We start from the raw sequence: 72,089 nt of genomic DNA on the forward strand, positions 1-72,089 counted from the left end.
CTAGTCCAAACCCCCTGCTCAAGCACGGTCACCTACAACACATTGTACAGGATCACGTCCAGGCGGGTTTTGAATATCTCCAGAGAAGGAGACTCCACAATCTCTCTGGGAAACCTCTTCCAGTGCTCTGTCACCCTCACAGTGAAAAAGTATTTCCTCATGTTAAGATGGAAGTGTCTGTGCTTCAGTTTGTGCCCATTGCCTCGCGTCCTGTCGCTGGGCACCACTGAAAAGAGTCTGGTCCCATCCTCTTGACACCCTCCCTTCAGATACTTGTACACGTTGATAAGATCTCCTCTCAGCCTTCTCTTCTCCAGGCTAAACAGGCCCAGCTCTCTCAGCCTTTCCTCATAAGAGAGATGCTCCAGTCCCCTAATCATCTTTGTAGCCCTTCGCTGGACTTGCTCCAGTAGTGCCACTTCCCTCTTGTACTGGGGAACCCAGAACTGGACGCAGTACTCTAGATGTGGCCTCACCAGGGCTGAGTAGAGGGGGAGAATCACCTCCCTCGACCTGCTGGCAACACTCTTCCTGATGCACCCCAGGATACCATTGGCCTTCTTGGCCACAAAGGCACATTGCTGCCTCATGCTTAACTTGGTGTCCACCAGCACTCCCAGGTCCTTCTCCGCAGAGCTGTTTTCCAGCAGCTCAACCCCCAACCTGTACTGGTGCCAGGGGTTATTCCTCCCCAGGTGCAGGACCCTGCACTTGCCTTTGTTGAACTTCCTGAGGTTCCTCTCTGCCCACCTCTCCAGCCTGTCCAGGTCTCTCTGAATGGCAGCACAGCCCTCTGGCGTATCAGCCACTCCTCCCAGTTTTGGATCATCAGCAAACTTGCTGAGGGTGCACTCTGTCCCTTCATCCAGGCCATTGATGAAGAAGTTGAACAAGACTGGACCCAGGACTGACCCCTGGGGGACACCGCTAGCTACAGGCCTCCAACTAGACTCTGCACTGCTGATCACAACCCTCTGAGCTCTGCCATTCAGCCAGTTCTCAATCCATCTCACTGTCCATTCATCTAGCCCACACTTCCTGAGCTTGCCTATGAGGATGTTATGGGAGACAGTGTCAAAAGCCTTGCTGAAGTCAAGGTAGGCAACATCCACTGCTCTCCCCTCATCTACCCAGGCAGTCATTCCATCAGAGAAGGCTATCAGATTGCTTAAGCATGATTTCCCCTTGGTGAAGCCATGCTGACTACTCCTGATCACCTTCACCTTCCACATGCTTGGAGATGGCCTGCAGGATGAGCTGCTCCATCACCTTTCCAGGGATGGAGGTGAGGCTGACTGGCCTGTAGTTCCCTGGGTCCTCCTTCTTGCCCTTTTTGAAGACTGGGGAGATGTTTTCTTTCTTCCAGTCTTCAGGCACCTCTCCTGTTCTCCATGACCTTTCAAAGATGATGGAGAGTGGCTTAGCAATAACGTCTGCCAGCTCCCTCAGCACTCGTGGGTGCATCCCATCAGGGCCCATGGATTTGTGGGTGTCAAGTTTGCTTAAATGATCTCTAACCTGATCCTCCTCCACCAAGGGAAAGTCTTCCTTTCTCCAGACTTTCTCTCTTGCCTCCAGGGTCTGGGATTCCTGAGGGCTGGCCTTAGTAGTAAAGACTGAAGCAAAGCAGATATCTTCTCTCATTTTCAGCCTTTTAAATGAACATAAAATGCCATGCCAAAGGTAACATACAAAAAAACATTGAACAAAAAGGATGCTATCTATCAGAACTTCTAAGAAACAAGCAAACAAACAAGCAAACACAATAATGAAGTTACCTCCTGGTCTTAAGGCTTATTCTATTCCAAGAGCTCAAAATTTGGTGCAAACCTAAGGAGTGTAATGTCTGCAATGGGAGGAATACAGAGAGATTTATCATTCCTTTACAAAATCAGTAGAAGGGTTAGGGAAGTGGCTTGTGTGTAGAAGATAAACATTGTTGTGGGTCATACATAGCTTGAAAAAGGGTAGAGAACAAGAAAATTTTCAGCCTTTCTCTCTCCTGAATAGATACTTTTCAGTGTATGAGCACCATGGGAATAGTGATTGCTACACAGCTTTTTAAATCCCACTCTGTAAAGGCGTAGGATCAAGGAGACTTTTTTTTGCTTGCAAAGTAATGTGTTATATGTTAGCATTCCTCTCCAGTGTAAATGAAGACCATAGAAATTACCTTAATTGTTTCATTCTAGTAGTGGGCATGTTATTAGTCTCAGGTAATTTTAATGTGCTTAGGGTTTTGGAGGTTCATCTTGCTCCTGTTTTTCAGTGTTTTCATAGCATGACTTCATTGCATGGCAACCTAATGATGCATGGATAATAAGTCCTGCCTCCTCTACCAGACAGAGCTTTCAATGTGTTGTTGGCAACCATTTGAGGATTCCCAAATCTGGCCATACCTACTCTAAGAGCAATTGTTAAGAATTCATCAAGTGGCTTCCTCACCACATAAAACTACAGTACATTCTGCTGCTTTTTAGAGTTCTTTTATTTAATGGACTATCTTTCATGAACACCATCAAAAGAGACATAATATCATTGAGCATTTTATATGATGAATGTGATAAGGTGAAAAGATATATGATAAGGTAAAAAAAAGGACAGCTAACCATCTTTATAATTGTTAGTGGGTTTTAAAAATTCTGTCTGCTTGTTATCATCTGAACTTTCTTTATAGATAATGAAAATATATTCACAGCAGACATTTTCTAGAATTATCATATCTGTAATATGTCTATGCTACTGAAACACAAACAAATCTAGGAATAGAGCTTGTCAATCAAAGGAAAGTGCTCGTTCTCCTAGATAGGAATCATAATTATAAATCATTCCTAATGCTGATATACAGCATAGAGGTAGAATAATTGTGCTTTGTGATCCGTACTTCTGATGAATATCTAATCAATAGATTGCCCACAGGCCAATTGATATACCAGAGAGAACACAAAATAATACAGTTTCTGGAAGATATTTTGCTTAAACACAATAGAAATAATGCTTAATAGATGTTTTTCAAAAATAATAAGGCTTGTGTGCAAACAGAACATTCCCCATCTCCTATTTTACATTCCAATTCACTCACCTGAGACATATGGCTAAATTATACATGAGTCTTTCCCATATGCCTTTCCCATAAAAAAGCTTTGTATTCCTGAAGTGCAGTAAAATTTAATTGTGACCGCTTGATTCATCTTTCTATAAAAACTATCTACTTATGATGGACCTTTCCTCCACTGAGAAGTACAAGGAGTCCCAGGGACATCTTAATTGCTTGACACAACTGAACAACATCCATTACTGTGGTTCTTCACCTGAACCAGTAACAAAACGTGTTCTTCAAGCAATTCCTCAGCCTACTTTGTAAGCCAAATGATGACCATGTGATCAGCTTCATAAATCACGAGTGAGTTCATGCTTTACTGATAATGCAATATGACTATCTTTTTCTCATAAAACAGTTTTGCAAAACTGTTTTAATAAGGGAAGCAAATTCTACAGTTATGCTTATAGCAGGCCAGATAGTCAGGCTCATGATACAGTTTAAGAAAATATCCTTAGACCATTCCTGCACTTAAACTAGTTTTCAGAATAATACTAGGCTTTTGAAACAGTACTACTTCATCAGTGCCTGAATGGGAAGCAGCAGGCACTTATACTCCATTTTTATGTTTATTACAGTGTTCTTTTTTCCCAGGCTTCCAATTTGCAGCACCTAGATTGCACCTTTAAATCTGTTAGGCCTCACATGACTTCACACACTCTGAAACCTCTTACATTCCCTTCAATGGAAGATTTCTCCGTTTTTTTCTTGCTACTCCAATCTTCAGGAAGGTCAGGAAGAAGAAACCGGGGAACTACAGACCAAACAACCTCACTTTAATCCCTGGGAAGGTGATGGAGCAACTAATTCTGGAAACCATTTCCAAACATACTGAGGACAAGAAGGTGACTGGAAATAGTCAGCATGCATTTAAAAAAGGAAAACTATTCCTGAACAAACTGATAACCTTTCATGATGAAATGACTAACTTGATGGATAAGAGGAGCACAGTACTCATTTATCTTGATTTTAATAAGGCTTTCAACATTGTCTCTCATAACATCCTCATAGACAGACAGATGAAGTGTGGACTAACTAGTGAACAGAGGGGGACTGAAAACTGGCTGAACTGCCAGGCTCAGAGGGTTGTGATAAGGGGGATGAAGTCCAGCTGGAGGCCAGTTACTAGCGATGTCCCCCAGGGGGCGATACCCCCTGTGAATTTAGGCAGCAGTAAAGGGTTTCCAAAACAACTACCTTTGCCTACTCTAACTAATCATTTTCTCCTTTTTTTTTTTTTAACTTTACTTTTCAGCTTTTGCAGCTCTCATAAAAATGTCTGGACTCTTAGGTCAATATGATTTTTGAATTTTGATGAACAGTAACCTGCTGCAGGTAACTATTGGTTATCATCCTAGGTACAGGGTTACAGTCTCCTTGGTATCACAGAGATGTGATGAGATAGCTCACACAACTGGAATGCTGCAATGGATGGATACAGGCCCTTTGGGAAGGACAGGCTGGGAAGGGGAAGAGAGGGAGTTGCCCTTTATGTGAGAGATCAGCGGGAATGCTGTACTGGGGACAGGTGAGGGGCCAGCTGAGGGCTTATGGGTCAGGATTAGCGGGCAGACCAACATGGGTGACATTGTAGTGTAGCCTGTTTAGGGGCCTGCTTGGAAGAATCCCATGGGATATGGCCCTGGAGAAAAAGAGATCCAAGAGAGCTGGTTGATTTTCAAGGATCTTCTCATTCAAGGTCAAGGATGGTCCATTCCAACAAGCAGGAAATCAAGCAAAGGTGTCAGAAGGTCTGCACAGATGAACAAGGAGCTCCTGACTAAACATAAACATAGAAAGAAAGTGTACAATAGGCGGAAACAGGGATAGATGACCCAGGAGGAATATAGAGACACTGTCTGAGAATGCAGGGATGGGGTTAGGACAGCTAAAGCCCACCTGAAATCAATTTCAGCTGGCAAGGGACATCAAGGGCAACAAGAGACTCTGCACATAAGCAGCAAAAGGAGCCCTAGAGAAAATGTAGGTCTACTGCTGAATGGGGCAAGGACCCAGGTGACAAAGCACATTGAAAAGGCAGAGGTGCTCAATGCCTTCTTCACCTCAGTCTTTACTGGTAAGACTGTCCTTGAGGAATCCCAACTCCCTGAGACCAAAGGGGAAGTCTGGAGCAATGAAGACTTACCCTTGATGGAGGAGGATCCAGTTAGGGAATACTTAAACAAACTGGACATACACAAGTCCATGGGCCCTGACAGAATGCATCTTTGAGTGCTGAGGGAGCTGGCCCATGTCACTGAGAAGCTACTCTCGACTTTGTTTGAAAGGCCATGGTGGTCAGGACAGGTTCTTGAGGACTGGAAAAAAGCAAATGTTCCCCCTATCTCTAAGAAAGGCAAGAAGGAGGGCCTGGGAAACAGGCTGGTCAGTCTCACCTTGATCCCTGGGAAGATGATGGAGCAACTAATCTTGGAAGCCATTTCCAAACGTGTGATGGATAGGAAGGTGGTCAGGAGTAGTCAGCATGGATCTACAAGAGGAAATCATGGTTAAGCAACCTGATAGCCTTCTATGATGAGAGGGCTGTCTCAGTGGATGTGAAGAGAGTAGTGGATATTGTTTACTTTCACTTTAGTAAGGCTTTTGACACTACATCCCGTAACATCCTCATAGACAAACTGATGAAGTGTGGGCTAGATGAGCAGACACTGAAGTAGATTGAAAACTGGCTGAACTGCCAGGCTCAGAGGGTTGTGATAAGGGGCATGAAGTCCAGCTGGAGGCCAGTTACTAGCGATGTTCCCCAGGGGGCCATACTGGGGCCAGTGCTGTTCAACATCTTCACTAATGACCTGGATGATGGGATTGCATGCACCATCAGCAAGTTTGCTGATGATACAAAACTGGGAGGAGTGGCTGATACACCAGATGGTTGCAGTGCTATTCAGAGGGACCTTGACAGGCTAGAGAGCTGGGCGGAGAGGAACCTCTTGAGGTTCAACAAAGGGAAATGTCAAGTCCTTCTCCTGGGAAGGAATAACTCCACGCACCAGCACAGGATGGGGGCTGACCAGCTGGAGAGAAGTTTGGCAGAGCTGGGAGTCCTGGTGGGCAACATGCTGAACATGGACCAGCAGGCTGAGGGAGGTGATCCTTCCCCTCTGCTCAGCACTGTTGAGGCCATACATGGAGTGCTGGGTCCAGTTCTGGGCTCCCCAGTACAAGAGAGACATGGACCTACTGGAGTGAGTCCCGTGTAGGGCCACAGAGATGATAAAGGGACAGGAGCATCTGGCATACAAGAAGAGGCTGAGAGAGCTGGGCCTGTTTAGCCTGGAGAAGAGAAGGCTCAGGGGAGATCTTATCAATATTTATCAATATCTGATGGGATGGTGTAAAGAAGATGGGGCTGGAGGTAAGACGAGAAGCAATGGGCACAAACTGAAACATAGGAAATTCTACTTGAACATAAGAAAATACTGCTTCACTGTGAGGGTGGTTGAGCACTGGAACAGGTTGCCCAGAGAGGTTGTGGAGTCTCCTTCCTTGGAAACATTCAAAACCAACTGAATACGGTCCTGGGCAACCTGTTCTAAGTGACCCTGCTTGAGCAGGGGTGTTGAGCAGATGCTTTCCAGATGTCCCTTGCAACCCCAGCTCTTCTGTGATTCTGTGAAAGCTTTGAGAATCTATCGTCAAGCTGACTCTTCATTACCCCTTTGCAACACACATTCACCATTATCTATCTATACAGTTAGTGAGATATATTTTCTGTGAGAATATTTTTAATGACAGATCCTATAATACTGTGCCTCATTTTTTCAGTCATAACACCATTCAGTAATTGTGTAGTAATTGCTTTTAAATTTTTAAAGAGTACCCATTGCTACCAGCACCAAAAAACAAAACAAACAAACAGACAAAAAAAGTTTAAAAACCATGGGACATATAACATTACGTTATAATGATAGTTCTAAATCGCATTTATATAAAGTACATTTTAAAATGTAATTTTCAAAAATCTATTGATAGAGTATATTAGGAATCCCTCATGCTTTCTGCCCATAGAAAGTTAGACTGCTCAGAACTCACAGAAGATAATAAGTCCTTATTCAGGAGCTCTGTCTTTTCTGAGTTTTATATAGCATTAAATGTAATCACAACTATTTTGCTGAATTAAGTACTTCAAAGATACATATTTTGTGAGGTGAAAAATTGGGCCAGAGTTTTAATAAGGTATGCAGTTGGAATAACTATAATTATTATTGTTGCAATATTTCCTTTTTCCATTCAGCATTTTGAGAGGGAAGGCACAGATGCCACATAATTAATAATCCAGTTCTGAAAGCACAAATTTTGTTACTTCCTTCTGTTTTAGAGGTACCTATCCAAACTGCTTTCTGAAAGCCTTTGATCTGATAATGATTTCCAATATTTTGAATGCTTTTGATTCTTGTAGTGAGATCAAAATTTGCTACCAGTATCTGGTATGGTGCCTACATTTGCAATGTTCCCATTCTATTTCAGCTCCTGCTGTAGCCAATCATACATCAAGTGATTCCTGCAATTCCAGCCAAACATTTCCACAGTCTGACTAGAAATGTGTGGAAACTTGCACTGCCTTGGTTGCTCCTGCATCACACAGTGTAGTGTGTGGCAGTGCGGCTCTCCCTCAGTCAGTTCAAGGGGATGTCTACCAGTAGGTATAATGGCATAACTTTCACATTCTCTCAGGCTTAGCAAAATACATAATGTTTCCCCTTAGCAGAGACTTTTCTCATAACTGTTTATATTTAGAGTCATATGTTATCATGTGGCAGTTCCAGTTATGATGCCATGATAGCATTTCTAAATATGAACACATACTTATGAAATAATCTTAGCATATATTATTACCATATCATATGTTAACATCATATTATCTTATGATAGGCTGTTAACATCTCAGTTGCAAGCAGGACTAATCAGAACAGATCAAACTCACAGAACAAAAAAAATACACTTGATTTAAGGAAACAAAGAGAAGTCACTTTTCACAACTGTTGCTTTTCTGACAGTCAGATCTCATTTCTCCAGTGTTTCCATATCTAGAGATCCTGATGAGCTGTGTGGTGAAGCAGTCTCAGTACTCATCCTAATATGGTTCTGAGAGCCATGAGACAGTTGAGGTTTCATACCTACTAGTAGTCAGCTTGTCAGGGCTTTCTGCTTGTATTCACTCCTTTGCCTCATCCATAAACAATCATCTTCTCATTGGTTCTTTATATGCAATGCAATTATTTTATTCTACTGCTATTGGTTAACATGATGTAAGAAAACATTTTCAAGCTGTTGAGGATAGGAAATGCTTTCACTATATGAGTTTTTGCCTTAAGTAAATTTTGCCAAGCTACTGGCCTCAGGAGAGGAGTCAAGTGGAAGTCAAACTGTCACAGATATGTTCTAGGGCAACATATATGCTATTATCAGATTATATGTTAACATCATATCAGTGTTCACACTCATAATGTTGCTAGTATGAGGAATGAAGTCTGTGTGCCCAGAAGAATGGGAAAAGAGGGGAAAAATGATATTAAACAGTAAATCTGTAAACTTCAGGTCTTGAGGCACCATTACAAGATCTATCATGACCTTTCAGGGAATTCAGTCCATCCAGCTGGAGGCATCCGTTGTGTACATGACCACATTTAAGACAGTCATGTAAGTAAAAATCACATTTAGGGGACAGAAATTAGGATGACTAATTAATGCTGTAACTTATCTCTTCTTTGTAAGGTAGGCACATACAATATTTTGGATGATTTGATCCCTAACAATACCTATTTCCATGCAAAAAAATTCAAGGCAGAAGCTTCACCTTTGCCATACAGAAAGTCAAGTCAGCATTATCTTGAAGGAAGCTGTACTGAAATCAATGGTAAATCTCATTATCTGTTTTTAACAAAGAAGTTTACATCCTTGGTTTCAAATTTCACCTCTGTTTTCTTATCAAAACAAGAGCATCCCATAACTTTCACAACTCCTTCCCCAAAATAAACAATACCAAGCAAAACTTCTGTTCGGTTGAACAATGTGGCACTTCCTCTTTTTGCTTTTTTTTTTTTTTCTGAAAAATAGAAGCCAAGTTTGTTTGATTTTTCTTAGACAAGTTCTACTGCCAAGGATTCATCTGCAGTCATTTGACATGGATGATTTTGTTTAATGCACATGATTATGTAGTAAGTGATGATAGAGGTTAATGTTATGACAGCTTTCTATATAATATGAGGGAAAATAAAAAGGTGGAAGAAGAAAGGAGAAGGAATAATGGAATTTCTTGGTTTCCTTTCTCGTGTTCTTGCCAAAATAAAATTATTAGCCATAATATTTAACAACATTATAACAACATCAGCAATGATTTTAAGTAAAAATAGACAAATATTAGCACATTAAAAAGAAAATGAAACTCAAGAAGATAAGAGAATTTTAGCTTGCTTGTTTGTTTTCAGGGATGCCACTTCAGTTACTGGCGTTCAGATTATAGGGAAAATGGCTGAAATGTAGTATTAAAGCTTATGTTTTAGCTAACTAATTGTGGCCTATTTAATATGTTCTTTAGAGAAAGAAGTATATTGTTTGGCTAATCATTGATCACACTGTTATTTAGGCCTATGGAAGGCAGGCATTTGTGAAATTTGGCGGACATTGACAGAAGAACATGCTTGGAGGGTTTAGCACTATAGAGAGAACTTTAGGATCTCTTTATTACTGAATGATATTAATATCTGTGCTTGCCTTTTTAAGCATGAAAATTATGTACAGCAAACATAGAAACATTTAGGGATATAACTCCCAGTTTTCTCACAAAAGAAAAAAAAGAAAGAACAATTAACTGCAATGTTTGCAAATGCTGCTGTATGCACTTCATTGTTTACTGATATAGTTTAGACAAATGGCCAAGCTGTGTGATTTTTGGATTACAGGGACACAACCAAAAAAAGATCTAATAGATCTTTTTCTCTTTCAATGTGACCTTTCAAAATTCATTAGGAAATTAGAGCCAAGTTCTTTACATAGAGGCATAAGTTATGACTCCTTGCTCGCATTTGTCCTTTCTAGTTTCACTGCGCTTCACAGTACCTAGGTACAGTAATTATTTATATTCCAGCTAGCTTAGAGAAACTAAAAAGCTTCTCATTTACTTTCCGAGTTCCCTGGATAATTGGGTATTCCAGATGCTTGTTTTTGTTTTTCCTACAATGACTCCTGTGGCAGAGGTCAGTTGCTCTATTGAAATCTGTGCTTTTAAATACTTTCTTCTGACTCAGAGCAAGGAAACCACACTAACTGAGGACAGATCAGACTGTGTTTTTCTGTTTTGCTTAGATGAACCAGAGAGTTGCTTCTCTCCTTTGCCTAAATAAGCAAAAATGCAAGTGCCTGATCCCATAATGCCTTGAACATGTGTCGAGTTATGTATAACTTGCACCACTCAATAATGTACTTGCATGTGTAAAGACTACTGATGAGAATAAAATTTCACAGGATCAAGCAATAATACACTTGGCATGTGTGTCTATATGTGGAAATCTTAGGTATGCTTTGCAAAATCTCTGCACACAAACATGGAGAGACCAAAAGCCTATTGGCTTTCCCTACAGTAGTTTTACTCAAAGCTCTCAGACAGAAGATTATAATTACACTTATGGGCTGTTACCATTTGAGCTGCAGCGTGAAATTATGAAAGAGGTTCCAAAATTATTAGCAGCCTAATTGTAATAGTATGTATTTGAATTTTAAATATGCTTATTGGTCTGAATCACAAGTTTTATTAGGGCTAGACTGGAACATTTAATTGCAGTAAATGGAGGCTGTCCCTGCCATGTTTGCAGAGCAGTCCCTCAACCCTAGCAGGCAGCAGCTGCTTCTGTTCCTGCTGGAAACCACCTTTTCTGCACCATCAATTCTTATGCCTGCAGGAGCCAATCACAGGTTGGTGATTCCCCCTTTCTTTACCCCTCCACCCCCAGAAAGCTGCTGCAGTAAACCTTTTACCAGAAGCATGAAAAATAACAAATGCTTCAGTTTAGAAAACAGTTTGAATCAGGAAGAATCCCAGATTCTTCCTTTGAATTAAAATTTAAACTCTATGGCCAAACTTTAAGGATTAAATTCCAAATTCTGAAAAAAAGAAAAGTATAAAATTAGTTCTGATTTTTTATTAATAAAGGGTTACCTTATTTGCCTGAAGTATTTCCACTTCATAAAGAGAATGGTGCATTGGCATTCCTGTTTTATGAGATGCATTAATACATAAAGGTGTGAATCTCACCTAAACATTGATATAGAAGCTTTTTATAGGTATGTATCTCATATAATAATTGGGGTTAAAATAAATCAGCATTGAACTCTTTTTTTGACTGATACTTACTGTTTGGTTTGGATAATATCTCACCATACCATAGCTCATCACATGTGAAGAGCTCTAAAAAAAAAAGAAAAAGATGGAAAAAAATAGGAAAGAAATAAAAAAGGAAATGTAACACACGTTAGCTGTGAATTTTCCTTTTTGTTTGTCTCCTGTTTTGAAGCGGCCATTTACTTTTTCCCTAGAAATCTAGAATTCTTTTCTATATACCAGTACTGGAAAGGAAGAAAAAATACAAGGTGAATAAAAAGGCAAAGAGCAAAGTATTCTTATAGGTAGTATGCATAGGAATTTCTTTTAGGTTTCACAGATGAATTTTTCTGTCAGAGAACATAGTTTGAAACTGTGCTTCTAAGAGCTTGTGTTTTTTTTCACTTTTCTTTGAAAAGGGAAAGCTACTGAAAGTAATGCTGTTACTGGTATGAGTAAGTTGCTCTAAAACCATATCAGAAGTGTAGTATTTTCAAGGATTATCTCTTTTTTGTTGTTGTTGGTAAACTACATGCTGTCAGAATTACAGTTAGGTATTTTAAAACATGCACATGTGATTGTTATGATAGGAAGTTGGGAAGGGAGGAAGGAAGGAAGGAAGGAGGGAATGAGGGAGGAAGTAACAATCCTTCAGATAACTTAGTGTAAATAAGTAAAGGTTAGTAGGCACATCTATAGTGACCACATTGTTACTTTCTCTTAATAAAAGGAAATCATCATTATATTGCCAGCCCTAGTAGGTATTTTGTGGGTGGACATAAAGACACTGTGTGAGATTCTGGTGTTAGCTATCCTATTGTAAATCTTGGCCCAAATTGCTAAGCATCATAGTATTATTCTGCATGTGTTCAAAAAGGCAGAGTGTGAGAGCGGAAAATGGTTGACAGTGTCAACATTGAGAGTTAATGTTTCCAGCTAGAGCTTGATTAAACCCAAGGCTAGGGGCTGATAAGTAATCAAAGGGAGCCCAAATGGTCTAGACTCATTCTGCCTTTAAGCTCTTTATCGAGCTGTTTAAGAACCCAGGCTGACTCTTTTAGGCTACCCATAAGACAGTCCCCCGCACCCCAGAAATCATTTAACTTCCCAGGAGCTCACTCACTCCTGCAGATGCCTGTGTCTCTTCACTGACTGTAGGGCAAGCCTAAGAATATGTCTAGATTGCAAATTAAAAAGCTTGCTGTTAAGCAAGCTTTGCCCTGCAATCAAGGGGTACGCAATGGTGTCTTGCATCATGCTGCTGAAAGCTAGCTACTCCATAGCAGATTTTTCTTAGAAGAAAGTAGTTGCTGCTGTCCAAAACAGCAACAAATAAATAGTGTTTAGTTAAGCAATTTCTTCCCTCTTCCTTTGTCATTTACTAGTACTAGTTAAATAACTGTACTCTAGATGCAAATCATACTCTAAGGCACTAAGCTTCTGACTGAGATAACTCACTGGAGTGGAAGCAAATTGGTAATACTCTTGGGTCTAAAAAAACAAATGAAGGAAGAGTGTATACCTAACAGACAGGAAGGAAGTTTAACTGAGAAACAGAGAAAGTGATCTAAGCCAGAATTATGAAAGAGATGTACTGAAGGGTGCAGTGTATGGAGGATAGTGTAATAAAATGCTCATGGAAATATCCTTAAAGTCACCTACCCTTATTATTTCTGGTTTTAACTTGAAGTTTTATGAGCATCAGCTAAGCACTTTTCACTACTTAATTCTTCCTCTCTGTTGGCTTTAATTAAGGTTGCTCTTGGGGCAGGCTCTTCAACCTGACAAATTTTAAAATACGCTTTTAAAACAAGTGAACTTTGCTCATAACAGAACAGGTTTTCCTAATAGTACATATTTCACACAATCGGCAAGAATAATAATATGCTTTTCTTTAGCAATGTGTCTGAATGCAAGCAAGTTTAGGAAAAGTGAGAGGACATGAGAAAAATATTTGAGAAAAGAAAATGAAAACAAAAGATGTAGGTGGCATTTGGGTACCTATTACGATGCTAATCTGTTAATTGGCTCTGAAAATAACTGTGGGCATATACTACTTTTGAATAATGCTTGGCTAATCCAAGAGTAGGACTATAATACCTTTTTTTTCGCTAAGACATAACTGGCAAAACTAAGAGAAGAAAGCTAGATTGCCCATGAAACAGAATGTCAGTACTGCAATTAAAAAGTCAGTTTTCAGACTCAAGCATAGCGCAGTGATATTAGGCATCTCCTATCACAACATTCAAAATGACACAGTAAGTTAGAAACACAAGGCAATTTTACCTATCACATAGCATTTCTTATTATCTTAAGAACCTTAATACATTCTGACAGTCTGTCATCAAGCAATCCAGCAATCCAAGGTAGCTTTTCCGGCTTAAGCTTTCACAGCAGCTGGAGTCCTACACAAGGAACACCCACTGCCCTAACATTACTATTCTTCCTTTTAATGTACTCCACAGGTTACCAATATAAAAGCAGTTACACTTTTTCACTTTAAGAGTCTGATTAAACTATCACATACTGTTTGTATGATGAAAAACCTGTTTAAAAAAGACCCTGCTTCATCAATCCTTTCTCTTCACTGTGTTCACATTATGGGAAATCAATGAGATGTGTGTCAAAATCTGTGCTTTCACATACTATTCATTGTGTTTAAAAATTAATCTAATTAAAAATTGACTGGAGCAAGTTTGTCATTTAGAAATATACTTTTGTTTGTTTGTCTGTTTGTTTGTTTCCCATACTGCAGTTCAAAAGCCTTGGGTTTCTGCCTTTAAATCAGTGATTTGTGTGTGAATTACACTTCAAACAGTCTGGTAGAATTTAACTCCAGATTAAAAGACCTAAATTTTAGGTCTTCCTCCATATGAGCTAGGTATCAAAACTCCCAGGATTGTTAATGATATAGTCAAGGCAGTAAAGGGAGTCCGTACATTTACTCACCTCACCATAAAGTAGAAATCTGCTTGGGATTAGCTAACTAATTCTCAGTTCCACACACAAACAAGAAGTGCAATTTCAGGTCTCTTATGGTGTCTGAGTCATCTTCATGGGTCTGGCAGATACGCCAGAGGACCCACAGGAGACCTATTTTAGTGTGGCAGGTGGAGACTGGATAGGAATCCCTAGATCGTGGTACAACAGCATGTCCAATGTGCACAGCTGGAGTGTCATGTGTGGCACACTCACTTCGCTTGATTCAATCTCCATTCACGATAATGACAGTAGAAAATTAGACAGAAAGTTAATATGTAGTCACCTGCATCTAGACCCCTAAATTTAGATCTCTTCAAACTGAAGCTGAATTTCATTCCAGCTGTAATCAACTTCTTATTTAAAATAACATTTTTTCTAATAGAATGTAAGTAATTCCATTATAGTTAAATGTCCCACATGTCTTCCTATTACCTTTATCTAGCTCTAATTCTCAAAGTCTCATCCTTTCTGCCCTAGTACTACCCTTTTCTCCCTCTTCCCCCCCCACCCAATTTTTAATTCTTCCATAATTATTCAAGTCTACAAATATTCTTATCTCTTGGAAGACTTTCATAAAATTAAAGGTTTGGGGTTTGGGGGTTTTTTTTGTGTTTTTTATTATTATTATTATTATTATTATTATTAGCTCCAAAAACTCACATGTCTTTTAAAACTGATTCTACTTTGGTTACTGTTTATTTCCTTCCTCCATCTTAGTTAATTTCTCAGTGTCTTCCTACACTCATGTCTAAGCTTCCCAGTACACTCGGGGGGGGGGGGGGGTAACATACATAGCTACTACACTGCAATTACTATATTAGTTTTATATAATACACAAAAGAACAATTTTGGTTCTTAGAAGAATTGCTTATAGGCTCCAGTCATCCTCTTCTTCGTAATCATTCAGTGTCTTTTTCTGGTAAAATAACTGCATTTTTCTTTCAATAACCTGAAGGAAATTAAATTATATGGCAGATCTAGTGGGGTGGATAATAATACATGTTTTCAAATAATATATGAATAAGATTTGAGTCTGTGTAAGATATATATCTTTGCATAACAGAATTTGTCCTGAGACAAAGATGTCCATCTGAAATCTAGATTTTGAGAAAGTTTTGTTCTGGATTTTGTTTTGGATTTTGTTCTGGTTCTGCTTTATGGAGTTTCTGCAGATCTTCCTTAAGCTGGTGGATCAGGAATCCCACTTTTGGCTTCAAGGATACAAGAGAACAGATGTGAACAATGCTGAAAGAAGCAACCAACCATGAACACTGGTGCAACAGGGACTTTATCAGCAGAGATGTGAAATAGTTGCTGTCCTTCATTAGAAAATACTCTTATTTGCATGTAAACGGATGAAGCTAGGAGTATTTGTAAGACTCTGTTCACTATTTATTCAGCCCCTCCTTTGTTACTTTTTATTTTGTTTTCAGGCACCCATCTGGAGGCTATATAATTGACCAGCAAACAGTAAACAGCTGAATGTCTTTTAGCTCAACTATTTGATAAATACACCAAAAAGGAATAGTAGCAATAAGAGCTGGCATTAAAGGATTAAAAAAAAAAAAAAAAAAGAATATGCTTGATATTGAAGACAATTTTGGCCATTGTGAGAAAATGTATGTTAAATTACCTACAAAATTATTTCTAAAGTGTACATATTACTTTTGATTAGAAGCAAAGAATCATAGAATAATTTAGGTTGGAAGGGACCTCTGAAGGTCATCTAGCCCACTTCCATGCTCAAAGAAAGTCCAGCTTCAAAGTTAGGACCCCATACAGGCACAAAGGGTACCAGTTGTGTATGGCAGCAAGAGCCCATACACACCGTGTAAAAGGGAGATCTGTAATCTCTTTCATAATGTTAAACTAGTATAGTGCATTCAGTCCAAACTCCTAACCCTAATACAAACAGAACACAGTCATAAATTTTATGTTATAATGCTAAATAGCATGAAATTAAGGCATTGTTATGTTTGACAGTGGGAACTGTAAAGATATCTAGGAATTACATATATATGCTATACATATATTACATATGTATAGCACACACAACTGGAAATGTTGTATTCATCTTATTTAATTTAGGCTACAACATTCTGCAAATTAATATCTAAAAATCCCTTCATATTCAATAGCACTATTTTATGGAAATTAAGGTGAAATATATGGGGACACAGATATTTTTCCTCTTGTCTTCCCATCTTGACAACAAAAAGCTTCTTTTTTTTTCTTTTTTTCCTTTTTTTTTTTTTAAGTTCATGTGTTTTTCACTCTTTATCCATAATTCTCCTTGCAAGGTCAAACCTCAATTAACTTTCAGTAACACTGTACCTTTTCTGCCATATACAAAAAAATAAGAAAGCAGAAGTATCTGTGGACTGGTACCACAAACACAAGAAGCAATAAATTTATGTGTGTGCGCTTGTATGTGTGTGTGTGTGTGTGTGTGTGTATGCATGATTTCACAGTAGCATAATTAAAGTTCATCCTTGGAAATAAGAATATCCTTGAAAAAAGTGACAAATTCTACTTCCTTTAAACTAAGGAGTTTTGGAGGTTCAGAGTGAGATGAACAGGACAATTCATACCTCTCAGAGGTTTTGTTCTGTTTTTCTATTTGCCTGAGGCAGAAGACAGTTCATCAGTTTACAGTGTCTTCACATTTGAGGTTATATTTCTTGAAACCATAGAGGATATAAATAAAATAAATAAATAAATAAATAAATAAAAAGCTCAGGATCATGGAAACAACTTTTTAGGGAGTGGTGAATTTCAGAATAATGGGAAACCCACAGCTCTATTTACACCAAAATATAAAAGTATGCATCTAGGGGACTTATACTTATCAATTGCTTTATAATTCTTCCAAAGAGTGTAGGAATATGACAAAAAAGCACAGAGTTATACTCAGCACCTAGTTTTCATCACCTTTCTTTGTATTAAATCTATTTCAGCCTCTTTCAGTCACTCTATTTCACTTAATAACTGATTTGTCTTTGATGTAAATGTTTATCTTTTTTAAGACCATAAAATAGAAAAAAGAATAATCAAATTGTGTAGAGAAAAATATTACTGAAAAAAGGAAAATGCCAGGCAAAAAGCATTTTGCTTTTAAGGACTAAAGCACAGACACTGTCATGACTATGAGTGTCTTCAACATAATATTCTGTGACTAGAAGGTAATATGCAATGAGCGTGATGCAGAGGTTGTTATGGTTTCAGGGGTTGCCATGACTTTTACTGAATGTAAAATACTACAAATAAAGATGTAAGACCTGATCCCTGAGCTATAACTCACAAAATAAGATAGGGTCCCTATATAGCACAAACGTGTGGGGGGGGGGGGGGAAGGGGGTGTACATTTATCTTAAAAATGAAACAACTCATCCCCCCCATACCAAGGAATCTAATCTTACTGCCTTTATACTTTCAAGAATTCAGAATAATTGTGCTAACATAAAAAAAATATTTTTTTCACTAGTGTGAGACCCAAATTTGGATCATATGGGTTTTCAAAACCATGTAAACAGTAATTAAAATCTTTATTTTTTTATCTTTATTTTTATCTTTATTTTTTTATCTTTTCTTTATCTTTTAGCAAAAACATTGTTATTATAAGAATGTTTACATAATGTCACAAACTACATGGCCACTGTATAAATCCATTATGTGTGGATATTATTTGAAAAGGAAAAGCAGTTTACTGGATCATATGGGTTTACTGTGTTTGAAATGATTGTTATTCTTGACCCTTTACCTCTCCTTGACTTGCTGTTCTATATCAAATTGCTTGATTATTTTATCACTTGGGGAAGAAAATACTCCATTCCAGATGAATAAAATTGATTTTTTTAAAGTTAACAGAATTACAAGATTTTAATGTCATAGTAAATGGTTTGAAAAGAAAATGACACCAAAATACAATTCAGAATTTTTGTTTAAAAGTATTTTTATAAGCATGTGCTGCTTCTTTGATAAGGTATAACAGTAGCACTACATTGTTCATTGTCTTTGTTACTAACTCTGTATTTATGAACTAAAAACAAATTTTTAAGGGCACTATGTCGATTCTGAGAATATAATTTATAATAATAATACTTCTTTAGAAATTATAAAGATAAAAACTATAAACACAGTAGTTAAAACAATTATCATTAAAAACTAGAGATAAGGGGTGATAAGAGTACAAATATAACAGACCCCTTATTGTATCTGACTTACATGCAATATGGTTTTTATACAGCTTTTATCCACCAGGTAAATTGAAAATAAAATGATATTCAAATATTGTTATCTGTCATCTTTGCTAAAAGAGCTCAGATTATATATAAACTTCAGGGAAGTGAGCAGTTCTGTATTTGTGTTTCATGTTGGGTTCTTTTCTGAGTTGCTCATAAATGGAAGGTGGGAAAGGATATTGTAAGAACTATTCTGTTTTGCCTCAATTGATACCATTTGGAAAACAGAATAATGACCATATTTTGTAAAATTTAGGCATGTAAAAAGTATCCTCTTTCTTCAGGGCTTTCCTAAGAAAGTGGTTGTCGTCTCTGATCTGTGATTCTGCTCCTGAATCGCACCACTGTCCTCAGCCCAATGAGATATGGGGTTTGTGCCACCCCACATCATTGGGTGTGCGTTTTCAACCACTGAAATATTTCCCCCTGTATAGTCATTGTGAAATGGAACATTGCTTGCAGTTTAGGGGTGCCTGACTACAAGAAAGACATTGACTAACCAGACCAAGCCACTAGAGGCTCATCATCTGTGGAGGTGGCTGGAGCACATAGCGTACAAGGAGAGGCTGATGGAGCTGGTTTTGTTCAATTTAGTGAACAGACAGCTAAGGGGTCAATGTATCGCTGTCTTCTAATATTGAATGGATGTTTATAGAGAAGATCTAAACAGATTTTTCTCAAAGATGCACAGTAGAAGGACAAGGCAAATGGACACAAGTTACCTCAAGGAAAATTTCAGCTGGCTTTTAAGAAAAAAAATAATCATATTTAGAGAGATCAGATATCAGAACAACTTGCCCCCAGAGGTCCTGAAGTCTCCATGCTTGGAGATTTTCAAAACTCTGCTGGGCAATGCCCTGAGAAACTTGATTTAAAATAAAAGTTGTCTCTGATTTGAGCAAGTGGTTTGTGGCCCCTTCCAATCTAAACTGTTCTATTGTTCTGCAATTCAAAATGTATGCCAAAAGATGTGGGGTGGCAGCCTAGATGTTCTGAACCTGGCATGCCAAAATCTTCACTGAATCTAGAGCTAGAAGGAACATATCCCACTAGGCTGAGGACAGTGGTGAGGTTCAGGAGCAATTCAGAGACAGGAGATGGCAAGAGATCTCTGGCTGTCTCAATGCTCTTCTGTAGCAAAGGCCTGGACAGACTGTGATCAGTTTTGGAGCAATCCCTGACAGCTTGTCCTGGAAAAAAATGGACAAGATTAATTCCACAGATTAGCTACTCCTAGGCCAAAGACTAGACAAAAGTCTGGTGAGACAAAAGGTAAATATAACTTTGGGGTGAAATTCACCCTTTCCAGTAATATTATATTATTGCTGTAACAGCATAAGTTAGATGAGTTGGTACACTGTCTATACTGTCAAATAGTGTTTCAGATTAATCCCAGATCCTGTTCCTCTAATTAAACCTATAAATGTTAGTCTGGACACTCTTGGACATTATTCTGGAGTAAACCTTCTAGTTTCTTCCAAAACAAAAATAAGATGCAATTCTGAGGATAGTTCTAATGTAAGCTTCTAAATACACTTATTTCTTTCACTGACTATAAAAAGATCCTCCAGGTTTTAGCTCACATGTTGATACCAGTGTTAGGAGATATTGATCTCATTAAAATGACTGCTTGAAACAGTATCTAAGTAGTATTTCTACTCAGACAGTAGAAAATTTCAATGTGAGGCTGTGATACTAGAAAAGATTTCCCCAGAATCTAATATATCTCTTAATCTCCTAGATAATGTCTGTTTTACTTTGTTTTTTCATTGTTTTCAGTATAGCCATAATATTTTTTAGAGGTCTGAGTAACCAGGCAAAAGTGATTTGTATTAATTTATTTGTAAATACCTCATCTCTTAAAATGCAAGGGATTTTTTTTTTTTCATGATGTGGTTCTTTTTTTAGTGAAATTGCTTCTCCATTTCATTAAAAAATGAAATAGCAAAAAAAAAAGCAAAGTAATTCTTAAATCTGTTAGTACTTGCCTATGGAGCCATATGGGTTTCCATATGGCATTTCTTTTGATGACTGTGCCATATTCAACGTCTTACCCATGTGCATGTCTGTGTAATCAAGTGTTTTATCTTTAATTTCCTGCACTGATGTGTAGAAGATGCCTCTGAGTGTATTAGCGCTTTTCTGCTTTATCTGTCTATCATGAGCTTGGAGGATAGCGTGTTCACACATTCTCTAATTGGGTAGTTAATTGGTCTAAGAGAAGATGTGGCAATACAAAATGTCTTCTGTTTTGAGTAGTATGAAAATCTGCTCTTTGGTACTGGCTATTTTATTGCCATAAATAAACAGGATGAAATTTGATTTGAACTATTTAAAGAGGAGAAATTTTAGAATGACAGCAACAACTTCAAAACATTTAAGGGAGATTTTCAGTTTCTGATATTGTTTACATGATGCACAAATGCACAGAAAGAGAAAATGATATGGTTAGAGTGCTACTGAGCAGAGGGGGTGTGCCTTTTTTTTTTATAAAATAAGCATGGCTTCCAGCAAGGCATTAATTTCTATTAATGCCTTAGTGGTCTGAATTACATCTGAAGAGGCAAATCTCCGTGTCAAATATTTCAGTTCAGGCAAGATTCATTAATTACATGATAAAGTGGATATAATTATGATTTCATATCATGAAGTCCCTCTGCCAGCCTCAGGAAACAAAGGAAAATTGCCGTTTTCTATAAGGAAGATGCAATTAAGGAGTATTGAAAAAATGGGTATGCAAATAGCAACTGCACCTGTTATCTTGTATACGTACTGCATGTCTTTGGCTATTTTGTACACTTTTTCTTATAGAACAATTTTGTCCCCCCATTTTACAAGGCCTTCAAGTGTGTAAGACACTTTTCTCTTAGTAATCTGTTAGGGAAAAGATCATAGCTCTCTGTATTTGCTCGCCAGGCAATTTGCAATGGAAAAAGGAAATGTTTTTCTAGTGTGATGTTTTTCATGGTGTCATGGTCAATTTTAGAGGAAATTATCATTAAAAAGAACCTATTCTCTTTGAAAGGGAAAGAAGAGAAACATCATTATTAATATTTTTCCTGGGAATCCATAATAATTTATCCCAACAAATTTGCAAGGAAAATGAAAGAGTTAAGCATGACTCATGGACCTAGTTTCTTGCTTTCTCATTCTGAAGAAGTGCAAACTGTGTAGTGTTACAAACAGGCAGGAGCTGTTTGACAGTCATATTTCCCTCTGAGTAGGAACAGTTTCTTCAAGGGAGATTAGCATCACAGTTTGATTCTGAGGATGGAAGCTATGATGTGTTCTTGATATAAGCTTGCTTTCAGAGTTTGCATACAAAAAAACAACAACAACAACAACAACAACAAAAAACCTTCAGCAGTTTGTCTTGCCAGTTCTAGAAATAAATAAATATTTTGAAATATATTCTAAAGCATTGTTTAAAATTTAATTTATTAGGGTCTGCTAAGGAGCAGGGAAGATATCATTTTGCCCAAGGAGGGGACAAAAATGAGATAAAATAAAGACTGGAAAAGCTTGGTTTGGAAATGTTTGGAAAACCTCATGCACATGTACACTTTTTAAAGCTGCTTTTTTTCATGCATGAAGATTGCTCATTGTTCATGTACATACACAGTGAAGCTTTATTGTATCAGCTTCAATTTTGTATACAGTACATCAGTTTACTCCCCAGTACTACACTGATCCACAAGGCAATACTGAACATATATTTATGATGAAAGAAGCTTAATGAAGACAACGTGGTCTTCTAAAACTCCCGTTTTGCTTTAATATTTAAAATTAATTCAATAGAAGACATCATTTATAACTTCTCATGTTTTTCTATGTTTTTAGCAACACACAGGAATCAAATCTCAACCATATGGTTTCTTAAATAGTCCATTTGTATAAATATTAGCCATTTAATATATAAACCTTCCTATTTTCCTATCAAACACAGTAGTTCCCCTTGTCAAATTTTAACAGCCACACTGAAAGCCTGCTACAGTAAAGGTCACTAATGGTAATGGTATATTTTGGACCTGCAATTGGCAATCAGCTTTTTCTACTAAATAAAAGCAAAAAAAATCCATACACCTATACACAATGTTATAGGCATAGCTGGAAAGCATTACTCACAGCTTTTGATTTTGCAGCATCTTTTTTCTTGTTCCACGTAGTTTATCAAGAAACTTACCAAAGTCCTGGCACAAGTAAATGTTTGCCTGCTGATGTACAGAAAGGTCCATACATATTCAGAAAGGCAGGCACAAAAACGGTTATGTTCAATAACTGAGTTGAGGGAAGAAGCTGCACCATAAGTCCCATTTCTTATGAAAAGTGTCACTCCTCCCTCCGTCAGCAGCACAAACCAGTGCAGCAGATAATGCCTCTCAGTATTCTCTACCCTGGTGCCTATGGGCACGAAACTTAAGGAAGATTATCACTTTTTGAAATATTCACTAATAGCTGAGAAAATAACTTCTGTAATTGAATGATATAACTAGTCTTGAAAGAAAAAGAAGTCAGGGAAAAAAAAAATTTAATCTGTACTCTCTAGCAAGCTCTGCAACCTGGTATTATGTTTTCCTGTATAACTAATATCAAGCTGCAAGAACATTGCAAGATATTTAAAATGTAGGTTACATCAAAAGAGCAAAAGAACACATATATTATAATATCTGGAACTGGAATTTGTATATTTTGGGCTGTATAATTTCCCTCTTTTTTCCTTCATATTGAATTCTATTTAGGATTTAGGCAAAGAGGAAGACCAAGAAAGATGCTTGTGTTGTTTGTATACGTGAAACATAAGCTCCTGAAATTGTTTAAAGGACAGCAAAACACACTGGAGCCCTCTTTCGTTTTGTTTTCACGCTGCCTATAATGCTTTGTAATTACAAAAAACAGAATGTTTAATTATCCAAGATCTGCAGTTAGTTATATTGAAAATAAACTTGTGGGATAGAGGAGCAAGATCAGGTCTAAACACTAAGAATTCCATTTTATTTTATTTTATTTTATTTTATTTTATTTTATTTCTTGCCATTCAGAAATGACCCTACTTCTACTTTTACTGAGGGTAATGAGGGAAAATGGAGGTGGGAGGAAGTTAGAGAGAAAGAGAGAGAGCAGGTGGCACTGTAAATTTACAACCTTTTTATTCAGTTTTTATCGAAAAAAGAACTGTCCTTACTGTGGTGCTTGCAGCCTGAGGAGCACTCCATCATTCCACCCTGAAACTCTAAGTCCAGATGTGTGATGGCCTTCAGCTATAAATCAGGCTGTGTACTTCTAATATGACCTTCCCCTAGGCACTACAGTAATATCTCTGGCTCTGACTTCCTATGCACAAATTGAATCTAGGTACTTTAGACACATCTTCCTAAGCAACTTTACATATTGTACAGAATAATGGACATCAAAGATTTTTCAATTCTGATTTACCCATTTCCCAGCTTGGATTGTAAAGGTAATGATGTGTTTATTCTCTAGATCTGAACAAAGAAAGGAATAAAATACAGTGGAAGAATAATGTATTGTGCATTCCAGGCATGGCAACTGAATAAATGGCATGCAAACTCCAGAAAATTATTTTGGTGCATTTATAATCCCATTCAAGGTACAAAGTAAAGTATGATAAAATAGCAGAAGCATGCTGTTTTTTTTTTTCCACAAGCCCCTTGATTCCTTTTATTCTTTTTCAACTTCATTGTCTTTTCTATTGTACTGCAGTATTTTTTAAATTCATAATCTGTATAGTTCTGGAACAAATCATGAGAAGGGAATTTATAAGGTTTTGAGACTGCAGCTTCCTCAGCACACACAGACTTTTAAAATGAACATTAAAAACTTAAAAAAATAATAATAATTAATGGTCATATCTAGTCTCTTACAAACATTCAGTCAAAGCTAAACTCCAAGGTAACACGGATAGAGTTTCCAATCAGTGCTCCCCGCAATGTGAAGTAATTTGAGCAAACGCAACAGATGTTAAGCGACCCGCATTGCACTTATAAACTCTCAAAACTTTCAAGATGGAAGCATGGATAGAAAAGAAGAAAGCTTCCTGAGATTATTCTAATCCCTGACTGGATGCTTATGTTGATATCCATCATCTAGATAACTTTCCATGTCTTGATTACATGCTTGAGTTGGCTTCCGTTTTTTACTCAGGAAGTGATGACAAGTAGATGTGCTCACAGGGACACAGGAATTCTAGAGAAATTCCAGTGGATTTTCTTGTTTATGTTTCAAGATAGAACTATTCAAACAAACAAACAAACAAACAAAAATCCTCAAAAAAGAGAAGATTTTGTCTCAAAATTCAGTAGTTGAGGAGACCAGGCATCATTATAGGATATGGCTGAAGAAGGTTCAAGGTTCTTCTTGGGAATCAAACTTAAACCTGGACCTTTTGTTTCCTTCTAACTGCTTTGAATTCCAGAACATTTCAGAAAAAACAAAGGCTCTTCAGTCTCTTAAACTGGATATATACGTAAAAAAATAATAAAAAATAAAAACTTATACCCACTGGATTGCAATGTGAAAAAAACCCTTAATGGTTAGACTCTCAACCATAAGGCAGAAAATTCAAGCCAAAGTTACTATGGCAGTAAATTAATCCCATATTAATTTAAAGTGGAATATTTTCTTCTGGAGAGAACAAACTTAAGCTCCTCCCTTCCCTTCATCTTCCCCTGCACCCCAAGAAAAAGAAATACTATCAGGAGAAATACTGTCAGGAGGAGAACTATCAGTAGCCTGATTGTCTAATCTTTCTTCTTTGTCAAAAAATGGGCAAATTAGTGCTATAATTTGGACTCAGAGGCTCACAAAAAGCTTCAGTCAGTTGACTAGCCTAGCATCTAGGATGTAGTTTGTCATAAGACATCTCGAAAAGGCATAGTTTTACCTGACTGCAGAGCAGAAACATATATAAAATTTTACAGATGTTCTTTGGTAGAAAAAAACATTTCTTACCACACTCTAATTGTTGCATAAGACATCCAGTGCCATGCAATACTGGTTTCTAGTGTCTCTGCCTGTCCTGTTTTTTGATTTATTCCCTCCAGGTCTCACAGTAAATCAGAGGACAATAAGGTTTTTTTAACTGTTGCCCTAATTTCAAATTATGATGGCTAATTCCTTGTCAAACAGTTAGCTTTCAACCATTTGAGTCATGTTTTGTAAACACCAGTCATGAATTTACTGAAGATTAGCCATTTGAAACAGCATACAGCTTTACTTAGTCGAAGATGTTAATATAATATAAAGTGTGGTAAAGATGCAGTAATTTTTGCATACCTTCATTCAAGGAAAATGCTACGACCAAATACTGAAATGTTATTGCAGATATGTTTAATGTATATTGCAAACATTAAACAGAATGATTTAGCTGGATTTTCCTTAAACTCTTAGATTACTTCTGAAAATCGTATACGACCAACACAAAATCATGACAGATTTATTAAAGACAAGTGATGTATTAAAACCCAAGAAGTTATATTTTAACTTAAAAGTAAATTAAAACCATAAATTTAATATGTGCGCAGATAAGCCCCATCTTAGCAAAAAGTAATAGCTTGCTGTTTAATTTTCCTGGGTTGAATTGCTTCATATCTTGACCTGATGAGCCATTTCGGCTATCTTCCCTACCCCCATATGCTTGACATTTTGTTCATTAGGATTGGCTTTCCTGATCATCACAATACAAGATAAACTGCTTTATTAAGAGGAAATGATGGTGTCGCCTCTCCATAATTGAATCTGGAAGATGTATCTGCTGTTCTTTAGAGTGACATATTTGGGAAGCCAAATAATCAACCTCAAGTGAACAGCTTTCTGTGCCTGAGAGATTCAAGTCACCTAATACTTCAGGACTGTTTTTTGCAGAAGGAGAATCTGAAGCTTTTGTCAAAACAAGCAGGCTCACCTGATAAATAATCATGTCATATAGAAATATATGTTTTTTGCTAAAAATGCTTTAAAAATAAGGTTTAGGATACTAATTCAGAGAGAATGGACTAGAGAATGGTCTATTTATCACTCTGTATTGTCTTACAAAGGCTATGTTCCAGGACTAAGCTTCAAGTGATCTTTTGTTTGTTTGTTTGGTTTGGTTTGGTTTTTCCCTTCCAAGACATAAAGTCTATCAAAGAAATGATACTTAAAATCAGAGTTTAGAAAAGAAGTCCTTATCTAAAAATACAGTAGGATTTTTTTTTTTAAGTGCAGCTAAAGCAAGCACATAGTCTCAGCATGCATTCTTTCTACAGAGAAGAATCAACATCCAGATACGAGTCTCCCTCCCACATTTCTCCACCCTAGAAAGGATGATGACAATGCTGACAATGACAGTAACTAATAAGAGACATGTAACATAATCTCTATACAATTATAAAGAACAATTAGAGTCTCTCTCTTCAATTTCCTTGTGAATACATATGTATACTCAAAAATGCTGGTAGACCTTTTCTTTTTCCCCCAAATCATATTGATGTAACTATTCATGGATATATAAGCTTTTAACATTACGTTTTGGATTTCTTTTTATTTTTTGTGTAGTAAACCTAAAACTGCCTTAACAGTTTTCAACTTTTGCATGTTTCCTAAAATTCCCTTTTATTTTTGAGTTTCAGTTTCATTGCTAGCTATTTAAACAAAGGAAAAATGTGTGATTAGATGCTGGAACTTTTACGGTAATAAGAAGCGTGAAAAAATGTTCTTCATAATCTATTTATAGTTTAAAGTTACACCATAGTATCAAAATGGAGATTTTTCAGAGAGGAGAACAATCTTTTTGCTTTTTGACTTCTGAAGGAAAATCAGTTAGAATTCAGTTATTTGTGACTTGTATTTCCTCCTCTACTAATATATACATTGCTACTTTCATTATTCAAAACCATGATGTAAAATCCTTTTTTTTTTTTTTTTTGGAGGGGGGGAGACCTTAATTCTCTTGCTCGTCACAACAAACAAATAGGCTGATAGGCTATTCTGTGCATTATCAAACTTTCTGATATTTAATCTTACTGTTGCTAGCCTACAAACTGCTTCATACGTCTTACTAGTCCTTTTCCAGTTTTTTTTCAATAAAATATTTGCCTGCTTGTTAAAGGAGTAAGAAAAGTTAGTCTATTCTTATACATCATGGCTTATAACAGGACAATTTTGAAGAAAAATGTCAGTGCTGCCATTTTAAATGACTACCAGTTAGAAGTCTCAGAATTTCATTTCTGACCCTGACACTGACTTGTTTGGTGATACGAGGAAAATGAAAGACAACTAAACTTTTTATATGTCACCTCCTAAGTCCGTGGCATGTCGCTAGATAGCAACACTTTCAGATGTTGAGGTTTTCATTGATGTCGTAATTTTCAGGCAAACTGAAAAAATGTTTTGTGTGTGTCTTTTGCAGCCATTGTATTCATATTGAACAGGTTACAATACAGCAGATTTTGATTCCACCAGCACCTGTTTACCTTGATAACTGTGTTGCAAATTCCTTCTAGCTCAAGGTATGTCATGGTCTTCAACTAAATGACATCATAAGTTTCCAGTAAAATGGAAGCTTATAAACAATGCTTTGCAGACCATGTTTTCAACTAATAAATCTAAAAATTCAAGATGGCTGTGGCTATCTCATTCATAACAGTGCATCCTGCATCATCTTAAAGGAGGTATGTGTCTCAAGCTGTTTTCATGCAAAACTTAAGAGCTTCTTCTAGAGTAGTTATATTTTCAAGGCATATATTTTCTGTTCTAGTGCATATTTTGTAATTTTTATGTGTTTCACATCTAAAGACTTTCATGGTTGGTGAAATACTTTGCCGATAGCAGGTTTCACCATCCTCTGTAGATACTTCTTTGTTATGCTCGTAGTTTTTTCAGGTAAAAGAGAGACGTTACATGACCTTAAGAATAAAATAAATTGTTAATGGAAATAAGGTTTGCAAATAGGCTGAAAATAGTGAAAAAGCCTCACTCTTCCCATGTCCAAAACCTCTCGTTTTATATGTCTTTTGCACTGGGTGGGGGAAGTTGGAGGGAAGGAAATGTCTTCACACACTTGTATACTAGCTTATGAAGGAGTCTGGAATAATGAAGAAATAAATTGCCTTGACTTCTGTGTTAGAAAGCTGAGCATTTGATTGTGCCACAAATGTAGTCTCTGTTAGAGAATTATTTCCTGTATTGTCATAAAATAGTATGATGATCCATTAATACCCATTCATGTCTCTGTCTTTCTCATGCAGCTACTCTTATGTGTTTGCTGGGTTTTTTGAATAACTATGTTAAAGAGGATAGATATGTTAAATAAAGACTGCCCAAAGGAAACTTTATTCTATATTTGTTCTCTGTGGTGTTTCAGATACTTTCTTTCTGAAATGTATTGGCCACTATTGGTGACAAGGGATTAGATGAAAGAATCACTATTCCAACCTTTACCCTTGAATTCCTATGAATGCTATACAAGTCTAAAAGACATGTGATGTACTAGTCCCCCCCGCCCCCTTTTTTTTTCTGTGAAATATATTTTCTCTGTAAACTGTCTATCTTTGGATTTTTGTATCCCTATCTTTTTCACCTGTTTTTAGTCTCAAATAACCCAATTAGATCATATTTCTCTTTAGAGAATGTAATTTTATTAACATATTTTGTGGAGGAGCTTGTTGGAACTTTAAAAGAAAAATAACTGGTCTACCACTTTTCAGTAATGAGCAAAGACCTTTATACATCAAAAGATATTGTTCTCAAATCAATCAATAGCATTTATTATTGTATAATAAATAATCAGCAATGCTGCAAGTAACTAAAGTAAAGAAAAACAAAATACTTTTAATTTATAAAATGTGTGTTCATATTCCATTGGAAGTCTATGGCTTGGATATTAAAACCTGCAAAACTAGGTTTAGGGATTGCTTCAGATAGCATAATAATGACTTCAGGAAACTGTACTGGGGCTCTTGTTTTAGTGACTTTTCATGTAGTCATATTTTCACTTTTTGAAGGCTTTGCTTTTTGCTCAATATATTGCATATAATGTTATTACAGGGAATCTATTTCAACTGTGGCAATTAGGAAACCTTTCTCCCCAAAAATAAACAGCATTTTCATTTTGATATAAAGAATTGCTAAATTGCAAAATATTTTATTTGTGATTTAATAGGGACAGATTCTTGGCAGGTGACAATCAATATAGCCCTACTTAGATAAGGGAAATTATATTGTTACGCAGTGAATCTGGCCTAGACTACTTCAGAAATAACATGAACATTTTTCTGTTAATTTACATCATTAGCAAATCATAATGAAAATAGATTTTGAAATTAATAAGATGTGGTAAAAATGGCTAAGTTAAACTTTGAAATACAGTAATAGCATTTTCTGTTTTACAAGATCTTCACATAAGGTACCAAAACAGTAGAAGATGAAGGTTTAAATAATGAACAATGTAGATCAAACATGATATATTTTTATCAGAACAATGACTAAAAGGATCTGGGAATTAATGGAAAAATGGGATGGTGTGCTTCTAAAGATTATGTACAAAAAATATAGTCAATATGCACCTATGTTAATTTGACCTTGCTAATGACATGTATTCTGGCAGTTGTTTATCATATCATTTTTACATGGCACTCACTCACTCAAATGTATAAACCAGAAAACAAACAAACAAACAAACAAAACTAAGAATGCTTCGGAAACCAACAACCGAGTATAAACTTTTTATTTCAAATATCAGCAACAATATAAATTATATACAGCTTAGATGGACTTATTAAAACAAATGAAAAATATACAGCAATGTAAAATTAAAGAAAATTATAAATATGACATAGGGAAAAATAATGATAGGTAGTATAGATATGAAACCACTTGAAAAAGCAAAATTCTACTTATGTTTTGGCATCCTACCTAATACATTTATGCTTATTAGCTCATCCCATTTTCCCCAAAGCAAATGTCATACTGGCACATTTTGTAACGGTGGTGCATGCATGAATGGACAGATTTGGTACGCAGAACATTAACATTTCTGTATGGTTATTCAGTCCTTTGTCAATTTAGGGGATCACTACACTCCTGATAGCTCTTCCTAAGTTAACATAATTTCCAGACCACTATTTCATGCTCAGTTCTTCTGCTATCTTATTTTGACTTCCTTCTGTGCCAAAACAAGTCATCTCCAAATTCTCATTTAAGGAAATTTAACACCTGGAGATTTTATCAGAGAACCATAAGCAACAGTGGTGCTTCTAACATTTTTTTCATAGCTTGGATATGGCTTTGATGAAACTGGTACTATTAGGAGAAATATGAACTCAGAAGAGAGGAGGTAGTGGTTCATGTACCATTTCTACATTCCTTTCTTTTATTTCATGTCTTTTTTTTTTGCAGGGGTTAGCACATTTTCCATTTCTTACCATATTTTATTTCTCTTTTCCCTTCCTCCTGTTACAATCTGTGAGGATGGAAGAATTCACTTCAACTGAGGCATTGGAACCTATTCTGCCCACTACTGCTGGTATTACACAGACTCATGCTAGTACCGGGCAACTGTTTTTTATGTGGTGTTGCTAGCATTCAGGTAGAGGTGCCTTTGCCTTCTTCCAGGGAGAAAATATGGGATTCTTGTTTCAGAATCACTGGGCTAAAAGGTATTGCATTTGAACCCCCTAAAGTATCTGAACATCCACATGGGGAAGAAAGACATGACACAAGTTCCATGGACACCTTTTCCCCCTTCTAGAGAGGCATTTGGAAGCCGAAGGGATACAACAAGGCGTCTCAAATTGTGCCTGTGCAACAAAATCAATTTAACAGACAGTGAAATCGAGAGAGTTGCCAAATGTAAATGTCAGTATCAGGACAACTGGACAGCTATATAGACACCACTGAATCTGCTGACTGAATTAGTATTTAGTTGCTCGAAATTGGTGTCTAGTGCTATTTTAGATGCTCTAAGCTCCCATCTGTTGTGCCAGGAGGGCACGGGTCTCCTGCAGGTACTGTGTCATATCTGCCAGCCTAATGTGTGGGCAACCGATCTCGCTCAAGATCTGCATTAATTCCAGATGTATTGTAGACATTACCTTGCATGCTGAAACCTTCATTCAGAAGTCTAAATTCAGGTGCTGAGTCCTTTCTTAGATTCTGTAGTGATGAGATCACTGTAAGCATTTATATTACATAAAATAGAGAAACCCTTGGATTAACAGTAGCATCATAATTTGCTCCTGGCCCTTATCTGTAACAAGTTACTACCCCTTTTTGCTGTAGCGGGTGACCCCTTCCTCACATTGTCAGCTTTCTAACTGCCTATATGAAGAGGAGTACAAACTCTTGCTCCTTTTAACAACCTGAGTTTACAATGCATCTCCAGGTGGGGTGGAAAAGGGCTTGCAGAATCCTTATTCACACTTAATCATGCTTGGGCTCTGCAAAGAGCAGCTCCTTAATTTGCAGATTTTGAGAATGAATGACTTGCTAGGTTTTTTTCAAATGTAATAAACTCTCAAAATCTTTTAACTTAGCTGCATCCTTAGCTTTGATGTTCATGAAGTAATGCTTTTGAATTCAATTTTCTGTTTTCATTTAAACATGTTTCTAGTGTATAGATCATTATGACTTCTTAAAAGTTCATTTGTGTTTTAATAATCCATATGAGTTCTTGGCATCTGTGTAGCAGAATCATGCTGTGAAATCTTAATTCTTCTGCTATTATGAAAAACTGGTTTTGTTCACTTAAAAAAAATCTCATTCAGTTCCTTTATAAATGTTTTTTGCCTTAATCACTGAAAGATCTGCAGGTAGATTATGTCAAATTGCCTTACTTTTCTCACTAATACAGGCAAAAGCATAGCTCAAATGGCACCATATTTATTTATGGTATTTCATACGTAAAATATTCAGCACTTTCAAAACAGAATCAATAAAATAAGCTACAGACTGAATTATGTTAGAAACATATACACATTAAACCTACACTGCATAAAGTTAGATAATATAAGCTTTTTAGTGCACCCATTTTTAAGCAGGCTTTACTGAAGCACTTAGCTGAAAGAAGTGCATTGAATCTGGATATCATTCAGTGTATCAGTTATTAAATTCAGTTTGTAGAACAATAAAGAATAGAAAAGGAAAAAAAAAAGTTCAGCCCTCAAAAAAACATTCTGTCAATCAGCTTAGCATATTGTCTTATTACCAGAAGCATATATGTATCATTCCACATGATCTTAAGCTTAGATCATGCTGAACAATACCCTGTAATAAAACATAGAATACAAATAATAGTAAAAAATAAACTAAAAAAGATCAACCATCAAACATTTCTGTGAAAAAGATAAGTAATGAAAGCAAACAAGTTGTGAATCTCAAATAAAAGTGAGTTTCCCAGAACAATTCTTGTAAATAGTTGTATTACTACAGGGAGGAGTATAGATGAATTCACAAGTCAGTCAGGTATGTTAATGTTGGGTTCTTCACTAAACAAAATCTCTAATGCTCTTGCAAGACTTAAATGAGACTTCTTACAATCATCCTTTTGTGCCAGAAGCAACAAGTTATTTTTCACAAGTTGTGCTATATTGCACCCACAATGCAATATTTATGTCAAGATACTGACATACGAAAAGAAAAAAAAACCCTTACAATGTGATCACTCAGTCTAAAATACAGGGCTACAGATAAAGAAGCTGGTTTCTTGCTGATGAGAACCCTGAAAGGAATTGTTGCCACTCATGCTTGGCAGACTCTATGTGTGGAGTTTTAATAATTTTTATCATTTGTATCTTGGGGACATTCCATATGCTTGATCAGGGACAAACACTTCCTTGCTGTAGGCACTGCACAAGGAATTATTAAGAAGACAGTCCTTGTCAAATATTTTACAGTGGAACAAAAATGAATGAAACCAGTAGAGTAAAAAGAAAAAAGGAAAAAAAAAACAGAAAAAAAGAACTAACAAAATGAACAGCAAATCTTGACATGGTGACGCTCATAAAGTATATTATGGTACGAATACTCAGGTTCACTGATGTTCAAACTGGATGTCTGAGATGGGATTAATCAAAATTAACAGCAGCCACTAGCTTAGAAATGTAGGCTAGCTGGACATATAACTGCTAGTAAGACATTTAGTCTTTCCTAATTGAGGTTCCATTCATGATCAGCAGGACAGGAAGAGTCATCTTTGGTAGATGAGTCACCCAGCCTCTGAAGTACTTCCCCCCCCTTTTTTTTTTTTCCTCCATAGACTATGTAAGGAATCTATATATGTTTTTTTTTTTTTTAAGGTTTTAATTTTTAAATAGCTCTTGCTAAATGCAATGAATCTTATCCTCCCCTTTGCTGACCAATTAGCCTCTAACTCGGTACTTTTACTGGGGTTATCATTTCATTAGGTCTATTTTGACAGAATTGCAAAAATCATATAGAAGGAATTCATCTCTGAAGGTCAATGGGATACAGTTTGACTGCAACCCCAAATTTGTCCTGCTTTGCCATCATAGTATAAATGTTCTATTTTATTTATTTGTCAGTTTTAGATCTCAGCAAGATTTTTTCTCTAGTATGCTAATGACTAAAAGTAGGGAGGAAAAATGTAGAAAAAAATCAGAACTATTCCTGCCAAGAACATGGGTGTTTATTTGCTCAGCTTTTTCCTTCTTTTTTTTTTAAAGTACAATATGCAAGATTTGTGATCTAAATTAAAGAAGCCAAGGTTGAAAAACTAAATCGAGTATTTCTGATGTTAGTCTGATTGCTAACTTAGATAACGATAGAGCAGAAGTTGCCTGGAGATGTATATGCTGTGTGAACTTTCAGAGCTCCAGTTCAGGGAGAGAGTCTAAACCAGTCTAGTTGTAACCTTGGACAGCCTTCGGTTTTCCAGCGAGTTTTCAGAACTGTTCAGTCTTTAAAACTACACTATTATTTAAGTATGGTTGCAATGTTCTTTCAAATAAGTAACTTTTATAGGCACTATTAGACAGGATGGAACACAATACCACATAATGTTACATGTGTATATTGTCTATTATAACTCCCCCAAAATATATAGATTTAATATTCTATTGTCTGAGAAAAGCTTCACGGTAATGTAAATTCAAGCTGGACTGTAACTTAAAGACTGGCAGGTTCAGAAGCTTCCTAGTTGCAAATGCCAGACTGTTTAACCACAATGTATGTGTTCTTAACACAGTTGTTTTTCCACAAATGTTCTAGGATTTTCTAGGTTCGGGTTTTATTTGTTTTGTGTTATTTTGAAGAACTAAGAGAAGAAAAAGCATAAAAAGGAAATTTAACTGGCTACATTCTCAATATCAGAGCACTTACAAAAACATAGCATATATATCATCGGTGCATATAAAATCTAAGTATTTTTTACATCGGTATTGTTGACAACATCAGGACTAAATGTGAAACAAAGGATTTAGCATGGGCACATGTGATTTTCTAGGGACCGTATTGATTGAAATCTAAATTGCTGTTCTAAGAATTATCGCAAGTACTTTCTCAACAACATCCATGTCTAACTCCAGCTCCATGTTAGCTCCATGCCAGTGGTTAGACTGAAAATTCAGAAAAACACATTTTAACAAGGACAGTTGTTTCCTTTGTACTCATAAGTAGTTAAATTTGCTGAATTGAGTAAAGGGGTTTGAACTGCAAAATTTCCCCCAGCCTTAAGAATGTAGAAATAAGGAAATGCAAATTTAGTAGCCTGAAGGTCAAATCTATCTTAATTTATTAATCTGAAGGTCAAATCCTGTTTCCCCCTCCCCATTATTTCTTTATCCTCCCACCTCTATTTGTCCTTTCTTTCATTTCTGCCATTTCCTTTCTTGCCAGTAACTCAGCACAATTCTTTTCTCATTTTTTCATGTTCCTCTCTCCATCAGCCCAATCAATGTAGTATCTCTATTCCCTCAATCTTCCCAGATTCAGCTGTTTTTACTTTTTATTCTTTGTTCTTCTCATCAGCTTGTGTGTTTCATAGCTTCTCTCTTCTTCTCTCTTACTGTGTTCTCTCACTCTCTCCTTTCCTGTTTTATACTTTTCCTTATTTTTCAATATAATTTCCTATTGCTTTGGATTTTTTTTGCCTCCATTTTTCTTGAAAAAGCAAATACAAATGCAAAGTCCTGAGGGTGGAGTAGAATAATCACATGCAGCAGTACAGAGTGGGGGCTGACCAACTAGAGTAGTCTTTGCAGAAAAGGACCTGGAGATCTAGGTGGGCAACAAGTTGGACATGAGTCAGCAGTGTGCCGTTTTGATGATGAAAGCTGACCATTTACTGGCCCATATTGCCAAAAGTATAGGCAGCAGATCAAGGGGAGTGATTATTTTGTTTATTCATTTATTATTTTTCTTTATTTTTCTTTATTTCATTTAGAGCACTGTCTCCAGTTGTGGGTCCCCCAGTACAAGATGGTTAGGGAGCAGGAATACATTTCATATGAGGAGAAGCTGAGAGAACTGGGTTAGACTGGGGGAGGGAAGGCTGGGGGAGGATCTAATCACAACCTTCCACCACCTGGCTTCCTGTTGCCAGTAGAAGACTTTGCAATGACATCCAGGGACTTTAGAAACTATTTCAGGTCTCCATGTTTTCTGTGTGTTTTCATTACTTTGTTTCTCTTGGTTTCAGCTTCCTTCTTCTGGATCTCTTCTCCCATTAATCTTCTTCGTTCAGAGAGGAAAAACAGAGGGGAAAATAATCAAAACATCATGGAGTCTGTGTATCAAAACAAGAATCTGGTTGTGTCATCTAAAATAGAGCTATGAAAGTCCTACTGGTGGAACTGGAAACGATTATATATTTATAAAGGTTTTTCCCCTTTCCTCCCTACCCTTCCCTTTATTTTCTGATTAAAAGAAAACTAGCTTAGGGATAAAATCTTGTTAACTGCAGGATATGCAACCAAACAGCAGGGTATACAACCAAACAACTCTCTCTCTCTCTCTCTTTCTCTGTTCTTTTAATGGGAGTATATAGACCCTTGATACTTTTTATTTATTTATTTATTTATTTATAGCCAAAATAGTTTTCAGAATAAAGAAAAACAATTGTTTTATTACCGGAGAAAAGAGTAAGAAGTTTCTGGAAGATGGGGTTCAAAAGCATGTGTGGGAATTTAGAAAGGATTTTTCTTTTTTCAAAGGTAAATTTGAAAGAAGGCCCGACCTGTCAGGATGTTTCTTTAAATATATCAACATTTCAAAGAAATGAAACCCATTTCCCAGTTTTCTATCAGACCTACAAGTTTTCACTACCACTGTGAGCTCTCCATGATTTTTTTTTGTTTGTTTTTCATCTCTGTGTTTCTCAGGCTGAACTTCATCCAGTTATTCTTCATTTAGGAAACAATGGGAAGGGCTGGGGAATGATAAACAGGACTTTCTGTCAATCACCCATTTCCTTCTCAAAGGAAATATTTAATGTGGTCCATATTGCTACAGCCGGAATTCAAGCTGATGTGTGTACAGAGTGGATAGTCAGGAGACTAGGATACCATGGGAAAACAGGTAAGCAAAGCCATCTAAGAGTATTTTTTGAAGCTGGAGGTTGTGTGCGCGCCATGGTACACAGCACAGCCCCAGGCTTCAACACTTCACAGCTGTACATCTTGCCTGGATACAGGCATTAAATCTGGGAGTTTGCAAACTTTCCTTTGGAAAATAGCCTGCATGTACATGCTGAGAAGGAACCATCGTACTGCCCAATAAGTTCCCTGGCTAGATGATCAGAGAACCAAAACTTGTAAGGCATGGAGAAAATAGTACACTTTTCCACACAGTATAGACATGGATACTGAACCCAAGAAGAAATAAAATAATATTAATGCTTTCCTTTGAACTTGACACATCTCTCAAATGAGCTACTAGTCACAGACAATGTCAAATGAGATTGAGGGATGCACAAGCATAAAAATGGGTGAGTGTGCACTATGTACTGATAGCAGGAATCATCTATCAGTACCAGTTCTTTATCTGAATTCAGGTCATGGTGAGTCCCAAGTATTAGCCTTGGTTTTATAAATATATTTTTAGCTCATGATTTTGCTTAGAAATAAACTGTCTACTAAGTAGTGCTTAGCTTATTCAGGATCTAGTAGTGGATGAATTATGCCATGATTAAAACAGGAAGAGAATGGGCTGAGACTTTTAGTGCCCCAAAACAGTGGCACAATTGCTATATATATCTCAGCCCACTAAAAAGATTTATTTAGATTTATTTTTTAAATTCATGCCATTTGCCTTTTTTTTATTAAGTTTTTTTTCTTTTATAAAAGAAAGACAATATGTAGTTATCATGATTTTAATATTAGCTTAGTATACCTCTAATGTTACAGTTCAATATACCAATATTTACTAGAGGCCATTTTTAGCTTCATGCCTCCCTTTCTAAAATGGAGGATGACTGCTGGACCGTAAAGCAAAACAATTGCATTGTAATCCTATCAGCTGCTTGTTCCTATAAGCTCCCTTCCATTCTCATCCTCAGAAAGGATGTAAAAGATGGATAAAGGAGTTCAGATAAACAGTTAAATCTACTTTATTAATAACATTGAAAGTTTTTGTCCTCTGAATTAAAAAAAAAAAACAGATGTGATAGTTGTGACCAATCTTACATCCTGTATTGTTTCATATAAAAATCCCTTAAAACTGGCTAAAATGATTTTGTGAGGTTTAAAGGTTTTTTTGCAATTTATTCTAATTGGCCAAGCCCTCACCATCCTGAAAATTGCCCTTGACTACTATTATTTTCTTGGCAAGACAGGTGTTCTTGCACAGTGTGCAGCAGAGCAAGAGATGTAATTCCATGAGGATTTCAGGTGACTAATTCCAAGAGCAAAAGGCAAGGGAGGCATTGCATCAAATGAAACTGCTACAAAATGAAGTTTTGTTTGTTGCAAGTTATAGTAGAAATATAGCAGAATGCAAAGCAGTCGCAGGTTCATACTCCATGCACAAAGGAATATATTACTTGATGAGCAAATTATAGTCATTTGCATTCTCAGCAAGCAGTGGTGTTAATTGATATGAATTAACAAGAAATTAAAATAGATGCCATGGAAATTCTTTCTATTTCACATCTTCTTTCTTGCGCTTGTCATGTATTCTGTAAACTGCAAAGGTCTGCTTTCATGTAACAGTTCAGACTGTACAAAAGGTTCAGGGTCCCGCTTTACAAGTCCAATGTCAGCCAAAATTCTGCTGGTTTGTGCTTTCTGGAATTAAGTGATGTACACAGAATGGAACCCTTGTTCGTATTTTGCATTTTTTCCTGTAAGCCTGTTTCTAATTAATATTTTGGATTTTAAGTTATTTGGATCAGTTTCTTTCAATGTTTATTGAACTCCGCAAAGTCAAAACTAGTATTTTCTCACGGCACAATTCCTCATCCCTTTTTATCAGTATGAAACACACCTCTCCTCAGCCATTTGTTTCTACTTCCACACTGCCCCTTCTTTCTGTCCCTCATTCTGCTAGCAAAACAATCTGTGGTGCTGCCTTATAAATTAGGTCAGAGAAATCATCTGGATTAAACTAATTTTTCAAAAAAAGGGGATAGCATGGGGGTAAGGGAGGATACACTTTAAGGTAACATGAAAAGATGTAAAAGAAGTGTGAATGAAACTGTACTTTCAGTAGCACAAAGATCTGGTACAGTCTTCGCTTCTGTCCAGTTCCTGTGCTCTTTAGTGATTTAAAACAGTATTATATAACTGTGAAATGTTATAAAAATAAAAGTAGTACTTCTAAAAGTCTTTTCATAGAGGAAAATAAGTATTCAAAATAAAAATTCAAAGGCTCAAGGTCACCTGTAGAAATTTCATTCGCTCATGTGTCATTCTTCAGCCCAGTTTTTGGGACAAGAATTTCAAGCCATATTGACAAAAACGTGTTTCTAAGTATGCTGGCCAGGGGCTGTTGTCATAAGCATTTCCAAATTACCGTATCTACAAAGCAGTGAATTAATTAGGCATGGTATATTTTTGGCATGTGACTGCATAGAATGTAGCATCATGTCATGAAATCTACCAGCCTGAACTGCACTGTTTGCAGAGGTGACAGTCTCGTGGGAATATTTTCAGCTCCGAATGAATGCAATTTACCTTCAAAGTAAACTACTAGCTCTGACTAATGCAACCTCTCTTTTTTTCTCCCTCTTCTTCAATAGCCAGGCCTGATAGGCTGGAGATTTTTTGTTTTGGTTTGGTTTTGTATTTGTTCTCTGATCACACTTTGCTGCACAACTTAATAAGAAAGAACCAAATAAGAGTGTCCTTGCTAAACTCCCAACACTCTTAAGAACTAGAAATGAACTTGAGATAGTTACAGTATAATAAACAAAAATGACTGGGAGATTTCACTGGTCTCATTTCATTCTATGGTGATGTAAAAATATCAAAAGAATATATGTATACATACCTATGTGCATGTATCTGTATGTATAGGCATAAATATATTTGTGTGTATGAAATTGCTTTTTCATGCCCTTCATGGACATGATAAAGTACTTAATGTATAATGATTTTTTTGAAACAAATGACAGTGTGTACAACGATCAGATGAAAGAGCGAATCTAGTTTGTTACAGAACAGAACACAGTTCTATACTGTTATCAATTGCTCTTTCAAGAGAGTGATCTCAATAGTATCAACCCTCTAATTTGAAAAAATAATTTCACAACTGATAAGCTATTTCATACTGTGACCACATGACCATTGTACAGAATCAATGGTGTTTTTAATTGAAGTCCTATATTTCACACTAACTGTTCTATAAAACTTTATCTAAAAGACAGCATTCCTGAGAAATGTATATAGATGTTCTCCTCAGGAAAATCAAGACAATTTTCTCAAAACTGATGTATTTATCTAAGCAGATGTTAAACTGTTTTAAATTATGTTTTGTATTTATTTATTTACAAAAGGGATATGTAAGAGTGGAAGACAATTTCAAGAGAAAAAAGCATTTTACAGGAACATGTTGATTTGAATACATTCAAGATAGAAAATTTTCAGAGTAAATTGTTTAACTTTATCATCTCAATTTGAAATGGCAAGTGTTTCATTTTAAGGAAGTAAAAATGCATCACTTTATAGTATTGTTCCACATTATACAGTAGGAAACTTCTAATATTTTATATATTATAGTTTTTACTACATGATAACATTTTAACACAGAATGTGAATCATTCTTGTTTCAAGATGAAACAAGTGTTGAAGTAATGGCATTTTCTACAGAACAGACACTTTGTTTTCCTACCAGCTAAACTGCATAGGTTCCTTCTTTTAAACAACAGTGGTATCAGGACTTGGAAGGTATCAGTGTAAATAATATTTTATTTCATGTTTTGAATCATATGAAACATAGAGGCACATAACTTCAGTGGATATTGTTAATATTGCTGTTATGATTATAATTAATAATAGGAATGAGGGAGTAGCAACAATATTAGTACACATTTTTCTACTTTTCTAACAAAGCATGGCAAAAAGATGGTTTTTGTAAGAAAACGGTAAGAAATAAATAGATGGAACAGTTCAGCAGTGCATACACAAATAGCCAAATTGATAGTGCTGTTTAGCATGACAGCCTTGGTAGCCCCACTTCCTATCCACTGTCAAGCTTTCATACGTCTCTTAACAAACTTTTGTGTTACAGGCGATAATGAACTGTCTCAGGGGACGTGTACAGAACATTTCTTGAGAGAATAAGGACTGACACAGAAGAAAACACTGAACATCTTTGAAAAGCTAATGAGAGGGCAATAAAGGCTGGCTTCATTGACAAAACAAAGGTAAGTGTTAAAATCTTGATCCCATATGGCAAATGGCTGGTCACAGAAGATACACCATGAAGATCTCTTAATGAGAAACAAGTAGTTTGCATTTGATATATTGGAGAACAAGAAGCCAAAGAAGGATGCAGGAAGAGCGATAAGGTCTAAACAGTGCTGTGAAAAATAAAACAATTTTAAAGCATATAGCTGATTCCAGAGTGTCAAAGGCCAAAGAAGAGGGACAGCTGTCATAGAGGCATGAAATACTGAGGGTTTGGTTGATGGTTTTAGCTGTAGGAAGACAGAAAACAGTATCTTACAGATGTTATAAACGTAGAATGCGTAGACTCAAATAAATGTGCAAACCTAGAATGAGGGCCAAATTTCATGCAGTACCCAGGCTTCTCCGGCAGGAGGTGTGGTAATACATCTTTAAAGTAATTAGAACCGCAGCAGGAACTCTCTCTCTGCTTTTATACATACAATATTCAAAAATCATATTAAATCCCACTGGAGGGCAGGTATTGCTGGATTAGAAATATGAACTTCTTTTCAAAATTTAAAAATATACTTGCTAAAGATCATCAAGACAAAGTGCACTTTTTCAACTGTTATAATCTGCTAACAGAAATACTGCAATGTTATTTTTCTACAGCCCACTTGATCCTTCTTGAATTTATTAGGCTAAATCCTTAACTGCTTTTTTATTGACACATGAAACTGAAATATGTTTCAGGAAGTGATATGCAACTGCTAAAAGACTGACAGAAAAGACTGGGAGAGTCTCTGTTGTTATTAAGAAGCTTTTGTCACAGTTGTGAATGGGCAGGCAGGGAGCGAGGTGAAATCTCCTGGCATCTTTGACGAAAAGATATGTCTGAGTCAGGACAGACCATTAAGATTCTACAAGAAGTATTCTAAAAACGATACTGATTTAATAAACATGTCCATTATCAATTATTTATTTTTTATAATTTAAATCAAACGCTGTAATCATCTACAAAATATCATGTATAAGTATAAAAATCCTTCACAATTTTTTTTTTTTTCCAGGGAATACCTCTGGACGTGTTGTCATTATGACTCAGAAGAGACTGCAGTACTGAATGCTTCCATTTTAACCTGTAGGTAGCTAAAGGAAAGAAATATTCCAGTATATTGTGCAAAACGAACCAATTGAGCCCTAAGGAGGCTGGAAAGGAGGAAGGAGGAGTGGAGAACAGTCACGCTAGTGCAGTAAGGTGAGTGACAGACCTAATGGCAGTATGTTAGCACGAGCAGACCAGGTAAGAGGGAAACAGAGTAGGGATGGAAAGCAAAACAAAAAACAGAAAAGGCTCAGGTTTTGGAATGCTGAATTTTGACAATTAACTGGACAATCCAGATCACGTGTCAGGAAGTAGTGGATGGATGAAGTCAAGGTTGCTGAAGTAGATTTGTGAGTCATCATCGCTGAAATAACAATAGAAGCCATGTAACTGGAGATGGTTATAAGGCAAAGAGAAGAAAAAAAATGAAGGTCTGAGGGACAAAACCCCCACAAAAGGCAGCCAAGGGGAAAAGTACAACCAAAGGATATTTTGAAGAAGTTGGAAAAGTAAGTGGGGGAGGGGGTGTTACTGTCGCATGAAGGGAGGACAAGGGGTAATCAACGTTTGCCTGCCAGAGCCCTCCTCAAAAGGACTTTCACTGGATCAGTTTCCACAAAGTTGAACAAAATGAACAATTTATTAAAGCAACAGATCAACAGGTTCAGGATTGCTGGTGATAAATGCACTTACTGCAACAGATTCTACTTTTTCTGAGCTCAAACTGATAATTAAGCGCTTTCACCAATGGTATTTTTCCCGGGGTAACGTCCGACGTTGTCGGAGGAGCAAACCTTACCAAAAAGGCGTCCCTGTTTTGGGGAGGAGAGAGGTCCAGGCCCGCCGACCCATCCGTAGGTTGGTGTTCTCATCCTCCAGATGGAGGATCGTTTATGCACTGAATTTATACTCTTGGCGAGGTGGGGCTGAGTCAAACCCTGTGGGATGTTTGGTCCTTGTCGAGCTCAGCAGAGGCTGTCAATGGCTGCTGGCCTTTTTTCTTTTGCCCCTATCAACAACACCAGGCTGCGAGACTGCCGCCTCGCCCCAGGTGTCGTTCTGGGCGGAGCAATGTCGAGTGGTGGGACCTCCGCTTTGCCCTGGGCGCTGCCTCACCCCTCACCAGCATGGGCATCAGGCCGCAAATCACCCTTTGTATCCGCTGTTTACCCCACGGCAGGGAGGACCACAGGTAATCACAGACCTTTATCCCACAGGGGGGGAACACACACAGGAATATGGGGCAACAGAAGCCAATTAATGATTTCAGTGCTTTGCTAACACTCTTGAATTGGCTGGTATATACTATTTCCATGCAATCTGGCTCTAACAGCCTGGAAATCACAGGTTTATCAAATTAATGAGTATTAATATTGATGTACATCTGGAAAAGAAAAATTATTGTAAGGAAAGCTGAACTGGCAAGCAGGGAATGGCTACTATTTCTGCCTACTGATAAGAAGCCTTTATAAAACCTTTTTTTCTTGGGGCTTATTTTTGTTTTGGGAGATATATATATATATATATACACACACACACACATATAGGAGTATATATGAATATGTATATGTGATATGTGCTAATTTGTTGCATCAAAGTGAGAAACAGCCTTGGGAACATCTTGCATTGTGGTATGTGCTAATTTGTTACATCAGCGAGAAACAGCCTTGGGAACATCTGTGGGAACATCCTACAGCCTGTGGTGGGGGGCATGTACCCCGCCTGAGATAATTGAGTTGAGCTAGCGAAGCGGCAATGCTAGTTTAGATAGCCTAATATGGCGCACAATGCAGAGGAAGACTCCAGCCTTCATCCCCACGACCACCAGAAGGCTGAAGAAGACCCCCTAGCAACAGCCGGCGCAACCGCAGAAGTTACAGGAAGTGCCCCGTATACCCGGAACTGGAATCGCATATAAGGAGACTGTGAGGGGGGGGTTGCGCGCGCCGTTGGTGGAGCAGGAGACTCCCCGGCCGCCCAGCGCTGTTTTGCTTACTTGTGACTTGCTCAATTATTCTATTAAATTGGGATTTATGCAACCTGGCCCAAGTGGTTGTCAATTTGTCACGTTTACCTATAACAGTATACATATATGTTTATTTGTATCTCCTCTCTGTACTATGATGTGCTCTCTGCTGCTACTCTCATTGACTTTTGGCATGATCCTTTCTTGCGCTGTGGACACCACTGCAAATCTGGCAGGAATTAGACGAGCATGCACCTCACTGTGCTGGCAGGGCTGCAGCAAGCAAGGAAGCAAACAGGCACTTTGAGTCCAGAGCTCCACCACAAAGAAGGCACACTTGTACTGCAAATAGCAGTGGCTCATCACAGCTTTCTGACTCTGTAGTCATTCATACGCAAACAAAGCATTGGTATTCACTAAAACACAGTAAGGAAAATGGGGAGAGTAGGAAAACATAAAGGGAGATGCTATAGGACTATGTAAGGAAAGGGCTGAGGTTTAGTAGTTGACAAAGATAGCTTGGGCCCTTGATATGACTGGAATCAATTCCTCCAAAGGACAAAACGACTCCTTAATTCCTAGAATACCAACAAAATTCACATCCGGGTAGCAATGGGACACTAAAAAAATGAGTCAAAATTTGTTATGTGTCCTCTCATTCCTATTTAAGAAAAGTGCTAGATAAAGTGAAAAATAGATTCATAAGAGAGCTTTGAGGGTTGTCACCTTTAAACATTAAAGTTAGATGTGTAGAAACCTAGGCTTCTATTATAGTTAATAGATAAGTTTCTTTACGGGGTAATTCAATTCATTTTAAATCATTCCTTTGTGGTCCCTCTTTCACCTCAGCTATGAAGAAGCTCAGGTAATTACATTCCTGATTTAAATATTTCTATTAAATGGGAGGAAGCTGGGCTACAAAGGTGTCATTTTTGGACAAGATAGGCTATTTTTTATTATTTAGATCAATTTAGATTTATAAGGAAAGATTAAAGAGAGGAAAACTCTTTTCCCACACGTCTATGTTTATATAGTCTTTAAAGTCAAAATATATGGTCTTCCTATATAAAGGTTGGTTATGCGACCCCTATTTTTATCCTCTCTCCATGAAGTTTTTAAGCTATGATTTTAAGATTTCTGAGTTGTCCCTGTATTGACTTAACTATATTTCTATTTAAATCGGCATGAGAACTTAGGTCAGCAGTGTGTGTTTTGAAAACTTTCCACCTAAAGTCACACTCAAAGCTATGTAAGAAAACCATTATTAAAGGAGCTTAGTGTGTGTGTGTGTGGGGGGGGACTTCTAAAAAAATTACTGCTGAGGAGGCTTGTAAAGATCATTCTGAATAGTAGGTCAAAAAGCCCAACCCATTGACAATTGCTAGAGTTAGGGAATTCACTTATCCTGGTAGGTGGCTACTTCTCTTTACTCACCCCTTTTAACATTGTGTTATTTGGTGTTATCTGATGTTGTTTGGACATGTTCAGTAAACTGAGGTATGGGCTAGTCTTTTCCTGTGCTTATCTGTATATAGTCGAGGCACGGAGGTTTATTCCTGCTTAGCAGGCTGCTTTATTTTGTGCTTACCAAACAAGCTAAGCATCATATAAAACATTGCGTAGGGTAAGAAATGACACCAACAAACCATGCCAATTTTGTTTGGAATACTTTCTTTCTAATCTGCATAGCCCTACTGAGAGATGCAGACCATTCAAGTGCTACCTAAGGCTCCTGTGCTTCCATGATCTGGTATTTTTGAGGACAGAGGTGTTGGAACCCATTTACGTTATCTTTTTTGAAGCAGGTATTGACAACTTAGTTAAAACTAACATACATGAAGTCTGTACAAGTGACAGCCATTTTTCTACAATAAAATAGACTCAAGGCAGCTTTGTGCTTAGTCACAGTGGTGAAAGCAAAGTACTATAAGATGTAAACAGAGGTATTAACTTGTCAATGGCTTAACTGATCAACCACTGTAAATACCTGAAATCCAGCTGAGAATCCATGTAAATAATCAATTGTCTAATTGCCAGCAACACATGTTGAAGAACTGACAATGTTTGTGAACTGTGTTTTTCAGAAATGAAGAAACAAACTTTAACTGAGGTTTTATTTAATCTAAGCTCTGGACACATCAGAATTTTAACCGTAGATAGGGTAAACCAGAACATATATATGCATATTGCGCATACACACACACACACACACACACTATATATATGTGTGTGTACACACACACACTATATATATACTGTATATAGTGTATATATATATAGTGTGTGTGTGTATACCTATTAAGAAAACAGAACATATATATGCAGGTTACATGCAGTATAAACTCTGTAGGAAGTCATAATGCAAGGTTAAGAGAGATGCATGGTGCATTCATGTCTCCCCTTTGGATCAGTAGGCATGGTGAGACTGCCAGTGTAATGCACTATGGAACTGTAGTCTTATACAGTTAAACCATCTAATTACTTGTAACCGAATGTGCTTTCAATAAGCCCATACTTTCATGTTGACCACCAATTTTGTCCAAGTTCTCACATGAGTCCATAAGGCTGCTCATCCTCTACCTCTGCTGGACCTGGAGCTGTTGAGATCCCAGACATACTTGGATCTATGGCAGCACTTGCAGGACAAAAAACCTAAATACTTTCCTCAATAAGCAGAAAAAAAAAAAAAGAATAAATTTTTATAGAACAGCGATTTGTATGTAGATTGTGCAGCTAGAGATCTGGTAATGTGCCCATTATTTACAAACTTTCTGTGAGATGTATAATCTGCAACAACAGCAGTGCAGGATCTGGAAGGCGCGTGTTTCCTTCTCACGTTGTTTTAAAGTTTTATTATTGGCCCAACTGTATTCAACAATTCCAGTGTTAATTGGGCTCAAAGTGAACAAATGACTGTTTCATTAAGGAATTAACTTTTCCAATTAAAATTTAGCTTTCTTTAGTCCATTTATATACACATCATCCTAAAGCAAACAGAAGAACAATTTATCACCATTACAGCTTTCTGAAACATAATCGTGATGAGCTTATCCAGTGTCAGAGTTACTGAAATAAAACTGGTATAATAAAATTGATTAGACAAATTTAAAGGAATAAAGAAAGTTCAAAGTTATTTGTATAATAAGATGCTCAATAGTTAAGTTACAAAACAATGTGCAGTCACTAAAATGTTGAACTTTCGATAGCCATTGCCTAGGAAAGTCAAGTGTATGTATATACGCAATGAATTAATTCTATTATAGAGCACACCTGTGTGCCTTTATAAAATATGTTAAGACCTGAAGACCTGCGGTCTTCTACACTGATATTACAAATAATTAAAAAGAAAATATGGATTAAAAACATTTGACTTACAATTTGCATAAAATCTTCACCTTACTCAGATAAAAAAGAAATGATGGCAATGCTAATCATGAAGTTGACTAATAAACCACAAAATGCAAACTGTAGAGTACAATTATTACTTTAAGTGGGAAAGTGTAACGTAAAAGCCTGCAAGACTCTAAGAGATATCAGATAAAGGTTTACTCAGTGAAAGCTACTTCATCATATTCATTCATCTTTGGCACATATGAGAGTATGTGATTTAGTAGACAGTGATGCATTTTGGAGCATCCAGGTGGGAACAGTGATACTGAGCAGTTACTGTGTTACAGAATCACAGAATCACAGAATCGCTGAGGTTGGAAGGGACCTCTGGAGATCATCTAGTCCAACCCCCCTGCTCAAGCAGGGTCACCTAGAGCACATTGCACAGGATTGCATCCAGGCGCGTTTTGAATATCTCCAGAGAAGGAGACTCCACCACCTCTCGGGGCAACCTGTTCCAGTGGTCCGTCACCCTCACAGTGAAAAAGTTTTTCCTCATGTTCAGATGGAACTGTCTGTGTTTCAGTTTGTGCCCGTTGTGTTCTATTATGCAAGCCTTATCTATCTACCTTATGTATTTATACGGCCCTATCACAATAATATCTGAATGCCTCAGAGTACTCATCTGTGTAGTGCCCTTGTGAAGTGTCAATATCATCATTTTAAAGACAGGAAGTAAGAGATAGGAAAATAGCTCATTTTCCTATAGGCTACTGAGAGCAAATATGGCAGTTAGATTAAATTTATATCTCCCAAGACTAAAGTATGTTACTTAACCAGTACTCCGTCATTCCTTATATAGTCATTTATAATTAAATATTGCTCAAAACATAGATGAGACAACTGAAAGTGAGGTTCAATTCAAACCAGCTTTGTGTTTCAGATTGTAGAAAGGCTGAAAATGTATGGGTGTATTCTCATACAGTTTCCACAGCTGCAAATATGGATTGAATATAGATCTGGGAAAACTGGCTGGCAATTTTAATAATGTAGGTTCCAGTCAATCCCCTTCTTCTATTCCTTAATGTCTAACTTAGAAATGGAAGTCACAACTGAATTATAAGAGCTGGAGCTTGGAAAAAGCTCTCCTGTTTTTGTTTTTTTTTCCTTCTGGAAATTTTTAAAAATATTTTTCTTCTGAAAAAGATTTTTATTTAACCTAACACTTTAGTATTTCCTTCTGTTTTCCTTTATGTTCACATTGTTTAACCATGTGTTCTGCACTTCAATACAAATGAATCCTTTTATTACTGGAAACATAAGCTTCAGTTTTTCTATCACCGTTTCTGAAAGTTTCAATAAAATCTGAGGGTTCAAAAGAGATCTAGTAGTTCCCCAGGGTGGCAGTTCTTCCAGTCCCAGATCATGACATTAAGATTCACCTTTGTGTTGACATAGTACTTCCTCTCTCAGCTGAATGTTTAAATCTATCATAGCAGGGAATAGATGCACAGAATTATCATGTCTTGCAACTGCATAGGAAACAAGAGAACTGAGAACTGAGGAGCGCACATGCTTCAGAATACGTTGCTTTTTTTACTGGAAGTTTATCCAGATAGCTAGAACTGAGAATGATGGTGGGAAGATCTGTATCACTTAGACACTTCTAAGCTTCTGTCTTCACTCTTCCTCACAGCAGTTTGCTGAGGCATAATAAGCACTAACATTCCCATTACACAATTATAGAATAAAACACTAAAAATAGGATAATTTTTCATTCTGGGCATTGAAAAGTTAGGTATCTACATTTGAACTATTCTCCTAGACTTTCTATAACCTTACAGCTATTCAGTCAGTATAGGACACTAAGCACGTAGGGAGGGCTTTTATCTACCTACCTCTGATTTCAAAATGATTTAAGTTGTAGTTTGGGAATACCTGTTTCACTTTAGTGAGAACAGATTTTTGTACAACTAACCCAGGATTAGGACTCTCTTATTTAGATGGCTAATTTAGACAGATGAATGTCATCCTAAAATTGAAGCACACTCTGAGTTTTGGGCTAGTGTCCTAGGATGAGTAGTTTCTTGTATGTCAGTAGGTGCTGCACTGAACCTCTTGGCTTCTCTATCTGCTGGCAGGGTGGAGGTAGTTTGTCATCTCAAACAAACAAAATCCAAAACCAAAGGTTTGATAGGCAATTTCCTCTGAGGAACAAGGAAAAAATATTGTGTGTGCAATATCACAGAAAGGAAAATCCACCTATACAGTCAAAGTTCAGACACTAAGGCTCAAATTTACTTACCAAACTATAGAAACCTAACTGAGATTCCTTGCAGTTTGATGCTTATGTCCTATTTTTCCCTCATAACTTTCTGCACATCACAGAAGTTTGTCAGTTGGTGATTGAATCACCATAAGGTCAATATAGAAAGAAAAGCATCTTAAGATGCTACTACTCAGCCCAGTGAAAATCTAAGTCACCTTCTAGATGAGCCTCTTTCTTTTTCTACTGCCTACAAAAGATGCTAAGAAAACTACATTGTCAACTTATAGTGAGACACATCTCCTTTATCATAGGTGTCTAAAAGTTAGATGTTTAGGTCGGAGCTAATCAATCCAGATTCCTTCTGTAGCCATCATAGAACATTGTGCACTTCTATAAGGCAATTAATCTTACTAAAAAGGGCATCTCAAATAGATCAGACAAATCAGCTGCTTGAAAGTGACTATTTTTTCTCACTGAATGTGAATGGACACTATGGTGACTAGCCCAAAGTTGAACATTTAGACATAGAAAATTACATGAAATGAATTGCCCTTCAGTTAGGTGGCTAAAATTATGCAAAATAAATTGCCATCCTTTTTTTTTTTTTTTTTTTAATCCAGTTCCCTTTAAAATCAATTAAAAGCTCTCTATAGACTTCATTAATTTACAGGTCAGATCCCAAATTATTTCGAATTTTAGATTTTGAATTGCAGTGCATGTTCACTGCTGAATACAGACATAATCACACCTGTATATAATATGCACAGAATACTTGTACTTTATCTTAAAGCTAATACACTTTAAGCAGTTAGGATTATCCATATACCTGAGCTGAGGAACATTATTATGTGTAAGGTGGTACTTGTCATTATTTTTTGTAGCCATTGTAAACCAAATATAAATAAAAGTCACAAATTGCTCAAATATTTATTGTCAGCATTGCTAGATACAGGGAAAAGGTAACGATAATGTATCCACTCTATGTGGCGAGTAAAAAGTGGGATGATTAAAGACAAAGACAGCAACAGGTGAAACTTTTCTTTTTTCCTGGAAATTTGAATTAACATTGGGAGGAATACAAAATATGGAAGTTTATTTTCCAATAGCATTTTCATTCAGTCACTCTTTGCATTAGATATCTCAGAATCAGAAGACTGAACTACAGAAATGTAAACTACCACAGAAGGAGATTTATAATTTCGTAGGAGGTCAAGGTGATATTGACTTGAGATTGATTAACTGGTTCAGATTAAAACAACAACAACAACCCTACTGTATAGTATACTTCACCACAAGCTTGAATTAAACTCAGTGGAAAAAATAAATAAATAAATAAATAAATAAACTTTTTTACCTCCCTTTTATTGTCTTCTAGTTTTGCATTGTTCTGTACTTCATATTTTAGCTTGGAACATGAGTAAAATGAAAACACTATCAGGAGATATTCAAAAGTACAAAAGAATATTTCTAGCCTTCTTATACAGACAGAAGCAGTGTGGATAATTTGAATAAGTTTCAGATAAGCAGCCATATTTTTGGGTGCTCATTAGGGTCTGGTGAATAATTTATAACAAATAATTTAGTTGATGAATTTCAACTCTCTTCGGCTCACAAATTGTCCGTGAACAGATTGTGATTTTCCTAAATTAGTTCATTATTCACAATCATTCACTGAATAATTTCTGTGAATAATTCTTTCTCTGTAGCTAGTTTGTGGCCAGTTGTTGTAAACAGTTAACTTTCAAGCTGTTTTTGTCTGACATATAAGTCCGTAGAATATTTTTGCTAACTGTAATGTTTGAACTACCCTAGGTTTCAGTTTTGTGTCCATTATTGCAAGATTTAGGAGATGTTCTACAAAAGCAAATGCTTACCTTTTTGCTAATAATTTTTTTTTTATATACTCAAGGTGAGACAAATCATTATATATTCAGGATATCCTGAGGATTTTCTGAAAATGTTGTTCTTTGCTTTGCTTTCTTTGATTCAGTGTGCATCTATCCATTATTTATCTATGTCAGCCAGAATCATCATGTAATGTAAAAGCAAAAAAATTATTAATACAGTAGCAGTGAAATCTTTTAAATGTTTTAGGGATCATTGATGGTTTAGTTTTCCAAGCAGTAGCACTCATTTGTATCAAAGTTTTTGAGTTTGACTTGCTTTCATAATCCTGATGTTAAATTTTATTATATAGGACCCACACTGCATGAATAACACATTTTAAATCTTGAAATAAGATTAATTATTTAGCTCAGGATGTAAATCACCTCCTTTGGGACTAAAAGAGGAGGGACAGACATATGTTTCTAAGGAACATATGCACTTGTATCATCTGTATCTTCACAATTTCTTAGAACTGAAGAAATTTTTAAATTAAGTCATATAGCTTTCTGACTGTATGACTACTTTTAGACTAATATTTACTTAACAAGTCTGATGGAATAACCTGTTTCACATATTTTTCATTATTTTATTTTTTTCCTTTCCATTATTTCATGAGATCCCTCTTTAGTTTGAATATGTGGTCAAAATACAGGCACCTATCAGTATTTTCTTTATGAGGAGAAATAATGGAATATCAAGATATGCTTTTAAATTAATCTTTTTTTTTTAATTTACAAAAAATGTACAAAGATGAATTCTCTTAACACAGGCATAATGAAGCAAGAAGAAACAGTTCCACAGCAGGAGGCCTCTTAAAGCAAATATTCAGCCCCAAATTCTTGTTCCTTAATTTTTTTAGGAACATTCTTTAGGAACATTTTGGGAACATTGACATTTTTCAGGCTTTCTTACTGCTTTCTGTATCAGTTCTTCTCCTCCAGACACAAAGACAAAGTGACTTGCTTGATTCCAAGAACATTAGTTTGCTATGTATTTGCCCTGGAGAAATCACAGAGGTTAGAAGACTCAGGTTACATTTAAGTCTCAGTTTGTCCCTCTGCTCTGGATCTCAGATATGTTTAGATATTGCATTACATAAGATAGCTTAATAAACAAAACCTCCATTAAGACAAGTTAGCTGTAATGAAATGACTACATGATTCCACAACATCACTGTTCAGATTTTTGCAATGGTCAAATCCTGAAGTTAATTGAACTTTGATTTGAATAAAGATTGCAAGATCAAGTCTTCATTTCTAAGTGATATTTTTGCATACAATAGGCTCCACATCCATAGCTATATGTAATTAGAAACATATAAGCATGCCACATTATCAAAATAAAAAGGTACATTTTAATTTGCATGCATCCATTTTCCATATCCACAGAGTTCATTTTGGGCATTAGCTCATACTCAGTAATTATCATCTACAGAAAACTCAGACAGTGCTGTGACATTCACTGTCACTTCTTATTACCTCCAAGTAGTAACTTTGTTTTCCATGCAGAACCTCTGCTATGTAGCCATGCAGTTTCAGTACCTAATACCGCTTCTACTAGCAGGAATGTTTCAGTATGAATTATCACTCAGAAACTTTCACTAAGTTCTTGCACGAAATTTTCTCAAAGTACTTGATTAATTCTGAAAGAAGGTTTTTAGAAAAGCATTAACAATTCTAAAAACCCTGATTCACAAAAAAAATCACTAAATCACAAAGACTGTAAAGCAATATTAACAGGATGGATTTTTGAAAGCTGTTTTATACAGATATTCTTGAAAAGAATAATTGGAATTTTATGTTTTATCTTAAATATTTAGATTTTTTTTTAATTTAGTTTATCTATATTTCCATAAGAAACGTACCCCAGGTTCCTAAGCCAAACAATGATGTCTAAAACCTTTTTTAGTGAGATTTCTGCTGTGAGGTGTTGCATTGCAACAAGGACATGAAGAATAAAGTCCCAGTTTTCTCTGCAGATTATGTCCAACAACAATGTTCTCCAAAGAACGGAAATTCCATCTACTTGTGAGTAAGTATATGATGAAGGTCTTAAACATTAACTAAGACTTTAAAAGAAAGGGAGTCTGGAAGTGTAATAAAAAAAGCCAATAGGGTTTCGGAGAGAGCAAAATGTGGATATCTACTCAGAAACATGAACCTACAGAGTTTTCTTACTTTACAGAACTATTTCCTTAGCTCAAGTAAAGGCATATATTTTTAAAACATGCACTGAAGGGATGACAGGAAGTCAACGAGTTTTTAAGCAGTATACTTAAATAAGAATCTACACTCCCTGAAGTCAACAAATATTTCAAATAATGAATGAGTGCATATTCCACTCTTGTCTCACTGTGAAAGGGGGAAAAGAACCAAATAAGAACATGAAGAAAAATTAGTTGTCGGGTTAGTTCTCAGGGCATGAAAATCAATGATTTGTTTTGTGCTTTTGCCTTGAATCTTTTAGCAGAAGTGCTTGATTTCTCCCCATGAATCGGAGTTAGCTAGTATTATTGACATAACCACAGAAGGGCTGTAATTTAAAAAATGTATAATACTTGGCAATGAGTTTATTTGGAAGAGCTTTTGAATGTCAAGGACATTTGAGAAAGTTTGCATACTTTAGGCTTTAGAATTTCAAGAAATGAAAGCCTGGGAATAGATATACATATTCTGTGTCTAGCACAATGCAAATATACCTGTTTTAAGCACTTTTCTGTCTTAAATTTCTATGCTCATAGTTTTCAGGATACTTTTTCTCAGACAGTGCTATGCTGTACAGAAGTGCTACAGACTGGATCTTGGGGCAGCCACTGAACCTTGAGCTTCCCGGTTTTTGTCTTATTGTCTGATTCATCATTATTGATAGCAACTTGATCTAACAGCAGAGTAAATTAGATATCAAGCGCTATCCTCAATTATGCGTACATACACCTTTGTTTATGGTGACACACTTTTTCTCCTAATACCTGTAGTGCCCTTTCATGTGCATTAGATAAAAAGAGAAGAGGTGAAAATGACCTATGTCTTTTGCACAGAATTAGCAAAATACAAGAAGTACATCCGTCACCCTTCACTACATGTAGGATTCAGTAGGATCCAATGAAAAGAAATCAGTAGAAAGACTGACTCATCTTCTGGACCTTCCTTGAATCCCTGTACAAGACTCTGTTTTCAGGTTACAAGACTATAGGAAAGGCTGAAACTCTGGACAACAAAAAATGCAGCCAGCTATGATTTGTTTAACGGGGAGTGTGAAATGTAGCTGCCCACCTTCTCCTCTACATCGCTAAGACATGCTGTAGTCTGAAGTCACTAAGGTTTGCATAATGTGTCTTTTCAAAATGTGTCCTTTCAAAGCATTAAGCTGGGCCAAGAGCACCTCATATAGGTGTGTTCCAAGGAGTTGCTCTCTAGCCAGCAGGATGCTGTGCCTGACAGCACAGATTTTATCAGTCAGCTTCTTTATTTTCCCAGCAATAATGTCCACACAACTATTACGTCCTATTAACCTATAATGATCACCAATTCCCATTAATAAAACTTTTTTCATCTGCTTAATTGAAAAGGTTTTACTATATACAATATTTCTCAGAGCTGTTTTAGAAAAGCCAATAAAAGAAGTACTTCATTTCCTCTTCATTAAACGAATATGTTCATTAACATTCCTTTGAAATACCTGCTATTGTTGATCCTCCAGTGATCCAAAAGTCTTACCAATGTCAGAGTCACCCTTTTGACTACAAGAAATGGCAGCCTGCTGATACTTGCCTTCCCAAAATTCATGATCTGTGATTAACAAAAGGGTTTGGTTTTTCTCAGGTGAGCACCTGTTCAGTCAGCTAATGTAGGAAAAGACTGTTAGCCAGCTTGTAGCTATTTGGCAATTCAGAGAGATCCATAGGATTTACATGTCATTACTTAGCATGTCCCTCACATCTCATCATTATGCAAAAATTGATGCTTGATTAGGTTCAGACAGTTGCAAGCAGGGGGCATGTTTGGTTGCCATCATTCCCTGCAGGTTTCAACATAATTGTCATCTACTATGAAGTTAGTAGAAAGTTTTCATCACAGTGCACTCCTGATGTATTTGCTCACTACATTAAATTTTGCTATACCCTCTGCCATTTACCAAAACCTGAACTTAAGAAGAGCATGTCTTGACTCGATGGAAAATGGGGAGGTGGAAAAAAGAAAGGAGATGAGAAGACATTTGGGAAAAGCGTGGGGGAACATGCTAAGATTTTACTAAATGTTAATTAGCAGTCATTTTTAGCCATATAGAGCCTTCTAAAGACTATTGTAAGTGTTTAATTTAGTTGCCATCTGTGAGTAGCATCTAAAATCAAAATGATAATGGCTGTCCTTGTTGTAGATACTGTACATTCTTAGTAAGCTCTTCGTATCAGGCCAAGGCCTGATAGTTGGGAAAGGAGGCGGTACAAATCGCTGATGGATTGCTTTACCTGAGACAGCACAGTAGGTGGCCTGAATTCAACCCTTGTTCATATAAATTACTTGGATGAAGCCTCAGTTGCACAGGGACTGCAGTTTTTAGGGAATTTAAATAAACTGTGTTGGATTGACTTTGAGAATATTTTGTTTATTAATCTAACGGAACTGTTTGTTTTTCGAAGAGTTGAATTTGACCACAGGTTGAACACTGATCAGGAATGAACAATTTATGAACAAGAAGTTATGGAAAAACTATTTCCCCTTCATGCTGTATGCTATCTAAGTAGTTGCAAGTGTCAGTCTGTTTGTTTTTGTACCACTGAGCTTTGGACCTGGATGCAGCTACAAATGCAGATAAAAATCAGAAATCCTTCCTATGATACCTATGAGTAAAGATGCTTCTGAAAAAAATCAACAAACATACACGAACAAGCCTTCTTTGAGAGGAACAAAATAAAATTTTTGAAATGTATATATGTGTATGCATGTATGCATATATGTGAATCTTTCTATATCCCTCTTGAAAGAATTATGTTACATGAAGTTGTTAATCATAGCAATTTGTTTAACTTTTGGTCTGATACTTTCTAATATTTCTCATATTTCTTTTTGTCAAATACATATACAGTCTTTTAAATAGAAATCTTACACAAAGTTTGACTATAATATCCTGACATGATGTGTTCTGTAAGATAACTTTTTATCTGTAAGACACCTTATAATAAAGTATGAGCATCATATACTGCTAAAGTATTTGCTCATAATTTAAATTCCCACTGGAATGTGTGTACTTCACAATATTCCTATGTATCTATAATAAATTCTCTTTCTGTATGTAATTGATTTTAGGAAGCTAACTCTTCCATGTTGCTTTGGGTCTCTCAGGCATTGAAGAAAGAATGAAAGCAGTAATTCCCTACTATTTGTACTTTCTGCTCTTTCAGAAGATATACATAACATTTCACCCCACTGCTTTGATTTCATCTTGTGTGTTGCTTTTGGAGGGTTTTATTTATTTGTTTGTTTCTTTGTTTGTTCTATTTTAACTGAGCTCTCATTACTAGGTTATATTAATACTTTGAATTAAATTCTGAGACTAGTTTGGGAAAATTAAATTTAAAAAAAAATGTCCTTACCTTTTTGTACAGGCTACAGACCTGGTCAAGAGCTACTTCCATGAGCCTTTCCACTTCTATATCCTCTTGCAAGTGTGGTTCAACAGTAGAGCCCTAGGGAACCCCCTTATACAGCTGAAGTACTATAGCAGAGGGAATATCAGTATAAGACTAAGCCAGTTTACTTTCTCCTCTCTCTTTTACCCCATGTTAGACTCTGAGAGAAAATCTGGTCTTTGGTTTAGTTGTTAATGAGTTCAAAGGGCTCATGAGTAAATGCTAATGGGCAGGCTAGGGAGGAACAGAAATGTAAGGAGTTATTGCGTGAGGAACGATAAAATGCTCCTGTGACGGCAAGATTCATCCCATGATGTGCTAAACATATAGATAACTATCTGAATCTAAACAAGTAATATCCATTGAGCTTATTTTGTGTGTCTAAGTAGAATTTTCTGATTTTATTTATTTATTTATTTATTTATTTATTATTATTTGGTAGTTGACCTTTTCTTGAATAAAGGAATTACTGATTTGCTTTCAGCAAAAATACTTCACAGATATGGATGGAAATGGGAATATTTTTCATGAAACATTGAAATATTTGAGATGACTATCTTTTTCAGTGTTTAAATGCAACACCACTTTCCTTTCTGGTGATTCTCTTCCTCTTTCTCAAATGAATCAATAACTGGGATTTATAAGCATTCTTTCTTTCACTCTTCCTCCTTTTTATCACAGAGTAAATGATAACGAATGACATGCAGGACTCTTTATTGAATTATCATTATTCACTATTATTATTCCTAAAATGTTTAAAATTTCTACAGTTCTGGAAAATTACAGAATAGAAAAATAAAAAATAAACACACAAAAATAAAAAATCTTATTTGCAATAATAATAATTCAATTGTATTGAACGAGTGAAAGAAATATGGAACAAAAAAAAAACAAATAAAGTAAAGATTTATTTATTTATTTATTTGTCACCATACAAATCTGCTAGCTTAACTAGAGACTTTAATGATTGTAAATGAAGTTAAATGTTAATTCCTTTTTGCTGAATTAACAGGTTTGTACAGGTTTAGGGACAATCGAGGTTTGTATTATTCAGGATTGTGGTGTTAAAACTAATGAAAACAAAATTTCACACTGGTTTGATTTTAACAAGGAAGAAAAGTCAAAAATTTTTTTCTATAATTTATTTTGAGAAGAAGGGAGAAACAAAAGACACCTCTTTTTGCTTTAATAAAATATTTAAGAAGAAAAGCTTTCAACAAGATCTACATGAATATTCTTACTATTCGTTAATTGATATACCCTATGAAACCCTTTCCAACTTTATGATAACTAATCCTACTTTTTTATAACCTCCCTTTCTCACCATACTTTTTACCTCTCTGTTTTGCTCTTCTCCAGTGGGTAGTATTTTTTTTCTAATGACCATCAGTTGTGGAGCAAGACCATCTTTCATTGTGCACAGGGCACTGAAGAACTATCAAATCATAATGATTTTCAGTCATTGAAGACTTGGGCCAGATTTAAGCCTAGTGACTTAGTGATGAAAGTCCATGAATCCTCTTAGCAATACCGAGAACTGTTCATTCCCCATTAATGCACAATGCATTTGTCATTAGGGCTTCTTCTCATTCTGATTCTCCATATTGAAAGTTTTTAGTCAGAAAATGAAAATATATTTACATCCATCAGGTAATTTTTTTCCTCAAGCTGCAATGTTATATTAATATGTCCACAGTTACGGCCAGTTAATTTTTCTACTGCAAATGAGTGCTTAGGGCATTCTTATCTCAATTATTTTGCTTACAAATTCTAAATAATTTCTAGGTTTGATATTCATTATATGAGAAAATGTATTACAAAAATCAAAGAAAAACTCAGACAAAAAAATTATTTTTGACATGATCCAGCAAGAATAAATCGTAATAATGGTCCAAATGAATTACAGTCAAGGGTCAGCTGACATTTCTATTGTGAACCCCATATTTCAGAATAAATCTTCAGCTGTTTTTGTTAGCACTGCCAAAGAAGTTGTTAGTCAAATGGTTTGTTTTATTAAAAAAATTAAAAAAAAAAATATTTAAGCCATTGTTTAATGACCATATAACCACAAAATAATTATTTAGTTATTTTTCCATCTAAACTGAAAGCCTTATTAAAAAATCTGAAAGCAAGTTATAAGGTAATTGCTATTGAACTACTTGGTAACTTCAAATATAATTACTAAATAATTTGCAAAATGTGTAATTACAGTGGGCCATATGTTCCTCTGGTTTGTGTGTCGCAGAAGTGTGTCACAAAAGCAACTCAAAATACCTAAAACAGGGTATAAGTACTTGAGCGGTATTAACGCTAAAGTACCTTGAAGATTACACTGAGCACAAGCTACAGTTGTTTTACTGATGAGCAAAAGAAGTTACTGTTGTTGGAAAGGTGGGAGGAGCCAGCTAGGAAATATTTTGTACCATATGTCTGCTTCACAACCCACTGAAGAAACGTCAGGAGAACACTGCAAGTTAATATTGCCTGAGACAGTGATAACTTACAGTGCACTGACAACACAGATTGCAGATGGCCAAATTACCACTACAAACACCTTCTGGCACCTGACAGCTCACCAGATGCTGGTGGGTGTCATTTGCTACTTAATCATGTACCTGAGGCGAGATTATGGAATCCCCATCCAGGATTCTGCAGTAACCGTGTTAGTAAACTATCGATAGTCCTGATGCAGGAATTAGCATAGTGCCAGGGTGAATGGTTTCATGGATGTGTCTAGATACTCGGATGATGTACCTCTACCATTTCACAAAATAAATGTAAGAGTGGCTTAACTGACTGTGTTGCACAGGTAACCTGGTTGTTCTGAGCAAGCAGTGAGGGAAAGCTCCAAATACTGACAAATAGCACGTTTACAAAGTTTCAGAACTGCAAATCAAAAGCTTCTCTCACATCTATTTCTGGAAATACTACTGTAAGTTGGAGGCTTGTATTCCTTTTGTCCAGAAATAGTCCTAATGTATTTTCATTTGGCCATGTAATTGAAGTTTTTTGTCAGCTTTAGATTTTTACTGTAATCAGATTAACTACTGAATAAATGTTCTTCTAGAAACCTGAGAGTCAAAATATTCCAAAGCAACCTGTGAGTTATACGTGTTTGCTTTTTCTTTTCTATTTTAATATTTTATCCAAACTTTTAAAATGATTCTAATCCTATATGCCAGTTGTGAGCTTATTCAAGATTTTGCCTGCCTTTAGCCATAATATAAAATTAAAAAAAAAAAAAAAAACACTCTGCAGTCTTCATAGAAACCAAATCACATAGCAACAGATCACCACGGTTTCCATGAGCCTTAGTGTTTTCAATATATACTCTCTACTGACTTATTTTATAGATATTTACATAGACTACTTTAATACATGCCTTAAATGGATTCAGAAATATTATCCTTCTTCCCGTGTAAAAATAACATATAATAAACTGTGAGAATTTAATAATAAAATCTATCTTTTTTTTTTTTATTCACAGATTCTTTTCCTCTTTTCTATTCAAAATCCCTAACTGATTTCTATACTCTTTTCTTTCACACAGCATTGAATAAAGCAAGCAAAGTTAGGGTCTCCAAATCAATGGCCAGTTAGCTGCCAGACTAGGAATTAAAAACAAAAGTTACCTCTGTAATAAAGAATATGTGGCTTGTATTCAGATTAATACAATATTACTATAGACCAGAGTAAGACAGCTTGGCAACTGCAGAAAAGAAGGAAGAAGGAGCAAGTGATAGTCAAAGCCGCAAAACTTGAGAAATAGGATTGGCACTGTGGTGGGCTTGACAGAACCTCTGTCTGGACAAAAGATACTGATTTCACATAGCAACTGGGAGCCTATTAAGAAGAAAAGATGAGAGCATGAGAGTGGAGATAAAAACAGAAGAAAAATGGTCCTGGTCTAGTAATAGCAAGAAACTGCACAGGAGGTGAGAAAGAGAACCAGGACCTGGGTTCCACTGTAGTTACATACTTTTAAACAGCTTTGCTTAACCGTAGCTTTGCATACTTGTAATAGATGCTTAGAACATTTGGTGCAAATGTAGATTTTGATAATAAAATCACACACCTAGTGACTGGTGACCTGGTATGTCACTTTATTTGCTCTTTAAAGACCCACAGTAAGCTGGAAACCATCTTTGGTCCATCTAGAACTAAAAATGGTACACAATGGAATAAGGATAATCAGATATGTGGAACGAATTCTGCTTGAAGAAACAATTTATATTAGGATTTCTCGGCTTCGAAAGGAGATAATGGAAAAGACTAGAGCTGATATAATCAAGAATGTCATTGGTAAAATGAGTTGGAAATGATTATTCAGGATTTCTGACAACTGCAGAGCTAGGGCTGCCTTGTGAAATTTTCAAGCAGAACACTCAGAAGAAAGCTTTTCCACACTACCTACTATTAAATTATGACATTTACTTTCAAAAGAAGTAAAAAATATCCATGAGTTAAATAGGGAGTTAGACGAACTGTTGAAAGATATGTCTACAGATAACTGTTACACATGATCATTGAAACTTAACTTTGGGCCCATGAAGTTCCTAAATAACTGATTGCAGAAATCTAGGCGAGGGAAACAAACATTTAATACTTGCCCTGTTCCTTTACCCTTTCTCTATCCATCTGCTCTCAGCTACTGCGAGAGTTAGTATACTTGGCTAGATGGGCCTTCAGCCTCATTCAGTGCAGCTGTTCTTACATTCTTTTGTTTTTATATACCTGTATGCTATTAAATAATGAGTAACAAGGGGACAAATATATGGTAGAACTGAACAGATGTCCAGATTTAAACTAAATATTGATGAACTGTTACCAAAGTCATAGCTTTTAAAGCCTGAGAGACTATTATGTGAAGTTAGGAAGCTGGGACCACTTTCTTCACCAAAATCTTTACTGCCATTATAAATCAGTAAATGATGAGTTCTTTCAGTCATTCTTCCTAGATCTTTTTGTCTAACAGTTGGCAACACAACTATTTACTAAAACAAAACAACAACAGCAAAAAACCAAAGTGGTGTTCTTGTTATGTGGGACAATCTTACATACTTTAATCAAAGTCATGACTTATCCTCATGTCTAAGAAGATTATTTTCTAATATGATTTCCTAGGCCAACAATTACTACATCATATCTTTTCTTCTGTAGGTCATGAGTTAAAGTAATAGAAGTAAAAATTTCTTTATTAATGTTATCAGTGATTCCATTTTTATACCCAGATTTCATAATCTTGACATCCAGGAAAATTCATATTTAATGGTTGCATCTTTTCCAGGTGATTTTTGAACTAGGGTGTGCAGGGCTGTTGCAGAGCATTTGGCTTGGGACAAGGCAGACAACCTTATTTGTAGTGGCTTTCTACCTTGGCCCTGCAACACTATAATGCCAGCCTTTAACCTACAGTCATGCAGAACTGGTTACAAAAATGAGCCAGTTGTAATGAGAGTAAAAAGACAAGTGGCTATTACCTCTGATTTCCTTTTCCTGGCTTTCTTCAAACCTATAATCAGTTAGTGGTTAGGTTTTATGGACTCTTTATTGTGCCAGATTATCCCACTTTAGAAGGGCAGAGTTTAAAAGCTCTAGTTTCTCTGAAGGACAAAACTGACAGGTTTCACAATTCTGCAGTGAACCTTCAGAGACTTTGGTCACTCTGTTCAGCTGATGCTGTACACTGCATTTCCTCACAGTAGTAGAGCTCTAATTGCTCCTATGTTATCTTTAATTCCTTCAGTATAAACCAGTAAAATCAATTAACATTAAAACCATCCTTTTTCTCTCACCTGCCAATCTTTTTGTTGCTATATTTAAATTATCCTTATGCCTACTGCCTCTTTTATTTTTTAAATTTCATTTCTTTCCAATGATGTCTTCCTTTCTTCATCTTCAAATATACTTCTTCTGACCTACATCTTTTTACTTCTCACCTAAACAAATAAATACCAGTCTACATATGACAGACTTCTTATAGGTGAAGCTGTATAACCATATAACATAATGTTTAGAACTCCTTTCTACCAAAATATTTGCATCCTATAGCTGTTGTTTTGTCATATGATAGAAGAACTTTTGAGTCCCTTTCATTATCATGAGCTATCTGAAGGTGATAAATATTCTGTGGGGGTCTTCTCAGAATTGGTTCTCTTTTCTTCTCCCTAAGAATGCCCAACTCTAAACTAGCACCTTTGGAAGTTCAGTATTTATTTGAATATTATGAAAATGTAAAGGGCTGTAAAGAAACTGAAGAAAAAAATATTTACAAAGCAGAAAATACGATATCTGACATAGTGTCAGAAAGTGTCGGAGATCAGGATCAGCTTGGAGATAAACAGAACATTAGGGGAGAACAGGCAGGCTCTGAAACAGAGCTCTGAATTCAGAATAAAAACCAAATCCAAAGATTTCCAGCCCATAGCCAAGATCCTGTGAATACATCTGGTATCCAGCATCTGACCTGCTATGACTCTGACCAAATAGCTATCACAAAGAAATCAATCTTCTGTTATTAGTGAGAAGTGTGGCAGGTGTTTAATTCACTACATTTCTCTAATCAGTGACTGGAAAATTCTTTTTTTTTCTTATAATTGGGACACAGTGTTTTCAGTCGTGATCAAAGCTCCTTTATTTGTATTCCTTGCCTAACAGAGTAAGTATGCTACTTCTGTGTGCATTTTCATCCAACAAAAAAGACATGAAAAAATTCCTGATAATATATTTCTGGACATTTTGCCTCTTCCAGCTATGCTAGCTATCTAAACTGCTACTTTTGTTTACAATATGACTCCTACCTCGTACTCAGATGAATCGGACCTTATTAGAGTTCTGTGTTTCTTTGATAGAATGAGTGATTTTCCTTTAAAAGGAATTTGGTGCTTAATAAATTCAGAGACTTCTAAAACAAGTGCAGTAAGAAATTATTTAATTGCCAGGAAAGAAAACACTTATAATATGGTACAGTCCCCTTATATAACAACAACAACAACAATAAAATTGTGCTTGTAATATTTTCATTGTCTTGTATGCTAACTAACATTTAGAGTTTGGTTTGGAAAAATTAAATTAAAAATCTCTTCCAAACTTTGTTCATAGTGTTTTGAATCAAAGCTGTTTACTGCTTTACTGACTACTGATGAAAATGCAGTTCAGCTGCATGTGCATCCCTTTGATAGTCAAAGGCATGAGCTAGATTCTGTGATGATCATACATCAACTGCAAAAGCCTGAATTATATTTCAAACATACTTTTTTTTTTCTTGTGAGGATGCACAAGACATAAAGGAAAACAAGTTGATTTTTGCATCCCACATTACATTTAGTTAGAAACATCATCTTTCTAGTGTAAGCTAAGTAAATAGTTTCTAGAACACAAGAAAACACATTACATACAAAACCCCCTAATTTTTAATGTGATGTCTTTACTATTTGAAGATTCAAATTAAAGTCCTCCTCCATGTTTAATGGGAGCATTAAACTCTATGGGGCCTGAGATCTTTTAGAAATTTGTCTCTGAATCCTAGCTTCCTACTTTTTTGAGAAGAATGTCACTTAAGAGGGATTCATTTGGACTTGATTTATAGGGTGGTGTGATGACAGAAGCTGGACAGAAAGATGAGTTGAGAAGTTAAGCCATTAGTCTCAAATTTCATCCTTGTCACTCCCTGCTCTAAAGAGGAGCCTTCACTTTCCAAAGCATTTTTTTTCCCCCAGAATAATTCCATTTAGCCTTTCTTTGGATTGTCATTTTAAACACAAAGCATTAAAATATTAACCTCTGAACAGGATCTTTCTCTGTTATGACCTATATTCTCTCTCTCTCTCTCTCTCATATCTATCTATATCTGTATCTCATCCTTACACACAGTTGATGATAAACCCTGGAAATCAGAGACTGCTAGCAGAAAAGGGAGAAAGCTTTGAAAGATGCTACCTCTTTCAAAAAATATCTGCATGCTGCAATGTAAGGGATGTAAGTCAATGAGCATTTGGAATCCATTCTTAACACACATTAACAACTAATCCTCATTGGGTGTTTACAGATCTCTTAATCTCTATAGAGAGATTTTCCTCGCCTATTTTCCCACAATAGAAGAGGTTTAGGAATTTAAAGACTAGATTGCACTAATAATTGCTTGTCCTTACTTTTTCTTTAGTAATTATATGCTCTTCTGTTTACCTTTTACATGTCACATATGAGCTGACTACTTTTCATACTTTTTAGAAATTGATTATAGCCGAAAAAGTCATGGTGTTAATGTTTAAATGTAACTGCTTCAATCTATATTTAGAGGTCCACATAAAAAAGCCTAGATTTTTTCAGAGGTGTCTAGCATTAGCATTCCTTTATTGAGCCATGCTTAAGTGCTTGTAATCCTGGGGGGTCCAGGGTATTTAAAAGAAAGTATATATAAAACATTTTTAAAAATTGGATAAAATAAAAATCAGAAAAAATAGATAAAAGGCAAAGATGTAAAACGACAAACCCAAGAACATAGAGAATAAAATCATATATCAACATTCAAAATCTTTTAATACAACTCTGCCTCATGTCAGTGATAAGGGCACTACAGTTTTGCAGTATAATTAAAATGCTTTTAAAAGCCCATGCAAAGAGTAAAAGGAAGAGATGAAGCTCTATTTAGGTCAACTTTTCTCCCACCCTATTTCTGATATATCAGTCACAAAGACATAAAAGGGGAAGAACAGCTCTATGGCTAAGGTACTAATCAAGCATTTCTTTGTTCTCTTTAGGGTGAGAATGATGCTATTTTGCCATATCACCTCCTCTTTTCCTGAAGCACCTGTTAAACTCCCTCCTTGGTAGTGTCCCTTTGACTTTTTGAAGGAAGTTTGCCTCACTGCAAACTCTCATGTGAGAATGGCTTGCATTGAGCTGTCCATAATTTTCCTATGGACAAGTTGGTGTTTAAGTTTGGGAGGCTTCAGGAAGCAACCATCCTAAGGTGGTGCTATATCAGACTTGGCAGGTCCCCCTTGGCATGTCCCGCATGTACTCCAACCACTACTGACCATACCTGTGATAGATCTACTCCTGCCTCCATTAGATCTACTCCTCATGCTACAAAATAAGCATCTGTTCCAAATACATCTCTCTCCTGCCCCCTCTTCCTGAATCATACTGAGCTGCTCATCCCTATGACTTCTGACCTTAGCAGCTTTTCCAAACAGAGTGATGCCTTGACACCAAAGTCTCTTGTAAGTTCCTCCAAAAGACACATGGCTTCTCTATCACAGGACCGGGATAGGAATGACTCATGGTATACTGAACAGAAGCACAGCCCCCTAAAGGTTAAAAAAAAAGCACACAGCTTTGTTTGCAACCACTGTTTGAGCAGTCCTGGGTACTGCTGTGCTTGGCTATGTGTCAGAACTGGCTGCACTGCCACTTGAATGTAGTGCCTTAGTGTCTCCACATCCTAGGGGCTCTATTGTATGAAGCTTCTTCCATTCACTCCAGACCTTTCCTCTTACTATCAGCTGATATTGGTGGCCAGAATAGGTAACATGCTTCTAGACACAGCTAGGGAATTGCTTATGAAGAATTCCAGCATTCCCCACAGGAGTGACCATGCAGTGCACAACCTGATGGGACTGAGCTGTGCTACAGTCCATGAAGATGTCCTAGAAGGTCACTCAATGCCAGCACCTTAAAGACCCAAATAGTAGGGCATCTAAATGTGGATGAGTCCCTACAGCCTCTGATCTTAGGTTTCATCCTACATCTCATTCTACTTCTCATCACAAAACTGGCATCAAGGATTAAAATCATCATCATCATCATCATCATCATCATCATCAGTGTAGGTTAGGATAGGATAGCTCTCTGGCTCAGAGGGCTCAAGATCTATCAGAGCATGCACACTACTTCATTCACAGTATCTTTTCATTTTCCATGCAACTGATTAAATCTCCCTCAGAATAGTACCCTCTTTATACCCTGCATCCCTTATCCTGCCTGATATTGGCCTTATTATCTAGCATTTGAGGACACATTAAACCCTGGTCTTGCCTAAAAGCAGAACAAAGCTGAACAATGGTCCAAATGGACCCTGCTGAGAGCTGTTGTTCAATATAGCTCACATAGGAAGGTTGCTTCCTATGGGTCATTGGTCCTTGCCTGGCTTGTTTCCCATGCCTCCACATAGGCCTGGAAGATTTCCACATTCACCTACTAAGTGTGGTGCTCTCTATTTCCCTACAGACTCCAGTATTTTAAAATTTCTAAGTTCATTTTGAAACATGGTCTTCAGTTTTGGTGTCTTAGTTTCTTCTATGCAAAATTGTGATGAGAATACTTTCTTATCTCTCAGGGATAAATACTACAAAGATTCAGAGGAGTTAAGATATTATGGTAATGGGGCCTTAGACAGTTTTGCTATCAACTATGTTATTTTGAACTTGTAGAACAGGCAGGAGTGGCATTCTAGGTTAGAGTTACAGAAGACCATATTAATAATAGATTTTTGTCTCATTTTCTCATTCCCTCTGAAAGGTTTCCACTTAGGAGATCTAAACAACTTCTTCGTGTTGCTAGCTTTCTTCTTAATGCATTAACAAGATCAGAGCTTGGAGAATACGAACAACCAAAAAAAATCCACAGATCTTCATTTGAATTTTTAAATGAATTCACTTTGACTGATTTTGAATCCCTGTGGTGCGTGCTTTCCACATGCATTTTAGCAAATAAACTAACAGGAAGACACATCTGGTAAAATAGTTAATTTTCAGGAAATGTTTTGGAATATATACAGAAAGCAAATCACAAATTCATAACTGTGCACACAGGAAGCAGTCCCACACGGACTATAAATATTATGCTTATCCAGTCAGCAAACAGAATACATGTGATATGAAATACTGAGATGATCTGCTAGACCTGGAGCACTTCACAAAAGATGCTGTGTATACCTCCCACAGAGTTCAGTACTTCACAGGATTTTGAAAAATTGACAAAATGTTTTGTGAGATATCATTTATTTCTTTTGGAACAAAAGTATATGTCATTCCTGATTATTCTTAACTGTAAGACCCTGTCAATAAAGTTGGTGTCAATGGCTCCTACATCTATTTTAAGGCCCCTTGAAATTCACAATCATAGAAGGAGACAACAATATACATGAAATTTGGATAACAGTATATAAAGCTTAAATGAGTTCTTGAATCCTAGAAAGGGCTGTGGTGTGTTATACGTTGAGAAATTGTAAAATGTACAGTTATGTCCCTACAAGGCCTACATGCAGAATTATTTCCAGTTTATTCAAATGCACACTACTCTGTTTTTGCTTATTCCAAGCGTGTTTAGTAAACAAGAGTCACTTGTGAATGATATGTTCTAAAATCAAATTTAAGGGTAAACTTAATTATGTCCACAGATGGTGCAGCATAATTGATGACAGTATGTCAATGTAAACTGGAACTAGCTGTGTCTAAAAACATATCATCACTATCAGCAATATAATAACATTATAAATACTTTAAATGACTACTTTATAAAAAACGATGTGCTGGTTAATTCTAGTTACCTCCGTACACAGACTAGTGTATGTCAACTTTTTTTTTTTTTTATGTGAGTTTCTTTTTCATTCTGTACTACACATCCTGCTTTTATTACTGCTGCAAAGAATCAACGGGGGAAATATTTTGGTAGGAAAAAGGAAAATACATAGACCACACTTTTTCATGAAACAGTAATTGGGGCACTGCCACCTGAATTTCATGGGAATTAAGCAAGAAAAATAAAAGAGCATAACCTTCTTTCTGTATGATTTACCATCACCAACAGAGAAATCCTTTGTTGTTGTTATTATTTCATTTGATAGAAGCAACCTCTCATTTACATAAGACAGGGTGAATGTAACTATAAGAGCATATTTGTCTCCAAAGGGACAGGCAGAGCATTTGCTCATTATATGACCACTGTCCTTATGGGTGAAATAACATTTTACCACTCTGAAGGTTATGTACAATTATAGGCTATTATATTTCCAGAGGTACTCCCCTATTTTTTAAATTTGTTATAATTCTGTGAAACTTGGAAATCTATATTACTGTTTGGATTTGCTAAATGTTTGGGGGTTTTTTAACATATTTTCTTTTTCTCTTTTTATGATCAATGTATTTTAACATTTGACTGAAAACTGGTAGAAGAAAAGAACATTGACTCTCAAGTGTCCTTCTGTACGACTGGTTGGCATGGTATGTTGTGGTTGTCAGAAACCTTTAATGCCACGCTACCCTAGCTTTCTAAAACCGTGTTAGTGTTAAATGTTCTTTAATGTTCTTCTTTACTCTCACAGTCAGAAAATGAATGGAATCTGCTCCCATAAAACATTTTGAATCTAGTATGTCCCTTATTCTCATCCTCATACGAATAACTGAAGAAAGCAGTGAGTTGTTATGTAATTAACTCACATAAGGAAGACTACACTAGTGGCATAGAGTAAAAAAGTATGGTGAAGCATGAGAAACAAAGGATACACTCTAATCTTTGAAAACCTATATCCATCACTTCTCCCAAGGCCAGGTTCTAGTTGGACCTGTTGCCAATACGGAAGATGTGTGTTAGCATTAACATGTGAGTGCTTTGGTGCTATGTTGCTCATAAGCAGCTGTTGCTGTTCGCTGGTGGAGAGTGCAGAACATGATAGGGAAAATGTTGCTACAGAGGCGTTGCTTGCAAGCTGCCCTTGCCCTTGTAAGTTGTTACAAACAGCCGACTACTGTAGCAGCATCCCTCTACCCCTGCATTTCCATTTGCTGGGGCCATATTTCCCTTGGGAATGATACAGAAAGATCCCTGTGGATTCTCAGGCAAGGCCTCCAAAATGTCTTCCTTTAAATGAAGATGATGCAGTGGGATTGGTCTGCAGTGTTAATGCTTAAGTATTGCTTAGGGAAATGATGTTTCAATTTAAATACACTTTATTCTTTCTTTTATTAATAGTTTACTTTTAAGTTATACTTGTTTCCTGCAAGCCAAAAGCTTAGATTTAGTGAAGCAACTACATGAAATGTTGAAGCAATAGCAGGTTAACAACAAAGTGGCACAACTTTACAGCTCAGAATACCCAAATAATTAAAAACAAAAACATAAAAACCCAATCCATGTGCCATGAAAATATAGGAGCTCTGGGAAAATGATTGAAATAAACATCCTACTACAAGAAGAAAGCATGTCCAATGGAGGCTATAGCCATTCAAGCAGATCTCTGAGACTCCTGTGAATGCAAGTTTATGCCTCCTTGTTTAAATAGATTTGCTCTAGGGTTGCAAAATAGCAGTGGATCAAAGCAGATAACTTATATCTTCTGCTTTAATTATACTATGACTATGTCAACTATGTTTCAAAAAATATATATATATATTAAACTGAATAAATTTTAATTTAAAATTCATTATCAAATCAGTGTTAAAACAAACAAACAAACAATCAAACAAACACAAAGAAACCAAAATGTAAAATCTCTAACTGCACTTTCATTACCCAATATGCCCCATTTAAAGGAAGTGATGGTTTGATGCTAACATGTTTTCAGAGGCAGATCTGTTAAGACCTACTCCAAAGGTTAGTGGAAAGCAAGTTTTCAAAGGCTTTTGGATAATCTTTTAAAATAATGCCCCTGATATGGGGCATGTGATCAGAAAGTGTATTTGCTGCAATTTTAGTGCTCTCTCTCATTACAGATTCTTGTCACTCATATATGTTGGGATTAGTTATTGAATTACCCTCTGGAGCTGCTTAGAGCTCTTCACTGACTTTGCAGAGCACTTAGGGTGACTAGCTTGGACCAGACCCTACTTTCAGATAGTTGAAGTTGCAAAGAAAATTTGCTGAGGCTTACAGGTTCCTTGAAGAAGTGAATAGAGTTGGTTTTAAATTACTCCTGTCTCTTAATAAGAAACCCCAGAAAGTGATTTGGGGCCACTGGACATTTTGCTAAAAGGCTGTCCATGGATGGTGCAATAACATTTTATTCTGTCAGATCTCTCTTATTTTGCCTGACAGGCACAGGAGTATGGATGATCAAAAAGCCTGCTATTGGATTTCAGCAAGGACTAGCTTAGTGAGGATCAATTCAGACAGAAGTTTGGGGAAGCAAGCTTCATCCCTATGTATGAGAGATCTAATCTAACATTCATGATGTGGATTTGCAATAAGAAAACCAACTTGTTTTCACTATCTTGACTGCTCCTAAATGTTCAGTAAGCAACCCTAAATGTTCAGTAAGCAGCGTGACTTTACCTGGGAAAGGGAGCATTGTCCTTGCCACCGATATACAATAAGATAAGCACTCTACACTTTTGTGTGCCTCAGGCAAGGCATGAGAGACAATGTGGCTTGCTGGAGTTAATATAGGGACAAGGGTTAGTAATTTCTGACTTTTAATTCCAGCTCTCTAAAAGGCTCAGTCTGTGACCTACAGCAGCATACTTAA

The sequence above is a fragment of the Apteryx mantelli genome, chromosome 1 (assembly GCF_036417845.1).
Source record: "Apteryx mantelli isolate bAptMan1 chromosome 1, bAptMan1.hap1, whole genome shotgun sequence".
Lineage (NCBI taxonomy): Eukaryota > Metazoa > Chordata > Aves > Apterygiformes > Apterygidae > Apteryx > Apteryx mantelli.